This window comes from Gavia stellata, chromosome 1, assembly GCF_030936135.1.
Source record: "Gavia stellata isolate bGavSte3 chromosome 1, bGavSte3.hap2, whole genome shotgun sequence".
Classification (NCBI taxonomy): domain Eukaryota; kingdom Metazoa; phylum Chordata; class Aves; order Gaviiformes; family Gaviidae; genus Gavia; species Gavia stellata.
Window position 1 is genome coordinate 66,911,360 of NC_082594.1, and position 51,035 is coordinate 66,962,394.

The window sequence follows — 51,035 nt, forward strand, 5'->3', positions numbered from 1 at the left end:
TTAGTGATATAATAGCAGACAATAGAGAAGTGGTCTGTAGGGAGCAGATATGTACATCTTCCTACAGGAGGCCTTATGTAAGCTGTAACAGTGATGTTCTTTCTCTGTCAGGCTCAATCACAAAACTACTTTTTGTCCTGTTTGCTTGTATGGAAAAGCATTTTGGAATTTCACTGCTATAATGATTAGAAGACAAAGTACTTCATGGTGTGTTCGTGTCCTTCGCTTTTGTGGCAACACTTTTCAGTTTACATGGCTCTTTATGTTTGATCGCCCATGGTATCTTAGGGAGTGATAAATCTTTGGCTTACTTTTGGGGCAAATAAGAAGTCTGATCTTCTCTGAGAAATGTAGAACTTTTCTTTCTTGTGCCATTAATCCCATTTATGCATCTGTTGAAATGAATCTTAGAAACTAGGGTAGTCAGTGCTGGCATGTGATGGATACATTGAACAAGTGCCTTCTACAGGAGTATCTATACCTTGTCCTATGTCTCTGAAAAATACCTTGCCTGATGCATGAATAATACTGGAGTTGACTTCTTTTTACAGCTGCCTCACATGACTGGCTCAGACTTCAGTGTGTATCGTTCTCTTGATCAGTCTTTTCCATTCAGTGAACTAGTTTGCAGCAAAGATGTGGACCTACATTTGTAATTTTAAAAAAATAACCTGATTTATATTACTCCGGTCTTCAGAACTATCTCATTTTTTTAAGTATGATATCTTGATCCAGTTATTAGACTGAATAAGTATGGTAAGTGATCAGTTATCAGCAGGCTTGAACATAAGCCATGATACTGGGAAAAGCCTGTTTTTAACTTCTATACAACTTCAGTAAAATATCCCTACTGTGTAATAATTTTCCTTTTAACACCACCTATTACGTGTTCTTACATAGTCCTTGGGTTAAAAAAAATCAATATTGCATTATTTTGGGAGGGTGTTCCTTATGCAACACAAGTTTGTCAGCATTTGTTTTCTTTTCTATTTCTAATTACTTCTCTTCTTTTTTTAGATTAATATAAACACTTTAGTTTGCCAGGATCACTTTGCCGGAGTTGCTTTTCTTCCTCCTGTGGTATCACTGTCTTGATGAAACTATTGATCCTCAGGAAAAACATCTGATTTTCTGTGATCCTGGGGTAGATGCTGTTTGGTTTGAGTTCAAGCTTTTTGGATTTTTTTAATTTGTTTTTGTTTGTTTCCACATTCCTGTTATCAATACTGCCATGCTCAGTTTTTTCTTTAAATTATCATCATCCCTAAGTTTTGATTACTGTCTTGGGACTGCACCCAGGTATTTTTTTTCTATTTCTACTGCACAATGAGCTATGTCTCCTTCTTGTTTGTTTTTTTTATTCAGATGGTTAAAGAATTCTCACTTTATTGTCTTTTAATATTGACCCTGAAATCACCTTGTTCCTTCCAGATCAGTTCCCTCTTTCCACTCTTGTAGGCTTGAGGCTTCTCCTGTACTTTTGGCAGGTAGTTATTGATAAACTTTAGATCTGGAATTCTCCTTTAGCTTTTTTCCCTGCATCTCCTTCATTAGCGGATATTTCTGCTGGTGATCTGGGCAAGGCTCACTGAAGGGAAGAAGAGTCAGTATTCAGTGCATCAGTAGTAATGGTAACTTCTGTCAGGGTACCTAGAAGCTAGTGACTGAGGTTATGGTAGTGATCATCTGCAGCTCTGAAGGAGGCTTTAATTTTATCTGTTGGTAGTTGTGTCAGTTGCTTTCCTGTAACTGTCAGAAAAAGACATGAGAATTTGTCTCATCTCCAAATCTGTCTTGAAGAGTTTCTAGGAGCTGTGCTGTAAATCAGTTCAGTAAAAATACTGTATCAAGACTCCATCTAGGACAAACTTCCACTTAAAGCGATTTGGTTGTTTTCATTTCTAACTTGAATAAGAGGCTTTATGTGTTGGGGTCTTGCAGATGGGGGGAAATTCTCCATTGAAGTAGCAAGTAAAGCTGCTGTTTGGTTTATTTGTTAAGAAATTAACACATTTTGGGACCTGACCATTATCTGTTAAGTCTACAAAAGACAGGGTCAGGCCTCCAGTCATCCACCTTCCCTCTGTTCTTTGACTTCCCAGAAGCGGAGTAGAAATAGGAAAGTGTGCTACGTGAGTCTGTGTGAGTTCAGAGGGTGTGATTAGAGTTCTTCTTTCTGAGCCATAATTGAAATTTAAGTTGCTGTTTAAGTTCAGAGGCTATTTATTAGATATCTAGTATCTGCAAGCTATGTATGGATTAAATTTTAGAAGTAGGCCCTTTGAATCAGAATTGACTTGTGCTGCAGTTGCTGTCGTCCTTATAAAGTTGCAAGCTGTTATCCCTGACACATGGAGATGACCTTGGCTTGGAACATGGAATCCTCTAATACAGTAATGTCTTTGCTATGACCTTTGGTTTTGGCTTAGATGTTCAATGCAGGAACCTTCTTGGCTCCCAGATCAAGTTAAGATCTTGCTGCCAGGTGTTTCTGAGTACTCTGGCAAATAAATCAGTCACTGTTCTTTCTCTCTCCTTTTGCCTTGGAAGTTGCTGCTGAACTGAATGAAAAGAGAAAGCAGTCTTAACACATATTCACTCAGCCTTGTACCGCTGGTGGTGGGTGGCTACTAACGCAGGACTGAAGGGAAGGATGGACGTGAGACCCAAAGGGAGAGGATATAGCAAAACATTTGCCATCAGAAGCAGTGTCTTAGAATCCCTTTGTTAAGGATAGAAGAGCCACAGCACTGCTATGAGGACCTGAGAGGTCCAGTAGTACTTTAATGTTACTGTGGGTATTGTCAAAATAATACCATAGGGTCCTCACAACCTGGTAGTGTAACTGAGGGAGGGAGGGAGGGGAAGGAGAACACGTCTGGGAGACCACTTCTAACAGTGGCAGGAGAACTGTTGCTCTGCTTCTAGCACACGAGTGCCCAGAGTGTCTGAGGGGTAGTCATCTCAGCCTTGCTGTTAACATACAGCAGGAACGCTGGCTCTGTCAACATAGCAGTATCTTATTTATCCTGACTTGATGGCAAAGTGAAATGACAGACATGAATAAAAGCAAATGTGGTCACCATGAACTTCTGTAAATAACAGCAGAGGTGTCATTTTCACATGCCAGGCTTTAAAAGTGTCTCAAACTTTGCAACAAGAGTTTAGGTAATGCTTTACATTGTGTTTCTTAGCTTTTATTATCTTCTATTAGGAAAAGCTACTTGAAATTGTGTCCTCCTTTCCTTTGAGGATTAAAGAGGTAGAGGACCCCACAGCTTCATTTTGTTTGGTAATGGCTGTTTTCCTTTCTCTCCAGAGACGGAATGCGCTGAAGATATGGTCTCTACTACTGCTGTAGTGCCTACAACTCCTAAACAGACTACTAGCCAGGTTCCAACAACTAGCCCAGCACCAACTGCATCGCCCCCAAATCCTGCAGTTGGTAAATACAATGTGACTGGTCCAAACGGAACCTGTGTACTTGCCTACATGGGGTTACAGCTTAATATCAGCTATCTAAAAAAAGATGAAAAGGTATGTTTTTTTCTTTAAAGCCTTCAGATTCCTTCTTTGGAGAAAACTTGGTAAATTATTATAGGCTAACTTTTTTTCTTTAAAAATCCCAGTTCTTTGTAGTGCTCATCCATGACTGTCCTCTATTTGAACTGTTGAACTTAGACTAGACTAGCGATGATTCTGACAGTTGTCTTCTACTGAAAGTGGTCATTAAAGATTTTTTCCATTCAGTAAGAGTACTGAACTTGTCTGTCAAATCCACTGAGTGGATATGGCCATTCCACAGAAGCAGTAAAAATTATCAAGATATGAGTAGGGGGAATCCTATTATCAAAGATGCCATCTAAACAAGATTTTTAAACTGTTAAATAGAATACAGGAATTTGGCCTGAGGCGCCTGAATGAAAACAGTGAATGACTATTAGAAGGGAAGATTATTACTACTGTAAAACTGGACAGGCCTGTGACTTAGTTAACATCCAGCTAGCACCAAAGAGGCTTGGGTTTGACTTTAATGCTTAAGAGCTATTTAATGGCTGATTTTAACAGCAAAAATGCTACATGGTTTATGTAAGATCCAGCTCCGGCACAGGTTCTTTCCCTCCATTGTTGATGCAAGGCCCAGCTTGCCAGCCCCATGGACAAACTTGTTACCTGCTAACTGGTAAGGCAAAGCTATGAGCTTAATCCCAAAGGGACTGCTGAAGGCCCTCAATAGGAAACAATGACCAAAGGTCAGCAAACATTTATGTTCAGTAAAGCTTTGTTATAAGGACCTTTGATCACAAGCTGCTTTTTCCTATCCCGTGGCTTAATCTGAGGTAACAAGGACAAGTGCAGGCAAATAAACTACACAAAAGCAGACATAATTTAAGTTGGATCTCGGTGATAAAGGACCTGGTGTGCGGAGCATGGCATCTGTATGGCATTTAGCTGCTTAATGCTGTATGTGGTGGTGCAAAGGAATCTATTGCATGTATTTATGATGATGACTGAGAGGTAAAATCATGAGCACTGATAGCTGGGGTGTGGCTGTACAGTAGCTGGTTATGGACTGTGTTTTAGCTACCTTAATTGTGTGAAATTCCCTAAGCTGTGTCCTGTAGCATGGCATTCTAGCTCTGCTGGAACAGCTGATTTCTAGTGTAATGACCAGTGAGGAGGTGACAAATAAGTTTTTTCCAAAGTCACATGAGGGTCAGCTAAGAGCTACTGCAGGTTTCTATTGGATTGTTCAGCAAGCGCATTTAACCCCCAGCCTTCTGCAGATACAGGACAGTATAAAATCATGTACCGTGGGCACAGGTAAAGCATTTTGAACTGAAGTGACGTGCAGGACGATCATGCTTACAGCCAGTTCCCTTGGTCATGTCAAGGCAGTATTTTATAGCTTGTTGCCCCCTGTCTAGTGGTGGTTACTAATGTTTTTCCTTATGCTGCTAGGACCAAAGAAGTTTAGTGTGGAGAAAGCAGCAGGTTATTAGCCACAGCCAGTCAGGGCTGCAGCAACCTTTGTTAGGCGTGCAAAGATGCCCTTTGTTCTTTGTATCAGCCTGATAACTCAGGTGCAGCTTACACCAGCCTGTAACTTTCACATGCATCTGCCCAGTTGTCTGTAAAATGTGTGGGCAAACACAGCATTGTATGCATGTGAGTATGAGCAAGCTAGAAGTCGACTGAACATACGGTGATGTATTAGTCTCTTCAAATGTCATAACTGATCCTCTTTTCTTATAGATGGGATTGGATTTGCTGAATTTCAGACCGCATAATACAACTTCTTCTGGGACATGCAGCAATACGTCTGCCTTCTTGAATCTGACTTTTGAGAAAACAAGGGTTATCTTCCATTTTGCATTGGTAAGCGTGTAGGGTCTGCAGGACTCCTTGTGTGGGAAAACTAATTGGGGCAAGTACAAGAGAAAAAAGATGCAACTACAGGAAGGGGAGGAAGTAATTCCTTTGTTTTTAATACTAGGATTTAGAGGGTTTAACACTTGGTAACTGTTGTGAGGAAAGAATATATACATGCATGTACACACACACGTATGGACAGAAACCTATTTTGTTTGGAATAGGAATTTCTTTTAAGATTATATTGCCTACTTTCTAAAGCTTCTTGCCCAAACTGGGAACAGTTCTGCTGTAGCAGAGGAATAGCGTGTGGCAAATAGGCATCTCATCTAATGGTACAAGTCTGGAGCTGGGTTGAAGTCCTCCTTAATATTCTGTGTACAGCCCAAGAGTCACGGACTTCTGTGATGGCTGGAAATCCTTATTTCCCACAGCCCTGCCCCAGTGCTGTATTAGAGCTGTGTACCCTTGAGGACTGAATCCACTGTGTTTGTCAGCTTCATGCTGCTTTTAGTAGTCATGGGATTGATCAAATGTGATCACCTAGACCTGTTGCTATTAAATGACTCTCCACATAGCTGTGGGGTACTTAGCTGCTTTGAAGCTGTATCTTTAGCACAGGTGAGATCATGATACTAGCCTGGTTAAGGCATGGGTGGGACTATACCTTTAGTGTGGAGGTCATCAGCAGTCTGAGGGGTAACAGTCCTCCTTTCTCTGCCCCTCTTCCCTCCCTCAAAGTAATCTTCCCTAAGGTGCATACCTTCTGTAGCTTTTCTCTCTAAAGTGCAACTAAGCTCTTTGGATGGTAATCCCAATTGTGGACTATCCTTTGAAAACCTTTCTCAAAATGCATGCAGAATTGAACCCAAATCTTACAGCTTATGTTGTGCATCATTATCTTAAATGACAACTACCGGTTTGTTTCTTTAAAAGAATGCAAGTACTGAAAAATTCTTCCTGCAAGGTGTGAATGTAAGCACGACTCTGCCTTCTGAAGCAAAAGGTAGGGACTTCTACGAAGTCTACTTTCAATGACTACTTCTATAAATATTAAGGGTTGCCTGCATTAAATAACCTGTTAGAAGTGTTGGGGATGAATGTATCAAATTTAAGCTCTATGAACTTACAGGTCCTGCTCTTCAGGATTCTGTAATAAGACTTTCTCTTACACAGTTCCAAATTTTGAAGCATCGAACAACAGCATGAGTGAGCTGAGAGCTACAGTAGGGAACTCCTACAAGTGCAGTGCAGAGGAGAATCTCCAGGTCACGGACAAAGCCCTTGTCAATGTATTTAATGTTCAGATCCAGGTTTTCAAGATTGATGGAGACAAATTTGGGGCAGGTAAGAGGTTTACATTTTGGGGTGGAACCTAAGATTTTTGAAGTGCACTGCAATATAAACATATAATATTCTGTAGTCAGGTGTCAGCTTGTGGGTGCTATGCCTTGTCTCTGCATGTTCTATTACAGATATTGTAAGGGCTGATAAGATGTAAGATGTCTGAGTTGAGGCTAGCGCAAGAAGTAAAAAAGCTTTGAAATAACTAGGACTTGTTCCTTGTGGTCCAGAAAAGAGTTCAGGAAGAGCGTGAACTTTCCCTCCAACTGTGTGCAGGCAGTTGTATGAAAGGGGCAAAGTTCTGGGAAGTTCCTGAGTCTTTTGGTTAGTGCTGTCCTTTGTGACTGTGGTTAGAGCAAAACAGCTAGGGGAGGAGTCACATGGATATATTTATGATGGCTAGGTGTTGCGTAACAGTAATGACTCTTGAGAAGGAAACAGTTATAAATCTCTATATTGTGCATACAACTAGTACTAGAAAGACTTCATCCTGAATGATCATTAGTGGGCTTGGCTTCCTTTTGGTTGTTGGCAAGCTAAGCTAGATGTTAACTTGAGCCAGTTTTATGTATGTGCTGAGAGTAGAAACTTGAAGTTCTGGATATAGCCATCTGTTGGTGCGCTAGTGCCTAACATGGATCTTTTTCTCTCTCTTCAGTGGAAGAATGTCAACTGGATGAAAATAACATGCTGATCCCTATAATAGTTGGTGCAGCCCTTGCTGGTCTTGTTCTAATTGTCTTGATTGCTTACTTGATTGGCAGAAAGAGGAGCCATGCTGGATATCAAACAATTTAATGACTTGCACTAAAATCCAGTGTAGATGAAAAGCAATTGCAAGAAGCTGGGAAAACCCACACACACGCATTTCCCCTGAGCTAAGATTGATATTGTAAGGGAACACCTTTTCTTGCAAATTGCTGCTTCTTTCAAGTCTGCTTTATTAAATGTGAAATCATCTTGCAGCATTTAACTATGCACAAAAATAACTCTGAAAATTCTGGTGTTTAATTTTGCTAACTAGTTTAAATATTTACCCACTTAGAAACAAGCTAAAAGTTTTCAAGGGTGCTTTTTTGGAATTGGCATATGGTAATGTCAGCTAAAGATTCCAGAGAGGGATGTTGCTAATTCACACTGACTCAATTTCAGAACTCTTAACAAAGGGAAAAGGTTCATTCTTTGTACTGCTGCCATCCAGTGATGATGTTATACTGATGATGCATTTAAAGAAATTTAGTAACAACTGACAAAATTGAAATTTAAAATCTAAACTCCACCTTGTCTTTTAGGTGTGTATTTTTTACTAAGCTTTAAACTCAATGCCTGGCATATGCAGGGTGTGAACAACGCAATACTCAAACCTTACAGGAACTCTTTATCATTGGACAACTCCCCTGTTTGATATTTTGATGCTATGCCAGCTTGTTAGGAGCTGGTACTTTTTTAAAATGGGTGTTATTTTTATTTACGTTTTTTTGTAAAGTGATTTCAGTCTCCTCTGTTGGAAGGTCCAGAGAGATCCTGTTACTGCACATGTGTACAATGTAGATCTCAATCTGCTGATTCTTTTGCTTTAAACTTGGCTGGGGGGTTGTACACTTTAAGGATCAGTTCTTATGTATGCATTGCCTGTAACAATGCTAATAAAGACACTTTTTTCTGTATATCTTAGTGTTGCTGATAACTCTTCAAAACATTTGACCATTTGGTAAGTGCTGAAGTCTTTGTTTGGCTCTGCTTTGAGAGCTTTAAACAGTCCTTAGTGTGCAGTTATATTAAAGAAATTGTTTTCTCTGTGTGGCACAAAGGTGAGGCTTAACTGTGTATGCGTCTTCAGAACAGTCCCTTGTTTTGGACTTTGTGCTTGGAAACAAGTAAAGCCTTCTGCATATCAGTAACCTGAGATCTGGAGGAGATAACTCTTACATTAAATTGCTGCTTGCTGAGAAATGTCAGTATATCGGTCTGCCCTACTAAGCATAGCTTTCTGAAAGTGCTGCTAAGATATTTAGTATAAGGACTGTGTAAATGACATTCAGTGTTTTATTTTGAAGTTGGATTCTTACCATAGGGTAGGAAATAGATGTCTGCTGAGGTCTGTGTGTTGTAATGTGCTTGGAAATGAACCTTTGTTTAAAGCTTCCCTGCCTCTGTCCTGCAGTAATGTTTTGGTGTTAACAGTACTAGCTACACAGGGCAGGAACCAAGGCACACTGAAACATTGCATAGAACACTATTCTTCTGACAAGGAGAACTGAATGCATGGCAGCAAGGCTGGTATACTTTGGACCTACTACCTTGAAGGTACCTGGAAACTATGAATTTTGCCAGTGGTGAAAAAACTAGTATTTCCTAATACCTGCTGACATAGAAGTATGGTACTGCTAATGTCCTCACAGTTCACTACTCAAGGAAAAAGGTATCTATCTCGTACCATAAAGGGTGGGATAGCTTGGAATCATACTGCTGAATAGCTGTCTATAGTTGTCTAGAAGAGCACTTGTCTACTTCCCCTGAAATGTTTGTGTTTTTTCCCCTACTGAGGAATAAAAGCAAATCAGCCTGGGGGGATGGGGGGAGATAAGCCTTCCTTGACAAGGAATGAAGATAACTTGGTGTAGAGTCTGAAAAGGAGTGTGGTGTTAAAAGGGGAGGCTTTCCACAGTAGTTGTTCAACAGGGAGAATAAAAAGCACAAATTGTTGGCCTCTCTTCAGTTGTCTTTTCTCCCTTCCCCAGCAGGAAGGAGAGGGAAAGGATTTGGCCACGAGAGGGCTCTGTAAGGACAAGAACCCGATTCCCAGGCACCCGGCCCCAGCGGGACTGGAAGTGGCCTAGTGCCAGGGATGGGGCTGCTGCTTTGCTTGTTTCTGCCCAGGGGTAGAATATTTGGACTTCCATTAAGGTACGGCTTTGGAACTGCCCGATGTCTCACCCTGTCAAGTAAGGAGTCTATCTTTGGCTGTTTTTACAAGTGTTTCTCCCAAAATTTCTAGGGACAGAGGTGCTATATCCTCACATATACCTGTAAGAGCAACCTCAGTACACCAGCACAAAGTGGAAGTACAGCATCTACTGTCAGGATCCCTTGCAACAAAGTGAGAAATGCTACTTCCAGATTTGAGTCAAATTACTCATTACCTACTGTGCTAAAGCTAGAAAACCCTGAATAACCATAAAACATTAAGAGTATTATAGAGGGATTTTTGCTGCTGCTTTCTGTAGCCTGGACTTGTACATGTTCCCTGCTGCCTTTACCTGAAGAGCTGTTATACACTGTGTTGAATAACTGTTAATGAAGATAAAAATCACCTTCCTCATTGCTGTCTTGCTCTGCATTTTGCCATATTTATTGAGTTCCTTAAGTGATGGCAGCAAGGAAAAAGGAAGATGCTTGTATTCTAGCCAACTAGTGGCAATCAGGAAAGAGATGAGATATTTTACTCTCTTCACACTAAGAAACAGGTTCTGACAATTTATTTTGTACAAATGATAGCAGTGTCACAGTTAATACAGTAGGAAGGATACATAATTTTATACACCTGTTTTCTTTTAACATTACAAAATGCCTTGAAAAGACAAGGACAGTGGCTGCTTTTTTAAAAGGAGTGTCCTGACACTGATCATGTTCTACTCTGAAAACACTTTAATCCTTTTTTAAAAAAAACAAAACAAACCAACAACAAAAAAGCCAACAGAACCACCAGTTCCAGTTATCAAGTCTGACATACAGTACAAAGTGTTAACAACACTTACTTGAAAGGCAGGAAAAATTGGTCAAGTGTCAGTTAACTCTTGGAAAGCTTAAAGTGTGCTTTAGTCAGTGCAAATAGAGGAATGTGTCAATTGCTGTAGTATCTGACCACCTGATTAAGTCTGGTAAGTTATCCCTGAGAAAGCAACTTCTCTCTGCAAGTCTCTCGGAGTTTGTTGATTGTTGCCATGGACAAGCTTCCAGGGTCTGTGAATATTTTCTGGGGGCAAAAGGAGAAACATGGTATAACATGCTGGATAACATGCTGGAATTGTCATGTAATTCTCTGAAATGTGAAATCCCTGCTTTAATATCCATACTGTGAAAGTGCTGACTGCTGCTTAGCCTCCTTGCAACAGGGTAGCATCTTCATCTACTCTGCTGTAAAGGCATGATAAACCTGCAGCACATAACAAGTGCTGTAAGTTACACAAAGGAAACAATACAAAAGCTAGTTTGAACATAAGCATCCAGTTAAAATTATTTTAGAAGGCATTTGTGTTGGTGGATGGCAGGCATACTTAGAATGTATTAAGCTATCCTGGGTAATGCTACAAAGCACCAGTGTATTTCTCATGTGGTGCTAGCATAGATTGTTCAGGCTCTGGAACACATACAAGCAACACTATGTTCCTACTGCAAAAAATCAGTCTTAATCCCTTGCTATACTACCTTTGCTCTTCTTTTCTACCAAGCTTTCCAGAGTAGCAATGTATTATGGATGTAAGAATTTGAAGCATTTCAAATGCTGTCACATGTATCTGTAATATTTTTTTGCTTTGACTTGTTGCTCAAGAGCAATACATTTGGTTTTGCTATTTCATTTAAAACTTCTGACTGAACAAAACTATGAAGCAAGCTGCAAGTTTGTGTACTTTAATCTGCAGTTAAGACGTGTGGGGTCCTCAGTTCTCTGTAGTTGTAACTGACAACTCTGGAGATGCCAGTTTTGAACAGCATTCTGGTAAAGAAGTCTGCATTGCATTAAACTAAGATTTTGTTCAGGGGGAGGGGGGCATAAAATATTCAACTGTCATCACCTCCACTGGTATAACTATCTGTACTGCTGGAAAAAGAACAAACCCAAAAGTATGCATTTCAAAGTTATGTAAGAACCTAACCTAAATTGTGTATTTAATTGCCTTGAAGGCCTCCTCACTACACTAACCAATACAGTTAAAATAAATGTTTTACTCGGGTTAACTGCAAGAAAAAGGTAGTTGATTTTCTAAAAACAGCTGCTGTAAAGTGTAATGTAATTAAAGGGGCAGGGGGGAAGTCCTTCAAGGACAAGTGTTTGTATCTGCCTCTGAACTGGTATTCTTATGGCAGATAACATTTAACAAAACTCTTATTCTAAACCTTTTATGGAAAACCCCTCAAACATCTCCCTTCTAAATTAAGCCGTACCTGTGATTTATTTTTCCCTTGTTCCTTTAATTAAAAGGCTCACAAACACTATATGAGCAAAGATGAAACATAACATAAGTGACACCCTACTATGACAGACCTATGCACAGAGCTCTGACATGAGCACAAAACTCTTTTGGTAGTAGAAGTTATCTATTGGGATGTGGTTTTGTGCACACTTAGCAAACAATGATAGCAGAGTTGGCAAGGTGATTTATGCCAGATATGCTCCTCTTCTGAATTTCAAAAAATATGAGACATTAATTGCAATCTTCTGAGTTGAGCTCTGAAGCTAGTGTTTTATACAGATTTGGCATCCACTCTATTAGTAGTTTACAAGAATAATTCTTAGTTTGCAGGTTGTCATAAGACTCGAGCACTCCATGGATTTTGTCTGGGAAAAAAGAACTTGGTGCTACCTTTTTGTTCTTTGACTAAAGATAATGCTTTATATTATGGCCCTATGAAGATTTATCAATGTAAGTTTAAAATTCACTTTGTGAATATTCTATTACAATTCATCTGAAAAAAGCACAGGAACACAATGCATAGTTCACTGAAAGAACACATTGAAGTTATTTTCTTGTCAGACCTCCTCCCTTAACTGTAAAAAGGGCAAAAAGAATTTTTCCCAGATAATGTGAATGGCTTACTATGGATTTAGATTATAATTCTTAAAAAAAACCCAAACTTTTAAAAGGTTTGCATTTGTTATATAAAAAACATTCTTCATCCTTTTAACAATTCCTACAGATACATTTCTCCTAGCTCTATCCCTCTTTTTGACTGAGTAAAACATTTCTAAGTCAGTCTTGTTTTTAATGTCTAACAACTAAAAGCTACAGAGAATTTACCTGCATGAAGCTGTGACACTCTGTTACAAAAGTTCCTTTGGTGATCTGCTTAAATTTATCACAAATGTCAGGGAAATTCGTGGCTTCCAAAATAAAAGCTTGGTGTTGTTTAATTAATGTTAAGGCCACGCGGAAGATGATCTTTGACCCTTCATAGAATAAACAATCCCATATTCGGAGCACAGTCTGCAGGAAAGGAGAGAATTCAGATTACAGCTTCTTGATTTCCAGTAGGTAACTACTACTAAAGCACAACAAATGAAATAATGATTATGAGTGTGTATTAAGAGAACTTCATGTTACCCATTACCTCTACTGGAAGAATGTCAATGAACAAGCATATAAACCAGCGTGAGACCACTAGGGTCCACATGACTCCATGTCTTTCCATCAACTCTGCCACAGCTGGAACTTTCATTTTCACAAGTTCTCCAAGGACTTCCTGATCAGTTTTCAGGCCCAACATTGCAGGACTGTAATAATCTTGGAGAGAAGAAACCAGAATTTAGGAATCTGTGGACATGATTCTTCCACAAAATTGAAGATCGTGTCCTCTACAGCTGAGTGTATAAAGGCATGTTGAGCCTATGAATCCCAAGTCAGAGTAAATTAAACCATGCAATGAAGATGTCAGCATTGTGGTCATACAACACTTCTCTTTCAGCCAAGGCTGATCCTTCTACACAAACACTTCATTCATGCCTACCAAAGTATCTTCTTTCTCTGATGTTTTGTGGCAATTATTCCTTCCCAAGGAAGGATAATCTAGGTAGCTTTAGAACTACTAGCTTAAACTACAAAAGTCTTACTGATATTTAAACAGTTCAATATAACCACCACCTCCTTCCCATGTGTGGGGGCTGCACACCTCCCAGTCCACACAATACACAGAGAGGTAACAAAAAAAACGACAAAACAACCTGTAGCCTTTAGACTGGTCCAGTCACAAACTGGAAACTTGAATTTCTGAGAGTGTTAGCTGTGCAGGGGTGCTGGAGGCTAGATATCACTTCTAGGGTATGAGCTAGCTGTTAATTTAAGACTTTTTTCTCTGAGCCAAGGAAATCCCACTTTTCATAAAATAATTCCAAAAGGAAGTGAATGACGTGTCCCCCAGGCAACATTTCTTCCTACTTAATTTATCTGTGAGACAGGGGTTGAAACTAGACCTACATCTCCTACACTGCTGATCACTGTACTAAATTGTTAAATCCAAAATTAAGAAAAATGTAGCACCACAACTGTTACTCCACAGCCTGTTTGACAGGGTAAGCATTTTCATTACCAAGGTGCAGGCTGATAAGAAGTATCAGTTCTATAAACAAGTAGTTCTGGGTATACTTAAGGGAAGAAAAAGATTATTTTAGTTCATAAGAGTTCAGATGGCCCAGCAAGGGACAGGAGTTACACAGATGTTTAAGGAATTCGTATTTTGCACTTATATGTTGGCAGAAACATTTGAGCTGGACATGATGGCTCCAGCCCTGGGAAGCAATGGTTGATGGTTCAGTAGTGCTCTGCTGACAAGACCTATGTTATCAACATTATTTACTGAAAGAAATAACTGGTAACACAAGCATCTTTTGGTGTGTTTCTTTCCTTCACTGGTTCTGGAAAGCTGCAATTCACGTTTCCCCAACTTAGCTGGTTTCTGCCAAGGTTCCCAGATACACACAGCATAGACCAGTGGTTCACATGAAGGTGAAGGAAAATCAGCAAAATCCATTTGTCTGAAATAATTTTAATAAAACCTCCCCGTGCCACAAATAAGTTTAAGAAGATGATGTCCAAATTGTGCAGTACATTCATAACGACTTTAATTTCTCTAATGAAATCACAAGAGCAGTTTAATATTCTACTCTTCTCTGGGTCAATGGTTTTCTTGAACAGACTTCCCACCCCAGGAGCTATTTGCTTTCCATTTGTCCTGTTCAAACAGCAGAACATCTACAGTTTTTATGGTTCTAAGAAGCATCACATTCAACCTTTAGAAATTTAGGTTTTTGTCTGTGATCCTTATTTTCTTTGTTCCCATTAAAGAATGATAGGTAAAACTCCTCTACATACATAAGAGTCACTACCACTATATACATTCCTTTAATCAGTTGCCTTTCAATTGCTTGTAGGGAAAGCTCTGAGAACTAAAGCACAAGTAATCCCATGAAAAAGTGTACTAAAACCAAACAGAATCACACCATGACCTCATAGCCAACACAGAAACCTCTCTTTCTCCATATTTTGTGGTAGTGTTGTGCTCATTTGTGAACTGGAATGCAGGTAAAGTAACATTAACTGGCTGAGTAGTCTTTTAAAATGCTGCTTTAGTGTAAGTGAAAAACAAAGAATCACATTTCACATAATCTACAAGCCTTCTTCCCTTTACTGCCCTTCCTCCTCCTCTCATACATCCACAAACCATTTTTTTTTTTTTCTTTTTTTGGACCTGAGACATGTGAGTACTTAAAACTTCTTCAAATTACCACCTGTGAGTATCCTCGGGAGGAAGGACAGCAGCCCACACACTCTCTGCTCTGCTGCAGTCATCTGATATGCTGAAATCAACAGCAGCTGCTATTTTTAATTTGTACAGCAAAGTAAATGTCAGGATCTCAGTGAGAACACAACTGGACACCCAGCTTTTTGAGAGCTGGCGAGTAAGAAGTTAACAGCCAGGCAACTTGGATATGTCACTCTTTGAATTACTGAAGCAGCCGGGAAGCCTCTGCGTAAATTAAAATTTTGTTCAAGTTTGTTAGATTGTACTGCTGGACAGAAGGGAAAAAGGAACTATTCATTTATCTGGGGCAGCCTCCTGCTGTTCCTTGTGGAGCAGGAGCGTCTCCCATGTGCCTTGGTATGCAGCACTGCAGCCCAGCACCGCTGCAAAACAAGCGGGAGGAGTGATTAACAATTTTATGCAAATGCCAGTAACTGAGTAGCAGGTTTTTCCCAGGATATTAGCTGCCAGTTCACAACAAAAAGAAGCTACATTAAAAGAATCTGCATACAAGACATTTTTATATGTAATTATTATGCATTAATTATAGTTACTGTAGGTATTAATTGTAGTTATTACAGTTAATATGTAATTATAATTTAATATGTAATTTTACTATATATATACACACACTTTTATACATAAATGTATGTATATAAAATTAGCTCCTCAAATTAGGAAAGCCACATTTCCAATCCTCCAGAAACATTCCTGCAGGACCCCGTATTTGTGCAAAACTTACCCATGGATCATTTACAAGGAACGTAACAGCACTGCAGTAGCCCAGGGGATAGCACAGCTCTAACCTTACAGCTCTAATGTTGGTCTTCTGAGGGCAGCGTTCCCCCTGGAGGGGTGCCAGGCCTCCAGGCTCAGCCACCCCAGAGCACAGCCAGCAGCACCCACACCAAGTCATCAGGGCTACACAGGGTTAGCCAGAACTACACAGGTGAGTCAGAAGAGGATCCAGCATCACACTCAAGCCACCTTTCATGGTCCATATCTGGTCTCACTACTGAAAATGATTTTGTAACTTGGTTCAGTGCTTAAGTGCTTGGTAACATTTAACCGACATGGCTCTTCTGGTCTTATTTGCTAGGGATGCCCAGTCCGTAAGCCTTCTGGAAATGTCCCCTTGGCAGAAATCCGGCAGCTCTCCCTTGCTGCAAACGTTTCACTGTGTGCCCTATGTTCCTAATATTTCATAATCACCTGCTCTGCCCAGAATCTCTCCCTGAAGTCAAGATATCGTTGTTTATAAACAAGTCTACACAAGCCTAACCCCCACACACGCCACAAAGCTGTTTTTCACAAGATACTGTGCAGCAAATTATTTTTACTCAGCTACCATCAAAATACATTAGCTTTATGTTCCTTCCATATCTTATCTTACAAATTATTTGAAACGTCTAGATTTGCATGATCCATATTTAGTTAGCGTATTAATTATTTTTCCCTCTCAATAATCTGGCAAAATACTGAGCAGTTGATGACCCAGAACGGACCTGAGTCAGTAACCGCTCCCAATCTGCCACTTACTTACTAATTTAAAAAAAAAAATCTCAAATGTAGGCTAATTATATTGTATATCTATTGATCTAGGTTAGTTTATAGGAATGTCCTCTGACAATATATCATTCCCCTGAAAAAACACATAGCCAGATTGCTTCCTTTTATTCCTCAAATTGTCAAACAGAAGTGATAATGTTATCATTTAGGTGATAACACACTATATTATCACTTTTCATTGCATCATCTTGTGGAAGGCAACAAATAAAATACTTTATTATTGTATTTTATTATTAAATTATTACTAAATTCCAGAAAAATGCCTAGAGGAAAATTAAGTTTCCCAATATGAAACTCCACATTCCCAAGCTCACTTGTGAACTGGTCCTAGGCTTTCTTTACTTTCCTCTCAGCTTTCCTTTGTCTATTGCTTACCCACATGCACCTGCTTTGCCTAGTCTGTTGTTCCTGGTGCCTGTCTATGGATTTTTGGATGCCTTGCTAAGTTTAGGAGTGCCAGCACCCCATGTGGAATTCACCCCACCGACTGCCCCTTCCTCAAAGTCCAGACCGCAAACAGCAGCACAGCCCCATGGCTCTCTGCCAGGATCATCAGCTTCTCTTCCTTTTGGAGTTGAGCAGCAAAAAGGAAAAGCTGGCTTCACCAACTGCCAGGTATTTTATTGCTACTGTACAACACAGGTGACTAGATGAACGAACTTCTTCCTTGTTTAAAGGGCTTTTTGTTAGTAACACTGCACTGGCTGTGCCCATGCTGTCACTTAGCTTGAATCCTGTTCTAGCTCAGCATCTGGCAGAGATGTTCCTTAAACTACATTTCACTGTCTCCCTATCACAATAATTAGCACTTCTCTGAATCCTACCAGGATGTCCAGGATTAAGACATAACTGTCTGCTTGTGCTCCAGAGCAGTAATGAGATTTGCAGGAAATAAGGATAAAGCTTGTAGGGACTGTATGACCTTGTTCTCTGTTACAAATAGATTAAGAGGTTCCAAAAATAAAAGTTTAAGAAGCAGTACTCTTATAGCCTTAAATTACCTCTACAAGTCAGAGCTGCAGAAGTTAAAAAAGAATCCTTAAAGTCTGTTGTACATATGTCAGGTTAAATATAAATACTCGTACTGGAACTAACATGATATGAATTCTTAGTGTTATAGAAATAACCAAGACCTCAGCTCTGCTGCTTATCTTCCAGCGTTTCTAACTATCATTTCAAGAGCCTATATAACCCAGCCTGGGACAAACTGCTTACAACTATGAGAAAAGTTAAGTATTTTATTCACAAGGATATGTTTAGAACGTCCATGAGAGCTGGGGGGGGAATTAACAAGCAAAAATTGTTCATTTTTATACCCATATGCAACATTCAAAAATGTCTTCTTGCTGTAGATGCACATTAACATTTACTAGTGGACTTCACTGGAATCCAGAACAGACAAATAGAGCAGGCCTCAATGCTGGCAGGCAAAAGCAGAGGTTGCCATGAACAGAACCATCCAGCTTCATGAAAAGCACTCAGTTCTACATTTCAAGTCAAAACAGAAACAGATTCCACCATGTGCCTTTGTGGGAAAAAAATCCTTTCCAGTAATCCTTCACTATAAAAACTTAGCTGTTTGCATGTTACTGAACACAGGGGTTATTTTAAATAACCTTGGCAGTGCAAAGTTTTCCTTTCCAGAAAGCTATGCTATCATAGCTGAGTTTATGAACTTCATGCAACACACGTGGAATGAGCTTCTACCATGGGACAGTCCAAAAAGGTGCAATAGTCTTCTAAGAATCTACATGATGATCCTGGCATAAAAAGTTGGACAACCTATGTTTGGGAGGAAATCAGAAAGTCACAACAGGAAGAGGAGGAAAAACAAGAGTACTGCCAATTCTTTTTGCAGTATCAGGCCAAAGTGACCCCCTGCAGATGTCCTGGCCAAAGTGATATATCCTGCAGATACGTGGTTAAACAGCAAGCTGAACTCTTATACTATGTTATTTTTAAAACATAAGTTCCTAATCTTCCAGGGAACTGAAAAAATAAAAAATCCAACAAACAAACAAACCCAAAGCAGACTCAAGCCATATTTTATTTTTCTGTCATCGAACCAAACTGAACCAGAAATTCTGTCCTGAGGTACTGAACTCACACCAGAACCAGCAGTAGCTGTATCATTCACAATTGGACATGAGCTTTAAAAACCATAAGCAAGCCCAATTAATTTTGGATGGCAGAACTACCTTAAAAAAAATAAGATAATGCAAGCATTTTATGGATGCTTATTGGTTGTGATACCGAGGTTAAACAAATTTAGAATAATAGTATTTTGAGAAATTACTTACTATTAACACCTTTTCAGCAAGCACAGAAAGGCAGTGTTTGATTGTTTCTACATAATCCCATCTGCCTGTATTCATCTCTAGCTTCTGATTCCAAACTTGGAAAATGGATCCTGTGGAGCAGGAAGAACCCTTTGTTTTCCTATTTGCATTTCACACAGCACAGTCGGATTCTGAGTAGATGCAGTAGCTACTGTTTGGAAGCTGAAGGAGGATGCTTGTTAATTATAAAGACAATGGAAAGAAAGGCAAAAGATGATATCCTTCCAGACCTTACAGAAGGCAGAGATAAAATACAAAGAAACAAAGACTCCATGTGTAACCTCTCAGAGAAAAAACATGAAGTTGGCAGCACATTAGAAAACACAAATGTAACTTTCAGACATTCTAGTTATGGAGAATGAAACTGGCTAATGTTTTTATTTTTTTTTTTTTTTTTTAAATACTAACTCTGTTATGTGCTGCTCAGTAGAGACATTTGCATCATTAAAAACTAGTCTAGATTAAAGTTACAGCTACCAAAGCACTCTTGTACAGGTTACATATAACTCTGAACAAAATGCTCTTGACCAATTCTCCTTTCTTCCCTCTCCCCCCTCTTCGTATCCACTACCATTGGAATGGCCTCCTTTGTGGATAGTGGTTTTTTCATAGTATCAGTGAGCTGACAGACACCAATGGACATGGGTTATTCACCACTCGGCTGTTTCCAAACGGCCTAGCCTGACTCCAGTCATTGCACTCTATGAACTGCGCCCGTCTGAAGAGTTGCATGCTTTGGAGAACGCTCCAGCTTACTGGGTTGATGACGTTCCTAGGAGGCAAGCCTTTTAATTCACACTTTGACAGACTTTTAACACCAATTTCCTCAAACGAAGGGGAAATTCATGAACAAGCATTGAAGACTCCCACAACTGCTTATCATACATGTAGAGGAAACAAAGATTTTTTTTTTTAAATGAGTTTACAAATGTACAGTGAGTCTTAATGACTGATGACTTCAGCTGAATACGGATTCCTATATCTGTGGCTTTTTTAATTCCTCTATGAGATAAGGAAGAATAGCTATTTTATCAGTTCACCACACTGACAAGATTATTTTTAACACCTCAGCACAAAACACAGCAATTATATTCTCTCACACTTAAGAACTCTAGTGTTACATTTTCTTCAGCTCTTTACAAGAACGCTACTGTCACACCATGGGAACTACTGAGCACATTACTTAGAAGACTGGGACAGAAGCATGAGGCTTAATAAAGAAAGCTGGACAGACACATGGAATTCCAGCATGATATTTGGAGGGGGAAACCAATCCAACCCTTCAGTCTGAAGAGAAGGGGAATGAAAGCTACAATCCTCTTGCTTCAAGCTTGAAGAAGCTAATGAGAATTCATTTTAATCTTGAAACAACAGGTTTTAAAACTATAAGGAACGAAAGAGACTTCTTCACTAGCCATGAACTGAAAGCTCAGTAAAGCATTCAAGTCGTTTGAACATAACACACATGAAACAACCAAGGCCGTATTTCCCAAGCATCTCTCTGAAACCAAACAGGGTCACTTCTTGTACATTTAGGTATACAAAAGTTACCACTGTGCACTGCACATGATTTTCTTCATATAATTTCCTTTACTCCCAAAGCCTATCTCCTTCCACAAACACATTCTTTACGTAGCCACCTATGCTGCACATGCATTATACAATATTTTGAAACAATAGCAAAGCCTGCTGTCAGTGCTTCTTCATACTATGCCATACGATAAAACCCCTACAACTTGACAATACAGTTGAGCAATTTAAAATAAACAATTTTGCAGTATCTTAAGTTGCAAATATGATAAATCCAGAGTAAGCATATCTTAGCTCAGGAAAAGCCAAAATAGTCCTTGGATATATTCACTACTGAAGGAGAGAGTATGTCATCTCTGTATATGACATTAGGAAAACCAAGGTTAGAAAACTGCATCCAGCTCTGATACTCACATTTAAGGCAAGAAGTTGAAGAACTGGAAAGGACGTGAAAGAAAGGGTTATAAACTCTACTTACAAAAAAATGGAGCTCTGTAAGGAACTTCTCTATTTGTAGAATTTATGTAAAGAAAATGAAAAGCAAACTTGACCACTTCCTAGAGAAAACACTCTAGGCATTATAGGCTTTTCAATATAGTAAGAAAAAGTCTTAAAAAGAAGCAATAGCTACAAGTCAGAACAAGGCAAATTCCAATAAAACCTATATAAATCATTTATTAAAAACATTTACTAGCTTGAATACACTACTAGGAGTGGTGGTAGGGTCTTTCTTTCAGACCAAGTTTGGGACCTTTCACAAAGACGAACTCTAGCGAAACGAGTCTGCTGCAGAGGGAATGGGAGGAAATACAACAGTTTCCTCAGCTGGCTTCTTGTAGAGCAAATCCAGTTACACTTCCAGTTTTATAAGTCTTGGTATTTAACACATGGATTACTTCAAGTATATTAATACATTTTACGGGGATTTACAAGTTAAAAACCAGATCTGCATTGAGCACCTATAACCCCATTATACATTTGTCAGCAGTTATATTATGCTTCTTGCTGTCAAAGTGACACATTCAGGAAGGTTGTGTTACTAAAATTGTGATTAAACATGCAGAGACCTGGCTGACCATTATAAGGTAAAAAAGAAAAAAAAAATACACTATGAGGAATTAAATAAGCTACTCATTTTGGCTTTGCACCTCTACTGCTTTAATTCCATAGTTAAAACAGCACAATCCCTTTAGCATGGAGACGGCGCTGTCAAAACTATAGTTTCAATTCCACATGTGCATATTAGTGCTTTCACAACTACAGACATTAGCTAAAACTAAAAAAAAAAACCAAAAACATCCCTCCAACATGGCTATTCCGATAAAATACAAAGCACAAACTAAGTAAACCTTGTGCTGCATGCTAAGGCTTAGCCACTAATTGGTTTTTACATGTTCAAAAAAAGGGGACCTCTTCCCCAAAACCCACACTTTGTGTTTCTACCACTCTACCTACCTTCGTCCTTTGGTCAAAGGTAGAATTCCCTGGCTGCAATCAGTCCTAACTGAACTAAGATTGCATTTGAGAAGTTTATTTTGCTGGTGGCTTTTGAAAGGAATGAAACTTTGATTTACTGGGGAGATAAACAGGCAAATACCACTGCCTGCACAGATAGCTAAAGGCTGCAGTCCCATCCAGAGTAGTACCACAGAAGGCCTATTGAAGATACCTCAAGTCCAACGTAATAGAATTACATTAATACAAGGCTTGCTTCCCAGAAGTAAAGAGGCATACTTGACTTTTTTGGGTAGAATAAGTCATTTAGGTCCTGATTCCAGAGTGTGTACAGCCACATCAAGGAACACAATATTCTTAGCATTTTTAAACACTATGGGTCCTTTTGCTGCATAGCTGAAACTTAACATGTTTCCTCACGGAGTAAAGCTGACAACATGTACATTCTTGTCACATACAGGAAACTTCTGTTTTAGACAAAACTGTAAGATTTCTACCCAGCTACCTAAAGCACACCTATTGAGATTGTTCTCTTATTGATGAGGCTTGTGATGTGGGGGAGGGGGTGGTGATACAATAAATACAGGAAATAAACTATTCCAAAAGTATAAATATATGTATTATTTTAAAGAAGAAAAACGTCAGTTACTCATTTCCTCTTTGCTCAAGTCTCCCAAATCCCCTAGCAGTTCAGATTTATAAGTAATAAGCATTTCAGGCTTATCACGGTTTCTAAATACAGGCACATGATGACTCCTACATTCCACCTTCAGCTTAACAGGACACTGCATGCTTAACTCCTAGGTAAGTACAACTGACCTCTAATGTTCAAAGATGAATGCTTTCATCATGGCTGCTGGTTAACAGTAAAAACGTCAGAATCCCATATTTCAAAACTCCTAATTATTCAGCCTACCAGCCAAATGTTCCTCTCTCCTAGTGGTCGACATGATGTCGTACTTCACAGGTGCACACTGCTATGGCTTCACATACAATCACAGGAGAAGTCTCTAAGGATGATCAAGAACTCTGCCAGCCCACAGTCCTGTAGCTGGGTGCTGCCGGAGGGGGAAGATAAGCAAACAGCCCAGAACTGATTGATCTGCTGAAACTTTCTGGGTTGATGGTGTTGTAAAAAAGCTTGGTTGTCAAAAACTACTTTGCAAACATGAGGTCATGCATGTTATGCATAACCTTGCAAGGAGCTTTCCACACCAAAGGCACATGCCTGTGGTGCTCAAGTCTTCTCTGTGAAAGGAAATGCTTTTTATCACGATGGTCTCCTTCACAGGCTACAAATTCAGTTCAACATTACTACTATTCAGGTTTAGCAAGTGTCTTTTATCTGCACAGCTGAATAAAATGCTTCATGTGAAACAAAGTTCTACTCTCCTTTGGAGAAGCAGGTCTTAAAAGACCCAGCTGTCTAGCCAGTTCTGCATTCAGAGGTTCCCTGGCAATACCACGTCAGGGTATTAAAATAAATTCAGCCACAAGAACGAAATAAATACATGCTTAACTGCAACTAAAAGCAAGCAGTCTAAATAGAAATACTGTAAAGGTAGTACAGCATTCTGCGTTTCTCAAGTGGCCCTTCCCTTCAAACCTGGAAGTCTGTAGGATGGGACTTTAAAGAATGTTATAACATGAATCACTTGAAAGAGAAGGATATACAAGTGTTTGATATGTAACTATGTTATTCTACAGTTCAAATATTCATGTCTTACTATGCCTAATCTCTTATGCAACAGTACCTTCAAGTCTATGACTGATACAATAGAGAACCACAGACAGCTCAAAACAGAAATGTGTTAGATTATCTATTATCTCAACATGCAGACATTTGCCTTAACTGGCAGTCGCTAAGCTACCCGCCAAAGTGCTATCTTGCATTGCACCTTGTGCCTTTGCAGGTAATGCCAGTTAGTTCAGTATAGCCTACTACTTTTGTGACTATTTCATCATTCAAAACTCTGTTCTTAATTATTGATAAACAACCAGGCAGTACATGTGTGGATGAGGCATTGTGGGACATGGTTTAATGGACATGGTGGTGTTAGTTGATGGTTGGACTTGATGATCTTACAGGTCTTTTCCAACCTTAATGATTCTGTGATTCTGTGATGTGGGTAAAAAATTTTAAAAAACAAGAGGCTAAAAAGTACCAGGCTGAGGGAAGGTTGTTAGACTGATCCTTGATGCTTGTAGGCCCCACATAATGTAAGATTTTTTATTAACAACGTTGGAGAAAAAGGTGGTATTTGTTAACAATCTGAACTGAGAGATACTGTCCCACATCAATACACAAGGCACAACAGAATAACATAGTGAAAAGATTGGAATAAGAAACATGATGATATTTAAAATAAGAAGGACAAGAATGTGCAAATAGAGTTCAGCAAAAAAGTGTTATGAATTTCTATAAGGTGCAGAAAACACATCTATTGACAATGAGAGAGGAGCAATAGCACATGCATTATTACTGAGATCACAAATCAAAACAAGAGTGCCACAAGGAAAAAAGGCAAGGAAGATCCTACAGTTTTTCTCTCTCAAATATAACACTTTCAGCTGTGAAAAGAGAAATGATGCCACCGCACAAGGCATTAGTAAATTTCCCACTGGAAAAAAAAGGGTGCCATTGTGATCAAGTTAAAAGAAAATAAAACCATTCAAACAGGAACAAGCACACACAATAATTATTAGGCTAAAAAGGGAACAGAGAAGAGTTTCATGCAAGAAAAGAGTTTGACTGAAGCAGCTTAGTAATACGAAAGACTAAAATGAATTGACTGTACCCTACAAATACATGAAATGTAAACACAAGAGAGAGGACTGACTTTACGCCCAAAAGTCAGCATTGGCACAAGAATAAAAGGATATAAAATAGGCCATGAACAGGCTAGTGCAGAAATCGTAAGACCTCTCTCAACCATTGGAGGAGTCATTCTACAACCGGTTTTCAGTAAGAGTAAATAACTCCAGTATAATAGTCTAGTAAACTAATTAGAGTATAGCTTGATAAACACTGCTGCTTTCAGACTGAGAACCACTAAAGAGGAGGAAAAAAAAAATAGAAATTGTTCTGCTATATATAAGCATAACTAAAGCATAGCTAAAGTGAGTTCAAATTGTCAAGTTTTTCTCCTCTTAAACTCACCGTTTAATCACAAATATGTAAAACATGACAAATATGCTCCTTAAATTACATACCAAAGTACCACAGTTAAAATTTCCCACCTACCTGATGCTTTCTAAAGCAACCTCCCCAACATTTCCTCAACAGAGCAAGAAAAAATTCACAACAAGAACCAGAGCTATGAACAGAACAGAAACACTAGAGCTACGCTGATCAGAAATTGCAGACCCATTCACTCTGAGCTCGAATTGAATCCATATTGCTTCTTGAGGGCAATACTGTCTGCTCCAACCACCTGTTTTGAATGAACCTGGGAATAAAAGATCTTGGTAACACCCAAAACTTCAGTTAAAAAAATAATTCTCTGTCCCCTTGCTGTGTTTAAGCGAGATATGCTCCTAATACCTCCAAATCCCTGGTTGAGCAGCTGACAGACAAAACAGGCAGTAGACCATGGGCTTGCCTTCAGCAGAAGCAGGATCTTTCTGGCCTCACCCAGCTGTACCCAGCAGTGCTACATTCAGCCAGATGAATAGCATGCACACAACTCCACATACCAACAGACCAAATAGTAATTTTTGCTGGCTCTGTCTTCCAGCTGTGCTAACTCCATTTGGGTGTAACAGAACAATTCAGCCAGAAAACTTCTGCTGATGGGGTCCCATTCCCAAGCTGCCCCGCTCCTGTCAGTGGGTGGAGCAGTCACACCTTCATCATATCCTATGGTACATACCTCCACCCGGACCTAAAAAATAGTAGAAGTGGAGAGGTGAGCGGTAGCTTAGGGAGCCCTTCTCTGTCACTTCCGAGAAAGCTGCCACTAATGCTCCCATCTGTCACATTCTACATTTTTCAATCAATGACATTGATCTGTGGCTGGCTTGGTTCATCTGCTGACTAAAAAAAATGCTGTCAGCATCAAGGTACTGGAGCAGCTGTTTAATGTAATTAAATGTGTGTGGGCAGGGGGAAAAGAAGCATTCACAGGGACATTGCAGAGGGCAGAGAAGGGATTTCTAAATTGTCCTAAATCACCACCAGTTTAACTGGCAGCAACAGGAGACACTCGAAAATGAGGACATGACCTGGAGACGTATCTGTTACAATGAAAGAGGAAAACATGTAGATTATAATGCAAACAAATCAAGAAAAGAGCATCAGCAACAATACTAAAGGAAAAATGTTGGCCAATCAAACTGTTGGCATGCAACAAAACATGATTGCTACTTTTCCCTCTGAAGATCTGGAGAACATACAAGGTTTCTCTGCTTCCCCAACAAATAATTATAGGGCTTTAAACTGAAATATGCTGTACCTTGCACTGTTAACAGAAGGGCAGCACTTACATACCCAAGTAAGTTTCTTTATGGATACAGTCTGCCTGTCTGATTCTCTCTCTCACATACACACAATATTTCACTGAAACGATGCCAATTATTTTATCTGTCATGCTTTTACTTTTATAAATGTACAATTCAAGCATGATATAGGAGGGTAGTGGGAATAAAAGGAAAAAAAATAGCATCAGCAACAAGTTTTCTGACAACAAAGCCTTGTCTTACTCAATATAAATATTTTTACTACATAAAAGATTCATACTACCTAACTCGGGCTCTTGTTGGGGCATCCAAGCTGGAAGGGACACCTCAAGCTCTCTTAAAACTAACTGTGGAGGGGAAAGGGGCACACTCAGATCAGCAATTCCGATCAGATATCCCCTTCCTCATTGGTTATCAAAGAAAGGTAAGCATGCATGTTTAACTTCAGCACCTCAGATGGATGGCTGTATTAGATGTGCTGAACCCAGGCCAAAGTCTGTAGCAAGACTCTCATTACACGGTAGTAAAAATACATCTATAAATATAACTTAAGCAAACGTAGGTCTCCTTTATACATAGTAATTGCCTTTCACGTTATGAGTTTCTTCTCATCACCAATGCTGCTGGTGTAAGATAAATTCAACAACTAAGAAGAAAAAATAAGAGCAACTTTTGTCATTGAGGTCTCAGCAAAGTGTAGAAGAAGGATATACAAGAAGAACTAAAGGTTTTATGACAAACTAAAGTAAGTTCTTTAGCAAAAACAATGAATAAAAAATTCTAAATCTACTCTCTTGCCCCAAATAAAAACATGTAAGAGTATCAAAAAGATTAACAACAAAAGTTGCTAAACATCACTTTGCGATGAGACTTGCCTTTTACTGAGGGCCTTATCCGTCACACAGTGACGTCAATGGAAAGACATCCACCCGTGTCAGCTGGTGGGCAGGTCATGTGATAGACAGCAGCCCTCAAGTCTCCTACCTGTTTGCACAGCTTATGGCTCTCAAGGCTAAACAAAAGCAACAAACACAGTTGATTTCTTGAGACTATTTTTATAGCTTGAAAGTAAACTTCAAGGCTGCAAACCCTCAAATATTTGCAGATTGATTCAACAAGTCATAGCACTCCCTGCCTGTCTCTACTCTTTCAATCTGCAAATGAAGTCCAACCACTCTGCTTATATGCAAGGAAAGCCTGAGTTCCTACACGGTGTATTCAGCATGAAAAGATAACTTCTTACTGTTGTTCAAAAGCACTAAAAGACTCCCTCAGCCTTTTTCCTTCTTTCTCAAAGTCTTTCCTGTCTGTTCAATGAGGAACCAAAAAATCATATCCTTTTCTGTTCCTGTTTAAGATTAAACAAACAAAAAATATGAAACAGAAATGAAAGTGTCAATTTTGATGTCCTTGACCAGCACTTAGTTGACACTGTAATATTGAATTCAGCCTCCAACCATTTGGGATAAAGATCTGTTCAAAAGCAAAACTGGGCCAATAGGGAATTTCAAAGCCTCCTTATAGAAAAACTAGTTTTCCATTTTGAGTATGGCTTTACATTAAGGGTGTAGCTGTCATCAGTCCTGTGCAATGCTAATAGGAATTCACAATGAAACAATTCTTCCTCTATAATTAAATCCCAAAAAAGAACATGTCAAAATGTATTTCATATGAGTATAAAACATAGCTGTGCCTGGTGTCTGCTTCTGGTTTTAAACTACTGCACACATGCGGTGAGATTCGGCTTATACATGGGACAAAATTCATTGTGTAAACACCTCCTGCAAACCGAGAGATCCAGGCAAGGGAACCTAAGAGAACTACTGAACTGACCAGATGTAGATACTGTCTATAGCTTAGGGTGTGCTGAATTTCCCTCTAGACTCTTTTGACCAGCCTGGCTAGATCACCATTGACCATAACAGAGCTTTGACAAGAACTTTCCATACAGACACGGACAAAAATCACGATGCGTACAATGCTCAAAGTATCCCTGCTCAGAAGCGGGGGGACAGCAGAAACTACCGTGTCTAGCAGAAACTATCACCATCTTGCCAAATACCTCTGAAGAAAGCTCATGCTGCCTCTTGCCAAGGCGCTGGGAATTCCTACTTTAAATTCAGTGCTCAAACTGTGCACATCTCCCATCTTCGCTCTGCTCTGCGATCACTGCTTCATCTGTATCTCATACCATATTCCTGCAACCAGAACTGCCAAATCCCAGACACCTTAGCCAAGTCCTGTTCCCCAGCATCATATTGATATAGGAAGATGTCTACCTAACAGGTGTAAGTAGGGAGAAGTAAGACTGCAAATTAACATACACATAAACCACTGCATCAAGACTAACACACACAAGTTTTGCCTATGTGCTCTGTCTTTGTCCTGTGTTTCCAGGACCCTAGAAAATCTTCAGTCCATGCAAGTCCATTTTAACATCTAAAACCTCTAAAAATGGAGAAGAATGCGAAGACAAAATAAAAGCCAAGCTCCAATATATGAATACAACTATACATGTTTTTAGCATACCAGGCAATATTCTTCCAATAAGAGCATCTAGCAACCAAAAGCACTCCTCTTCATTCTTTGTAATGAGAATCAGGTATCCAGCTATGAAGTTCATGCCCTGAAATAGAAAGAAGGGTTTTAAGATGCATACACTTAGGAGTTTCGAGTTTATTTCTTTTGGTTATGGGCTAAATTACTACAGTTCTACAAAGGGGGCATATTAAGTAAAATCTAGTAATAAAGGCCACCGGTTGAGTAAGCTGTTAAACCTGCATGACAACAGCTAACAAGAATTATTATCAAAGATCAAGGAGAGGAAAATTAAAAGAAAAAGCTTAGTAGTCTATAATTTACCTTCGGTTTTCCTTTTTTTTTTTTTATCCCAAAGCTCTGTCCCAGTATAACTGAAGACTGCTTTGACCAGAACCAAAACACAGCTGTATTAGATGTGCAGTACAAACACAACACACCTGCAGGGTGGACAGTGTGGCTGCAGGAGAATGCCTGACCCAAACACTCTTCAGTAAAAAGTTACAGCTCCAGCAGCTTTTACAAGCTGTTGCTGCTTAACTGTATACAAATCACTTGCTTCTGTAACACCTCCAGTACTCCACATGCTAGTCAATGACTGGCCACTATAGCTCCTACCTTTCAATGTGCAAACAGAAGGTACACACCGAGAGGTGAGGGGATTGGAAGAGCTACCAGAAAATTTGTGAAAAGTAGTCAGGTCATGACTGGCCAAATTCCAACTGTACAGTTTTCGTAATTGTTACTGACACTCTTTGACTGGAGAAGTGGCATACAGAACACACAGGTCATGAACTGGTATTCCCTGTAAACACATTGCCTCTGTCTCAGGCACTTTTTTCTTGTATCCACCATAACACTGCTAAGTTATGGCAATATTACTGATTTACATGCACAGTAGTCCACTTTCTTAAGCATTTTTTAATTATGTCTTTTCCACCGTAAACAAGCTGACAACTGTAATAACATAGGCAGCACATCAGTATGATAATATACAAAAGCTGCCTCTGAGGTGCAAGCCCCCCTAAAGTCTTCCTAAGCTAACAGAAAATCGTCTTTAAATATTTACAGGCTATGAAGGCTGGTGTTGGTTACATTGCCTTCTTTGGTTTCATCTCTTTCTTTGGCCTTCTTCCTGTTCTTTTTCCCTCCGAGCTGGATTTTTCCAGCACGTCTATCACCACAGGCAGCACCACTGTCTCTGGATATCCTGCAGTGCTACCAATTATGGCTGTGAGCCAGAGGACAGCTACCAAAAAGAACTCCCCTTGCAGCCTCTGGAAGCTATGACTTCCTCTCTGAACTGAGATCTAATTTCTTGCATTCAACAGATTTGACTCACCTGTCCCACCTCATAAGACCTTGCAACACTCCCAGAACATGGAAATACTAGGACATTGCATCTTCTCCAATGTTTCATTTTCAAGCTTTGAGTCACTACAGCAGTTGTTACACAAATGGCTTGGATAGATCTTGCATGGCCTTACATGGTGCTTGGCCTTCTAGTTAGGAAGGCAACTATTTGCTTCCATGTTGACAGTTAGCTTAGTAATTGCATCTGCAGTGACAAGAGACTGTTTGGCATTTAACACAGCTTGCACAAAAAGCTACTTTGGAGCATATGCTCACCAGACACTGAATTTCCCTGGCCATACCAGGGCACACAATGCTGTACCACTGTCACAGCATGACAATGCAAAACCTAACACACTCCCAGATGGGAGACTTAAATGCCAGTAAGTACCACAAATGCACCAGCATTATGGAAACATCCCCTGAAGAGTCTTCAGTCAGTAAAAGCTCTGCAAAACACTTTAAAAATTCAATTTTTCACTCTGAATTTTCTAGTGTTTACAAGGTCTCACCTAGGTATCACTACCACCTCTCTGGGCAGTAGGTATCTCTATAACTATCTTGATGAAGTCTACTGTTTCCCTAGCAGAAAGGTGATTTCCTGAAACTTTGCTTGATTTATGACATGCCTTGGAAAGCAGATTTGGTTTTATGTTCTAATTATTTAAACAGAATAGGTAACATTCATTCTGTGAGGAGACCAAAGGTGATAAGGAATCACATAAGGCTTTTTAAGTAATCTTCTTTTATCTCCAGTGTTCATAATGCCAAGTTAAAATGAAAAGATTAGCCCATTGATTAAACAGTTAACGTACCAAAACTTTTTAGTAACAATGAGACATATATTTTGGGTAGAAGCTAGACTGGTTTAGAAGTTGTACACGTTTGTAGGTATAACTACCTCTATATAGGAGCCTGACACTTGCAAAAGAGCGTATTCACAATTCCACCCCTTCTGCTATCCCAAAATATTAAACATTTATTTTAATAAAGACATAATACTGAAAATAATAGAAATCATTCATCTTTTACTCACATTTTTCAAACAAATTTCTGTACCAAAACTGGTTGGTATGCACAAAAAGAATTTGTTTTAGTGACTTCAGTCTAGGTTTAAGTCCCTCTAAGTCTTCTCCTCTCCAGATTTCAATAAATATAATTCATATTCTTTTAACTTTGGAACAGTTGTATTTACTGTACTAACTTTTTCAACTAACATGAAGTATAGGTTAGCACACATATCCTTGGTGAGGAAAGGGAGGAGAGAAGCGAGGACTGAAGTGAACTGAAAACATGATAGTTCATGATAGTTCCTGCTTCTTTAGGATCCTTAATGATGGCCTTTTTGTTCCTGACTATCATGAATCAACTTTTATCTTCTTTGTGTCCCACAAGAAACTTCACAGTACTTGGCAGTGAGACAGGAGCTTTTCTGAGCTGCCGTCTAAGCAGTATCAGGTTGAATTTCAAACAAATTTTCTTCCTATTTGCTTGTCTATACTGGGAGATGGAACCAAATAAATGCTACCACCCCACCAACTATGTGATGTCACATCAACACTGTATTTTGATAAATGTGACAGTGAAAACAAAGAAAATTGAGATCTCATGATGCCTCGTACGTACTGAGGACTATTTTGGGAAAGATGGTAGGAGGGAAGAAGAGGGAAAGGCAAGCTTACTTTCTCTTCCTCTCCAAAGCAACTAATCTTGATACAACCATGTGTGATAAAACACTTACTTTGCAGCTAATGAACAGAATCAAACATGATCAAGTAAGCTACAAAAAAGGCCACAGAGAAACTCACAAGGACATCTGAACTTGCCTGAAGCGATTCATTTCTTCCCTCCCCAGGACAATTTTAAAAAAAGAGTTTGTGCATCTGCTTCTAAAAACACGCATTCAAATGGAGAAGAACAATTGCCATTGGTGAAATTCAGCATTGTTTAAAAAACAGTGATTACATACCTGACAATATCCTACTGCTTTATTATGGTGCCCATATGCTACCAATACGTTGTAGAGTGTGTGCTGCAAACAGGGATCAGCAGTTTTGCGGAATTTTACATTATCTGGAAATGTTCTGTTCATGTCTAGACAAAAGGGAAAAAAGACCAAAATTAAGAGCCATTCCCTCCTTCACTTTCCAAACAAACTTTTACAGCTTTTCTGAAGTACAACTGAAACTTCACTATGGCTCACTAAAACTGTAGTTTTGGTGGATGAATTTTAAGAAACAGCTTTACCTCCATTTTGGCTAAAAAGGCCATCTGCATTCAAGGATAATCCATTCCTAGAAAGATTAATCCTATTAGGGTACCAAAATAAATTTCAAGCAGGACTAAAGAAATTCTTCTGCAGATTGGACTCTCTCAATGTCTGACTGCAAAGGCTTCAATGAAAGCAAACTAGACTGACAGAAACAACACATACCAAATTTATCTAACCAAGTGGCACGAAATGAGCTGTGTCTCTAAGAAAGCATATTCTCACCAAAAAAAAAAAAAAAATCAGATGAACTTTCAATTGGCTTACTCAGTGAACTTCTACCAAACAGTCCCAAACAGCTAAAAAAAAAAAAAGTCCTGTTCCTGCAGCTGGTGACTTCCACTTAAAATCACGGTATTTTTAAAGCTTAAGTTTCTCCATGATGTGACCATGAGAAAAGTTGTTTCTTTATTGGTGCAAGATCACCAAGAAGGAGAGTGATTTTTGATATCCAAGTGGCAGAGCACATCCCACATGCTTCAAGCTCAATCCTAAACCAAGTAAGGACTATGCAATTACTGACATTTCAAAACATTCATTTCTTCCAGACCAAACTTGAATAGTAGGACTCATCTCTCCTTACAAAGATCTAAAAATTAGACATGCAAGTTTGAGCTAGTCACCCAAAACTCCCTTTAGTTGTTGGAAAGAAACAGGCAGAGTTAATTTTTGGCCTGCTTCACTCTATAAAGAGGGAACCCCAGGTCACTAGTCCAGACTTGTGCATTTGATTTTTAGAAGTTTAAGTTGGGGAGAAAAATCCTATTCAAAAGTCACTTTGAAGATATTTCAAAACCCAAGACTTGTTAACAAAAAATGAACAGTTGTTTTGGTTATATTTGTCAACAACAAAAAATTGGGTTAACGTTTAAAAAAAATTCAGTAACAGCACTACTGTACAGATATTTATGTCCTAAGAGTTATCACTTCTTATCAGTTTTTCCTGCATAAAGGAAGAAGTCTGTTACAGCTTTGACACAAAGTTGAGCTGTAAGCAACCAAAAGAAAAAAGCCCCTCAATATCACGATTAGTGTCATGGAAATCACAAGCATTAAAATGTTATCATACTAATCACTATTTTTTCCTTTTAAAAGTGAACAAATCATTTACAGAAATGGGAGGGCAGGAAAATACTTCACTTCACCTCTCATGTGACTGAGAAGAAAAACACAAGGAAAAAGACAATTTTTAAAAGACTTGAGCACCAGCCAGACAGTTATAGGATAAATACATTTGGTTTGTTTCTTCTCGGTAGGAAGAGCAGCAGAGTACTTGTATGATCAGAATTTGTTATATATTAAAGTATTTGCTGGATGCTAGAGAAAAGATTAATCACAGAATCACAGAATCACTAAGGTTGGAAAAGACCTGTAAGATCATCAAGTCCAACCAAAAAAAAAAAAACCAAAACAAACCACGCCACACAACAACAACAAACCACAACACACCAAAAACCAACCCACCCAACACCACACAGCTCCATGCCCATCAAGCTACATCCCACAATGCCACATCCACACGCTCCTTGAATACCTCCAGGGAGGGTGACTCTACCACCTCCCTGCGCAGCCTATTCCAATGTTTCACTACTCTCTCAATAAAGAACTTTTTCCTAATATCTAGCCTGAACCTCCCCTGGCGCAACTTGAGGCCATTTCCTCTAGTCCTGTCACTAGTCACTTGGGAGAAGAGACCAGCACCCACCTCTCTGCAACCCCCTTTCAGATAGTTGTAGAGAGCGATGAGGTCTCCCCTCAGCCTCCTCTTCTCCAGGCTAAACAACCCCAGCTCCCTCAGCCGCTCCTCATAAGACTTGTGTTCCAGACCCCTCACCAGCTTCGTCGCCCTTCTCTGGACACGCTCCAGCACCTCGATGTCTTTCTTGTAGTGAGGGGCCCAAAACTGAACACAGTATTCGAGGTGCGGCCTCACCAGAGCCGAGTACAGAGGCATGATCACCTCCCTGCTCCTGCTGGCCACACCATTTCTGATACAAGCCAGGATGCCGTTGGCCTTCTTGGCCACCTGGGCACACTGCTGGCTCATATTCAGCCGGCTGTCGATCAACACCCCCAGGTCCTTTTCTGCGGGGGAGCTTTCCAGCCACTCATCCCCAAGCCTGTAGCGTTGCCTGGGGTTGTTGTGGCCGAAGTGTAGAACCCGGCACTTGGCCTTATTGAACTTCATCTGGTTGGCCTCAGCCCATCGATCCAGCCTGTCCAGATCCCTCTGCAGAGCCTTCCTACCCTCAAGCAGATCAACACTCCCTCCCAACTTGGTGTCGTCTGCAAACTTGCTGAGGGAGCACTCTATACCCTCATCCAGATCATCAATGCTGACATTTCAGTCATGGCTCTTCCCATCAGCTATTTAGAATAAAGGTGAAGGGAGAGTAGGAAAAGTCCATCACATACAGAGCAGAGACTACTCAAACTGAACCCATCTTTAATTTCACAGCCTGAGTAAGGCTTGCAGTTGAGAGAATCAGCTCCAATTTGCTTTTGCAGAGCATGTTTTTCCCACAAGGATTGGGGGAACTCTTCCCTAATCTTATGAAGGATTTTAAACTTTTCTTTATATTCAGTAACAGTATTTTAGCTGGGGGAGCGGGGGGAGGCACACAGAACAAAACCCAAGATATAAGAGCTTGAAGTCTTTACCCTTAATAAAAGGCGTGGGGCATGAACTCACAGGATGCCTTATGCCAGGTTATTATCTTGAGCACACCAAGAGCAGGGTGTCCAGCTTCCTCTCCACCCTTCCCTTTCTCTTCCATTTGCATGTTCTCCCTCTTCCTCCAGCTCTGAGGCTCCTCTGACTGTAAGGTGCGGGAAGTCAATCCACTTCCCAAGTGCACACAAACTGGTATGTTTTACCATCTTACAAGACGACTGCCAGAGATGACTTGAGGCAAATGGCAGGAGCAGGTAAGAGCTGTTCATTTGACTTGAGCACCTACCCCCACTTTACTACACCTGTCCCAGAGGAGACATTTGAACACGCTTCTTCCCCTCCACGCAGCCCACCCTCTGACCTGCTATCAATTAACCTACTTCATTCTTGCTAGACATTAGCATCCAAAGGAACGCAGCCTCAAACTAGTCCAGTTTGAGGAAAAAAGCACCAGAATTGTTTTCAAGCAGGGAAATGAACATTAGAAGTTTACACTGCTAGATAAACCCCAAAACAATGATCATCTTGTGGTTCTGTGCAGATCTGCTGGTTATAACCAAACTAGGTATAGGAGCATGGGACCAGGAAAAAGGCCACAAAGAAAAGACTACCTACTCCTTTGCAGTAAATTTGAATTAAATCCCAATAGTGGTTTTTTTTTTTAGATGATCTTTCAGTGCTGTGAGGTGGCAGTGTTATGCTGCTGTGAAACAAAAACAACAGCTTTCCTCTTCTGTTGATTTATCTCTGTGCAGTAACCATGAGAAGACCATTGGCCTTTTCCTGCAGTATTTCTACCTCTCATTCAGTAACACAAACATAGGCAGAAAGCCCCATTAGCCTCAAACACATCTATTTTGGTACCTGGAATCAGGATTGTTGATGCTATTTCTGGAGCAGAGATTCAAATGTGCAGTCCAGAAAACAAATGCTTTTGTACCAGTCTTGTGCTTTCCCTATTTAGGGTACTTCAAAAGTCAGGCACCTACAAGTCAACCTTGCTATCCCATCCTTTCTGTTCTTACCTTCATATCCAGATGCTTCCCACTCCCAAACACAGTGCCCACTAAATTACACAAGTATTTTTATAACTAACATCCTCTACTCCACTTTTGGCCACTTCTTTGCTACTGCTACATCTCTAACTTGCATCTGCTCTGAATAGCTTCCAGGCAGGTAATTTTTTATTTTTTTTATTTTTTTTTTTACTTAGTAAAGCAAAGCCAGCTACAAGCATTCAAAAACTCCACTGCAGACCTCCAGAGTAATGAGGTTAGGTCATCAGTTACAACTTGTAAAAATAATATATTTAAAGGGTATTCTGCAACACCTGGAACTAGAAATTGTTTTGGAGGTTTGGGGTTTTTTGGTTTGTCTTTTTAAATTAAGGTCAAGTTTGCTATCAACTAAAACTAGATAAACTGAGCCTGACACCCTCCCCCATGAGCACCAAATAACAGTTTAATAGCTTGCAGCAGTCAAGAAAGCAAACAGGGTTAGGATTTCCTACAAAAGAACAATAATGCAATAAGGCAATAATGCCACTGTATACATCTGAGAAGGACCCGCATAAATTCCAGCCCCCTTCATCTCCAAAAGGTGGTATCAAAATTGGAGAAATTGCAGAAGAGAATGGAAACAAGGAAGATCACAGGTATGAAATGGCTACCATACATAGTATAAAACAAGGTGGATTAGAGCTCCTTAGTTTGGAGGGAGATGCTTATGAGCAAGACAGCACAAATCTGCAAAATCACGAGCAAGACAAAGGACACGGAAGAGGAGCAAGCAGAGGTTTTTGGTGAATTTTTTCTCCATCCAGTGTTAGTAACTACAAACATATGGCGTATGACTCAGTAACATCCTAAACCACAGATAACTGGAAACTAGGAAAAACATTCTGACTTTACTCCTCTAGTTCTTCCTTTAGCTGTTCTGGTAGACAGAAGACCAGAGAAGGAAGCCATTTGGATATGAGCTGATACGCCTTCTCTTACAGAAAGCCAGAAAAGCTGATGCTGCTCTTCCCCTTGCTCTTGCACGGTTCAATGCCCTAAACTCACGTGAAAATTCCCAACCTTCACCAATAGCTTGACCCCATTCAGAGAAGCTTATTAGTGCTTTGATAGTAAAATATTCCCTGTCTGCAGTGAAGTGGCAATGGCTATTGTTTGAATTACTTTTCTGAGCCCATCATAAATTAAACTAGGATCCACACAGCCAGATTCTTATGCCAGCAGTCATGAGGCACAGCGCAGGCTCAGGGGACTGACTGATAAATATCAGACCCTGGCTTTCACAGCACCTACTTTTCCTCATGAAACGCCAAAGTGGAAACGTGGATATTAGCTGCATGTGCACATGAGAGGACTTGCAGGCACAGACATACTTACTCTGAAATTCAATGGCCCGGCCTAAGGGGAGTTTACTGCAAGGACGCTACATCAACCTACACCCCAGCCTTTTTGTAACCAGCAGGTAACCTTTGCATCAGGAGGACAGCTACATTTTATCCTGCCAACATCATTTGTCCTACTAAACTTTACTATAATAGGGCATGAACAACACAGCTCAGTAGGAATGCATGCCCTTCTAAATGTGTATGTAAACTAAACCATGAAAATGTCCATCAAAATTTAGAGACCTGCATTCTTTAAGCTCTTACTTTCATGTTTAGAGAAAGAAGTCTGCTCTCTCTTATATTTCTCTTAAAAAAAAAAGGTATGTTCAAACAGCAAGTGTCATATAAAACAAAATCAGCAATAAAGCCCATCAGTTAAGAATCAGCAAATTAAAGGGCAAAAATGGTGAAAGGACAGTTTAGATTTATTTAGCCAACTTTTATTGCTATTACTAAACAGATTTTTTTTTTTAAAATTTTTTAAAATTTTTTTTTTTAAAGATTAGACCATTCTCCACACAGTCTAACTGCACTTTTTAACCTGATTATATCCCATTAAAGACATTCCCATATTGAAAATAAGTTCCAAACGTACATTAAAATTGGCTGGAGCTTCTGGGCATGTAAAAGAAACAGGACACATTGGCTCTTACACATGTTTTAAATTGAACTTGAAATAAAATCTTCGGTTGGCCTTGTCCTCCTGCCCCTCCCCCTGAAAAAAAAAGAAAGCGTGGTTGCTGTTCTCTTGTTTTTAAACTGCAGCATTGTCCTGGGCTATAACTTTACAGCTAGACTGCAGGACTAAATGCAGCACAATTACCTGAAGATTTTGGAAACTGCAGACATAAGTGAACAGCAGCAAGATTCTACACCTTACTTTAGTTTACTGTTAAAAACAACTACAGTCATGGGAAAACAACACAGGCAGAAACAAACTGAATGTCAGACAACAATTCACACTGAAACAGTCCTCAGCTAAAGCCCACTATAAAATTTGCACAGTCAACAGGAGCACCAAGTTTGTTAAACACAAAGTTTCCATTCACCTTAAGTACTTTGCTCCTTCCAACCCTCATATGTTCACATTGTTCCTTCCTTTCTGAAAGGAAATCTATCACTCTGGAGTCTGAGGCTCTCTTTCCCTCTCGCCCCCCAAACCCCTCCAACCCATTTTGCTTAATTCCTTCCCTCACTTGCTCCTTGTTAGTTTTCTCTTCTGCAGTTTTCCAATTGATGCAATAGCTCTTCCAAAACCTTATTTCCTCCATAATTCACAAATAAATCTTTATCTTCTTCCATTATTTTTCCTCCCCTACAGAAATACTTTTATTTCATGGTATAACTTGTGTGAAAAGCCACCTACTGTCACGATATGACCCTTCATGTCATTGTGTAGTACTGGAAAAGAAATTGTTTGCAACTCCCTCTTGCAGCAGTTGTACTCCAACTGAATACAGTTTGAACCTTCTCCAGGGCCTTACCAAGGCTGGCTTCGGAAAGTCATCTTAGTAGCTCCCTCTGTATTCATAGTTAGAGCTCTACTGTTTCTAGTTCTGAGCAGGATATGAGCCTGAAGATTTCTGGCCGGTCTTCGTATTTGTAGGAACATGAAAGTTCATGCTCCAAAATGCCTTACTAAGGCGTGTAGTCCCAAAAGCCCACAGTGGTGCTGCTGCTGTTGATGCAGGCAGAGGCGGAGGAGAAACTCAGTGTAAACCAGAAAGTGTTCAGATGGTTATCCAACTTGAATAAAAATCCATAAAGCCCCAACTTTAATACCTGGCTTTTTCAAGAGGAAAAAGATGGGAACTGTACCTGCCATTCTAGCAAAACAACCTCAGCATTGTGCTTGTCCAGAGCACAGCTCAACCTATTGACTCATTAATTGGGCAATTCAGCCAACATCAGCTTCTCTACAAAAGCTCTGCTGTAGCAGGTTGAAAAGTTTCAGGACAAACATCAGTTACATCAAACTTCTGCTTGCTTGTCCTCCCCTACTGCCTCTTTTAAACACCGAGAGGGCCAGTCTAAGGTCCGGTTGCCCTAATACCCTGTCATGAATATTGGCCACTGATCAATGATCACAGATAGCGCATATGAAACTGGATCAGGAGAGGAGGGGTATTTCTCCTCCTACACCTCCCTTCTTTTCAGGGATTTACATTTAGTATTTAGGATTTCATGCATCAGGTGGATTTCCCCACCCCTCAGTTTGTCAAATTCCTTTTCAAACCAGTTCATACTTCTGGCCTCAGCATCACCCTCCAGTAACAAGTGCCACAAGCTCTTCCAAACCTGCAGCGTGGCAGATTTCATTCAGCGTCCTTGGTTCTTACGTTACAAGAAACAAATAACAATTCCTCTCCATTCACCCTCTCTCCACCCATTATAATTCATATAGCTCTATCAGCAGTTTTTTTCTCAGCAGTCTTTTTCCTCAAGCTGAAATCCTAGCATACTTCACCTGCCTCATACAGACACTGTACCATATTTTCAACCATCCCTGCTGCTCTTCCAGCATCCTACTGGGACAGAAGGAGAAACAGACTCAAAGGCAGGTCTCATGGTACAAAGTTATAACTCTTCAGTCACTTAGGACATGACAAAGTTTTCTAGTTTGTTTTCTTTTCCTTCCCAAATAATTTCTAATCTTCCTTAACACTTTTGATCACATGATGAACCTGGAAAGATCTGTGCTGTTAAAGAGCTTATGGCTAATCTAATTTACATGTTCATTCAGCACTTAAACCACTACTACAGAAACCTAAGTTTTCCATGACATAACTTGATCTCTAACATTTAAGGACATAGGATGGATAAACACGGATAAACAGTGTTATCAAGATAATAACCTGTTTTGATTGCTTCAACCAGCTTGTCATTCTTTTCTCCTTCAAGCAGTCTGTGGTAATATCCAGGGTTTTGTTCCATGTTGGTTTGGGCCCCACTCACAATCATCCAGATCAATGCACGGTGTTCATTGGGGATGCCTTTCCTGATATATCTCTTCACTGCAAAACAAGAAGTTTGGTGTTTAAAAAAAATTAAAATAATCCAGCTGTATTTTTTTTTGGAAATGAGCAACAGAAAGTTGAGAAGTCATACGAAAACTCTTGACTAGAGATTATTATGCTTTCTCTCCCATGCTACCATTTAGGATAAGCATTTCCTTCTCAGCTACATGGTATATTTTACATTCACTTGTAAGTTCTTGCCACTCAGACTCCCAACACAGATATCCAGACCCAGGCTTTCCTCCCTTCTCTATTCCCCCATTAGGATTTTGAATCCTTTCCTCTTCTTCCCACCTTTCCAGGGGGAGATATGAACAGCAGTTTCTCCTTGATCTTTGTTCTTTTTCATTCAGACGAGCACTGACTTTTTCTTTCCCTACATTACTAATGGCCTCCGACATGATAGCCCTTTGTGTTTGCTTGGTTATGCTCTAGTATAAATGGTTATGTTAACATAACTCTAGGATTTCAGCTTAGCACCTAACCACTGAAATCATAGCAGAAATCGAGAAATATTAAAAATATGGCTACAGTCTAAATGAGTCTCTGGAAGAACTGGAGATGTGAGTGAGCCGCAGATGGTTTTTCCTAGAGTAACTGGGGAGTTCTTTTCAAATCTAATGTAGCTCTTATCTCCTGCATCATATTCATCATCAGGGTGTGGTCTAGGGTTTTTTTTTTTTGTTTTTTTTTTTTAAGCAGATGATTTAGTGTAAATAACTAGGATGCAAGATTGCAGGAAGAAGCATCAGGCTAAAGACAGCCAAAGCAGCTTCCTCCTGGAAATGGTATGAAAAATACTAAGGAGCCAATGCTGCTCATTAGTACATAATCCTAAATCAGCATCACCCCTTCTGACCCCAAAAGACAGCTAAACTTTTGAGATCCTTCTGTGTTTTCCAGGTAGAAGAAACTGACAAAGGAACCAGACATTTCTTACTAAATGAATGACACTGTATCAATTAGAGTATCAACTTCTTGTACCTGAATTCTATAGGACTCAAATGAAAGTGGGGATTTTTATTCTGCCCATACACACATAAAATACCATTACCTAATCTGGTTTTATCCAATCACAAAGATCTGTAACTCAAGATGAACACTGCCTGAATTAAAGGCCTTAAGAACAGCAGAGTGAAACAGGGTTTTACAACAACTCAGCCAGCCACCTTCTAAGTATATTCTACCTAATTGCAGCTGCCTATCCTTTAGGAGCCAAAGCTGCTTTCTGAGTGTCAACAGAGAGATCTGTGCATATCTAATGGGCGTTTCACCCACCTAAAATCTGGTACTTTCTCTCAAAGAAACACTATTACCCTTAACATTTGCAATAAACACCTGGTCTTCACGGTACAGTTTTTGTTTAGCTTTTCGATGAGGATTTATACTATGGGTTACAGTCTCTACTGTTCTGGCTGTAAAGTAACTTTAATTACAACCTTCTTTTAGACAGAATGGAAATAATTTACTTGTTTCCATGATTGTTTAATAATCTCCACTTCATTTTTTTTTTTTTTTTTTTTTTTTTTTTTTTACAAGATTTTGAACTCTAATGCTCAAGAAATCCCATAGATGGACATAGCAAATGCAGGAATGAGTATGAGGAACCAGTCCCATTTAGGTCAACAAGAAGAGACGTTCGGATGAGCCTGTGAATGTCTCTAGAAGCAAACTTACTGGCTACATTACTGGATTATCATATTCTAACACATAATTCCAATGGTATTTTCTTCTGCAACAACTGTGAATTCTGAAAGCATAGCCAACGTCCACATCCAACAATACACATCAAATTCAAGAGAAGCATGGACAAGCCTTTGACGTTGGCACAAGGGGAAAGCTGCCCTGCAGCACAGCGTACACTCATTATTCCTCAGCATCATTGTTCTCATGGTAATAGACAGTCAGAGGCTTGTATCACCCCAAGTGACTACCTACCCAGCTCCCCCACTCCCTGAGAAATGGAAAAGCCCTTTACACAGTGCTTTTCTTCCTCACACCGTTATCATACTTGCCATATCTGCAAACTGGCATACAGAAGTAGAAAAGTAATTTTGAAAACAAGGACAGCTGCAGTTAAGTATGTTTTATATACACATATATATGTCACATTATATACACAAAATTATATTGTTTTATACAAATATGTATTTATTTTGTTTTCTGTAGCCCCCCCCCCCGAATATCCTCCCACTGTAACATTTAAGAAGCTTTCATAGATGAAGCTGGATTGTGCATGTGTCTCCAATCACACATCTGACTGCAACTGCAAACCAAGGGCTCGATCTCAAAAGTAGCACTGCTGAATACCATCAAGCCCTGAGTATCTGCACTCAGAATCACTCCCAGGACAACCGCAGCACACATAACAGTCTAAGCTTTAAAACATGTGTAATAAATATCTTAATGTGAAATTACTGCCTCTCCATTAACAAAATATGAAGCATCACCAATTATTTTCAAGCAAACAAAAGTAGCCTCAGTAATTCTATTACCTCTGATACCCAGTGACAGTTTACAGAGGTTTAGAGTCACACTTACTAGTATGTTTTTCTTGTTACCAGAAAAAGCAGCTACATGATAGGGAAGTAGTCTAGAAGTGCTGACAATTACTCAAAGTAAATTCAAGAGAAAAATATGCAGAAAATAACATTTTCCAATATTGGGCACTACTTATAGTAACAAGATTTAAAAATAAGTAAATCACTTTAAACCTGTCTGTCCTTGTTTAACGGTAGAATATGAGAATTCTGGAGGTTTTTGCCCCTAGATAAAGTTGTATTTATCTTTTCCCCCCCATTAACACTGTTTCACTCTACACCACAGACAGACTAAGCTTATGTAGGAAAATGCCATTTAAAAAACGAAAATTATCTCGCATAAAATATTAGAAGATTGTGATTTTGAAAAGCATCTGCACTTTTCGGTCACTTTTTCAGTTACTAACAATTATTGTTGAATGCTAAGGAACCTATCTTGGACCCTAAAGGAAAAATTCTATAAAAGAACTAAAAAAAAAGCATATAACAAGGAATTGAAAGTTTTTTATTTTATGAATACATCACAGAAGAAACAAAGCAAATCTGTGCTGTAAATGTTCAAGTTACAGTCCAACACAAAGCCTCACTTTCTAAGATTCTCCTTCCTCCCTCCAACCCCTAGAAGTACTTCTGTTACAACCACTGTTTAGTACCATTACTTTCACCTTACACTGTATTTTATCAGCCTCAAAGACTTCTGCTACTGGTCAGTTTTGACTAATCCACTTACAGCCAAATTAGTTTCTGTAGCACACTTTTAGTGAGAATTAAGCTGCCTTGGGCAATTATGTCAGTTTGGTGCTGGCCTGTAAACAAGCCAGAGCAGAAAGCTGTCTTTTAGTCCCATAAAGATAGCAGCGGACGGACAAAAGCAAAAATTAAGAGGTTGTCAGTAGTGACGGAGAGAGGAGGCAAGTGACCAAACACTGACTGAAAAATTCACATGTGCAGAGGAGACAATGGAGATAACAAGGGTAGAGCTGGAACAAACCACCACAAAATAACAAAAAAGAAAGAGACTGGAGAACAAGCAAAAGGAACTGTCAGCCAAAATTCCCATGACCCGCCCTGCCGGAAGGCTGTGATCCAGAACAACAGGATACACTGCTTAATTACTGTTGTTAAAATGTAGTCTAATTATTTTTCTTTACAGTAGAACAGAATTATACACATACATACCGCCCTGGATGAGAGGCAAACATAGCAGCATGTGAAGACACCACATTTCCATACTGGAAAATTAGCACAAGTCATCACTTCTTCCTGTTCACCCAGGCAGGAATTATGAGCTTCTCTATGTGTAAAAACAAATGGGTGTGGAGCGACTGAGATACCACACAGACAATGTCTCTCTCACATCTACTCACAGCACAACACATTTTGAAAAGGCCCCAGCAGAACTCAAAGTAAGGATATGGGTTTGCAGATACAGCTACTGCCTTTGGAGGGGAAAGCGACAAATCAAATATTATTCTCAGTTCTAGCTTACGGCCAGCTTACAGCAGAGGGGAAGTTAATCAGCGGCAACTCCTGAGCAAAGCTTGAGAGCAATGAAGTCAGGTCCTGGAGGAGTGAAATTCAGTGCATCACCAGGCAGACCTTCAGCTCTCTTACTGCCTGTGAGGAAATCACTGCAGGATTGTCTTGCAGGATAAAGCACACACCAAAACAACTGTTTACATAATTCTAGGTGCTTATGCCACAGACTTCAATCTTAATACTGATATAAGAAGGGAAGTATTTAAGAATCAATAATTGCACAGTTTAACCTGTTGCTCTCCTCTTCTGGTGTATCAGTCTACGATAATGAGGGAGGCTTATTGTAACGACTTCGAACTTACAGACTACATTTCTTCAACTTACTTTATTCCAGTCACTCTCCTTAGAATCACATATATACATGAGAACACATAGCCTACAAATTCAAATATCTTTAGCAAAAGTTAGTAACATCACAGATGACGCACCAGCCTGCAAGGGCTTGCTACAGTCAAGAGCCATTGCCTGTGTCCACTCAGCGGATTTACGGTATCCCATTTTTCACAAACAGAATCACAGAATCACTACGGTTGGAAAAGACCTGTAAGATCATCAAGTCCAACCTGGGAAAAAGAAAAAAAAAAAAAGAAAAAAAAAAGCCAACCACCACACAACAACAACAAACCACAACACACCAAAAACCAACCCACCCAACACCACACAGCTCCATGCCCATCAAGCTACATCCCACAATGCCACATCCACACGCTCCTTGAATACCTCCAGGGAGGGTGACTCTACCACCTCCCTGCGCAGCCTATTCCAATGTTTCACTACTCTCTCAATAAAGAACTTTTTCCTAATATCTAGCCTGAACCTCCCCTGGCGCAACTTGAGGCCATTTCCTCTAGTCCTGTCACTAGTCACTTGGGAGAAGAGACCAACACCCATCTCTCTGCAACCTCCTTTCAGGTAGTTGTAGAGAGCGATGAGGTCTCCCCTCAGCCTCCTCTTCTCCAGGCTAAACAACCCCAGCTCCCTCAGCCGCTCCTCATAAGACTTGTGTTCCAGACCCCTCACCAGCTTCGTCGCCCTTCTCTGGACACGCTCCAGCACCTCAATGTCTTTCCTGTAGTGAGGGGCCCAAAACTGAACACAGTATTCGAGGTGCGGCCAAACAGTAGCCTGTTAAAGACTATTAACACCACATTAATGGTTACTGCCATCACGTGGCTAGTGGGGCAGTATGCCCGTTGGTACTAAAGCCTGGTGGACAAGTTGAGAGATTTGGTCAAAGTTTTGGCTCCGAAATAAGACTAAAGGCATTCACACCATTTCTATCCAAGTAGCATTCTGTGTCTACAATTCTGGAACAGTCTACACAATGGAAGAGAAATGTAACAAACTCATTGAAATTGCTAAAAGCTGCCACTGTCACAGTTCACGCATTTTAAGAGAAGGAGATTAATTAAAACTTGACGTTATTTTTCCACAACAACTAGAAGACCAAGATCTGCAGAATCTCAAAATCCACACTAATTCAAAATATCACACAGTTATCACTATAGTCAAACTTGACACCCTTAACAAAAGCTTCTTTACATTTGAAAGAAAAGGAAAAGGATAGAAGTAGCTACTTTCTAGTTAGCAGCATATGATCTAGGAGCTATAGCTCAAACCTACATTTTCTGGGATTCCTCAGCCTTAAAACTGACATCTGTACATTAAATACACTGTTATACTTAACGTGTCTCACTAGTTATCATCGCATGCTTGGTGCCAAGAAAAAAAAAAAAACCACCCCGAAACAACAAAACCACCAGAATTAGCAGTCAAAGTCTGTACCTGAAGCATAGCTCTGAATATTCTGCTGTTACAGTCACTGTCTGATGAACATTTGCTTTGTTTTAGTCACTTTTTCTTTAACGTACTTATAGAGAACTGTGCCCAACTCCAAAAGACTCCCAAGAGAAAGCAAGCTGAATAGCACCATTAAGAGCAAAGAGGAAAATTTAGATGCTTATATGAAAAAACAACCCAGAGAAGGAGTGAGAAGAAAAAACCCCACCCTTCAGTCTCACAGGATTCCCTGCCACCTTCTGACTCTCTCAATTTATTTCTCCCTGTCTCTCTTGCAAGATAAAACGTTACTAGAGGTTTTCTTTTACAAAAGGAGGATAAGGAGAGTTAGAAAGTCTCAGCAATCCAAAAAAACTGTCAAAGAGTCAGCAACTGAGAGCCCTGACATCCTGATCCCTGGGGTTCAAGACAGTGTCTTCTACATAATCTCATGTCTTTTTAAAGAGCACAGAGCAGAGTGCAATACCACAAACAGCTGTAAAACAGCTTCTTGAAGTGCCAGTGGCCATAATCTCTGGGTTACAGATGTAATAAGGTATTATAGCATATGCCAAAGAAGGATTACACCTTTGCAAGCTTTAAATCAAATCAGCAATCCCCCTAACAACACCATACTTGCTTATGTATTATTACCGTTTATACTACTGGTTTTCATTTAAAGACAAAAATAGTATTTAACATTCAAAAATACAAACCAATTTAATTCGATTTATATCGGTTCCCACATAATGCACTTTCACCTATAAATATACATACAGCTCACCTTTTAGACTCTTCTGTATACTGTTATTCCCCTTTAGGAGCTTGGACCATTTTATTGCTCTTCTAGTGAGTACCACTAGATATCTGGAAAAGAATGCTTCATAGGATGCATAATCAAAGTCATCTGGCCTTTCAAACCCATATGGATCAACCCTACAAAATAAAAAAGAATTCTTGTACAAATGTTTCTACATACCTAGAGCTGAAAAAAGATATACAAGTATGCTTTAAATAACTTCCAGTGGCTATTTCTAAAAGCAGCTGAAAACTCCCTCCTCACAACAAAAACTTGCTTTACACAAACTGTTACACGCCATTTAGCATATCAAAGCTGTTTAAGTAAATGAATTTAAACATGCACTGTTCAGCCAGTTTTACAGATTTCACTACTTTTAGAAGTAAGAAATTTTTAGAGCAAAGGATCCATTGTGTGCAAAGTTGACCCAAATTATGACCACACAGAATTCTGGGAGGCATTTTTCTCTGTAATACAAACAGTTGAAAAGTATGAAGGTATAGCACAACAGCTCAAATATGGCCTGAACTCACTTTCCACACAGCTCTGCACAAAAAAATGACAACAAAAAGAACAAAGTTACAAAGATTATTTTTAGAAGGGCTTATTTCTGAAGTTATCTTCATGAAAGTATACAGTTTGGAAAAAACCACAAATCCTTGTGTCAACCTTCTTCATATGTAGTATCAAAAATTCTTATTTTATTATCTTTAACAATTTTTCAGTGTTACATCACATTATCTCAGGCAGCACGGCACTGATGGAGTTTCAGAACTGCAAGTCTGATTCTGTTCTAGCTTGATACATCAAGTCACCTTACTAAACTAGATTTATGGCAACTTTCTAGGATGCTTTACACCTGCCGATTACCACTGGCGCACAGAGCACTCATAGGCTTTGTAGAAGTTAAACAGGCAGAGGGGTCTGTCCATGGAGAAAATTTTGCAAGACAGATATTGAGGCTTAACTTCCAAGAACACTGCGCATTTCATTCACGGAGAAGGAGTTTGCCCATGGAGCGGCTCCGGCACAGCCTTGGGTAAACTCTGGCTCATGGGATCATCACGGGTAGTAAAGCATGAATCAGAAGAGGAACGTTTTAATATTCAGACCTCAAATTGGTATTACCTAATCGGCAGTTAGAAGAGTCACCTTTGTATTCACCTACTCCTCAAATTCGACACAAAAAACACAGGCGTAAAAAGCACCGAAACCCCAGATACAGGTTTCTCTGAAGACACAGAATGTGAGAACACTAAAAAAAATTCTAACCCCTCCATGAGCACACGTCTCACATTTATGACTGCGACTGTCCAGGCAGCAAGTACAGATTAATTTCATGCTCAACTCCATTCCTGAGGTAGAAAGGGAAAATAAAGAGTCAGGAAGTACGGTTTTAAGGAAGTTACCTTTCCCTAACCTGCCTCCAGGCAGCGAAGGCTATCATTACTCCTAGGTGCCCTTACATCAGGTTAACAGCCGCATCGTTTGCCGGTCTGTGCCGGGGCTCTCCCCCAGGGCGAAGGCCTCTCCCCCCGGAGCCCCCTCGGCCGTTTCCCGCCGGCCTCCTGCCGCCCCCGGCGGTTACTGCGGCCGCCCCCTCACAACCCCAAGCGCTCTGGGAGGAACATTTCGCTCTCCCCGGGTTCCAAATTCACCCTCCGGCACAGCCCCTCTCTGCCCCAGCCCCTCGCGTCTCTCGGCAAGACACCAGCAGGGAGAAGGGCTATTGTACGGGACTACCAAAAAAACCCAAACTCCCTGCAAGGCGCTGCGAGTCACCGCTCCTGCTCCCGGCTCGCTCCCTCCCCCAGAGTGCTGCAGATGCACAGCAAACTTGTAAAAACGGTACTTTTAAAGACGACCCCCCCCCGCCCCGCCCCGGGAGAGCCCAGGTGGGAGCCGCGGTCGCTCCCGGCAGGGGGGCGGGCACGCCGGACCCTCCGGGGGCCGCTGCCAGGCGCCCGCCTCAGAGCCGGCGCCCGCCACAGGGGCCCGGGGCGGGGGAAGCGAAGCGCCGCCGCCAGCAGCCCTACCTGTACGGCCAGTCCCGCCCGTCCTCGCGCCTCTCCATCGGCCGCCCGCGCTCAGCCTCCCCCCAGCGGGGAGCGCGGCGCCTCGGCCGCGGGGTGGGCTCTCCTCAGGCCGAGCAGCGCCGCGGCCGCGGCCCCATACGGAGCGGCTCCCAAGTTCAACTCTCCTGCCGCCCTCCGAGGGGCGGGGGCGGCCGCCGGGTCCCGCCTCCCATGCCAGGGGCCGGGCGCCGGGCAGGGCAGCTCCGCGCCCGCGGGGCCGGGCGGCGGCGGGGCGGCCTCCACCGCCCGCGGCTCCGCCTAACCTGCGCGGGCCCCGCTCCGCTGCGCGTCGCCGGGCGGGGGGGGCCGCGGGTGGGCCCGGGCACCTCGGCGGCACACAGATGTTGGTCTGTTCTGATACTGCTGTAGATGTGTGTATTTCACATTTCCGTCACGTCTCGGAAAAAATTCAAGTATTTTAGTGCGAGCAGAATGTCTCACTAACATAGGGTGAGAGCGGCTTCGGGTTCGGCCCTTCAAACCAAAGGAATTTCCCCATAACCAAGGAGAAGAGGCGGCTGTATTAGTATTTAAGTTCAGCTGGTTAGTTTGGGGTTTTTTCTCCCCAATCCTTGTGCTCTTCCATTTAATTTCCCCGAATAATTCATTAAAGTCAATGCTTTGTCACAATGAAATATTACCAACTTTAGCTTCTGCTTAGTTTCCACCATAAACTAACAATCATTTAAATATTATTTGAATAATAAATGGCAGGTTGTGGAAAACATGGGGTAACAATACCCAAAATAATACCTAAAAAGGCTTCCCCATTTCCAGCACCCGCCTCTAAGCTTAACACATGGCTCTTCATCTTTGGAGGTGTCGAACAAACCCCAAAACCCACGCAGACTCTGCCCTACCTGACTACCAGCAGCCTAATTTGTAATGCACTGCGTAACAGAAGGGAGAGAGCGAAATTATATCCCTGTTTTTCCTTTTTGAATCAAGTTCTGACTTTGCACCCAGCAAAGTGCTTGGAAAATTAAAGCTACTGCCAGAGAAACATTATCTCGTTCAGCCAGCAAGTAAGAGTTGCTGAAGACAACAGATGGGATTTCACAAGGGAGATCAACAGTTGTTCCCTCCCAGCACAGCCCTCGAGAAAGCTACCTCCTCTTTGTGGGATCAAAGGCAATCACCCACACAGAAATGTGGAAGTAGTTCACCTCCAACGGCAGGGAAAAAATACAGAGGTCTGTTCTTGGTTTAACTGCTGGCACAGGGTTGTAAAAGTTCATGATTGTTCAGCAAAAGATAATACTATTTTTTTGGTGGGGAAATCCTGTGCTTCAGCAGGCACAGGGCTTCTCTTGCAGGAGGGCAGTCCCACTCAAATTACTGTGCGGCATCACGAGCACGCTCGGGTACTGGCAGGACTGGAACCTGATTACAAACCAGCCTGGGGAGAGCCAGCCGGTGCCTGTGCCAAGCCTCTGCTTTGACATCCTGCCAGCGTTGCCTTAGTG

General features: G+C 40.4%; 2 protein-coding genes across 3 annotated transcripts in view; one reads left to right on the forward strand and one right to left on the reverse strand.

The window, feature by feature from the left end:
• The window catches only part of LAMP1 (lysosomal associated membrane protein 1), a 20,287-nt gene extending 11,903 nt beyond the window's left edge, over nucleotides 1-8,384 (forward strand). For both annotated transcript variants that reach the window (XM_059819480.1, XM_059819487.1), the window contains exons 5-9: nucleotides 3,320-3,537; nucleotides 5,257-5,379; nucleotides 6,310-6,379; nucleotides 6,550-6,720; nucleotides 7,376-8,384. In XM_059819480.1, coding sequence (XP_059675463.1) covers nucleotides 3,320-3,537; nucleotides 5,257-5,379; nucleotides 6,310-6,379; nucleotides 6,550-6,720; nucleotides 7,376-7,515 — 722 coding nt within the window. In that variant the 3' untranslated portion in view covers nucleotides 7,516-8,384. The remainder of the gene's footprint in view (nucleotides 1-3,319; nucleotides 3,538-5,256; nucleotides 5,380-6,309; nucleotides 6,380-6,549; nucleotides 6,721-7,375) is intronic.
• Nucleotides 8,385-10,181: 1,797 nt separating this feature from the next.
• Nucleotides 10,182-49,568, reverse strand: GRTP1 (growth hormone regulated TBC protein 1). The gene is made up of 8 exons (XM_059820146.1): nucleotides 49,531-49,568; nucleotides 47,480-47,631; nucleotides 40,676-40,834; nucleotides 32,446-32,570; nucleotides 29,115-29,211; nucleotides 13,048-13,220; nucleotides 12,738-12,923; nucleotides 10,182-10,693 (listed from the first exon to the last, which is right to left on the reverse strand). Exons 1-8 carry the CDS (start codon nucleotides 49,566-49,568, stop codon nucleotides 10,604-10,606), a joined length of 1,020 nt encoding a protein of 339 aa, XP_059676129.1. The 3' UTR covers nucleotides 10,182-10,603.
• Between the last annotated feature and the right edge of the window lie 1,467 nt (nucleotides 49,569-51,035).

Excerpts from the sequence above, each read along its gene's own strand:
- GRTP1 (XM_059820146.1), bottom strand. The coding sequence starts at position 49,568 with ATGGAGAGGCGCGAGGACGGGCGGGACTGGCCGTACAG. Across the intron at positions 32,571-40,675 it reads GGTTGAAGCAATCAAAACAG|ACATGAACAGAACATTTCCA; the intron begins GTTATTATCTTG and ends CCTTTTGTCTAG. Across the intron at positions 10,694-12,737 it reads AGTGTCACAGCTTCATGCAG|AAAATATTCACAGACCCTGG; the intron begins GTAAATTCTCTG and ends TTTTGCCCCCAG.